Below are 72,089 nucleotides of genomic sequence, written 5' to 3' on the forward strand. Positions count from 1 at the left end.
TATATAAAAAAAGCGTTCATGGTCATATTGCATCTAACACATTTCTTCCGGTTTGGCTTATTTTCCTACCGTGAGATGTTACTACACTCAAATCGTCATCTAAAGATATTCCTAACTACTAATAAACAAAACAGAGCACAGGTCGACTGCACAAAAAACACATAGTTACACAGAACGAACTAGGTATTGCACTGACCCATTGTAGACTTCAATCCGGTCTTAATCCAATCTATCTAAACCTAATATTGCACATTTAACAGTTGCCTCGTGGCTCTGGCTGCAATATTAAATAGGTATCTTGGCATTTAACCAGATTTGCTTGGGCTATTCAAACTAATTGCTGGGCTATTTTCAAGTGCCTTGCTGTTATTGCACTGATTCTACTATCATTGATTTTATGACATAGAAGGATTTTTTTTTTTTTTTTTCGTTTGGGCGCCATTTCTGTTACGGCTCCATACAAGAATTTGATCGGCACATCCGACTAGCTATCGGCCCCAGGGAGGTCCATAACCCGCCAACCAAATCAGGGCCTAACAAGAATTATTTTCAACATGTATAAACACGAAACAAAAGGACTAACATTACACACACGGAGAACATTGTGATGATTCTGGGTCCTTGGTGGCCGGACCCTCACCTGCCCTCCCTTCCATGGTCCACAGGTCCTCTCTAACATTTATGTGGACCCCAAATACTCCTCGAGTTCGATTCCCCCTCCTACAACGTTTTCACCCCTCCCAAATGATTAATGTCTACTCCATATTCATTTTTACTATATCTCTAAACATATAAATTTATTCATTCTAAAGCATAGTGAATAACAAACAAAACGAACTCACTTATGCTTACCGACAACAATCTCGAACACAAACAAAATATAGAACAGTTTACTTAACACCTATCATGAATTAGGACCTTCAATACTATAGTACTAGGGTTATCGGAATGTTCCTCCGATCCGATTTGACTATGCTTCCTGATGTCCTACCTAATTGAGCTCAGTTAGTCAGTTATATCAGTAGCTTGACACACTCTAGTCTCTTTACCACACAAATACCCTTAGACTTATGTATTGGAATGCCCTTTACAAATAAACAAAATCAATAAAAATCTTATAAATACTAGTTAAAATTGCTAAAAAAAAATATAATTAAAAGTTATGTTACTAAAAAAAAATGCAAATAGATAAATATTGACTTAACTTAATAGCTATATCGTCATTTATGTTTTTTCAGCGCCTAACGGACGGCTACACTTTTTGATGCCAGCAAATACAGTCCCAATTCGGACACTTTTCTTTGCACATTCATTATACCACCTGGCGTTTGAGGAGGATTCTGTTATACAGACTGCAATAATTATTTTACTTGTATAATACACCACTACAATAAAATGTCTTAGCTAGGTTTATACCACCGCTACAAGCGTTCAGCAGCTGTGATTTTGTTGTACCGTTTCACCACAGACAGGGTATTACACAACCTCTGGTTTATCGGCAGCTGTTAGCCAGTCGTACACCGCTGTGCTATATTTTACACAGCACAAAAAAAAATGCCTAATTTTACATAAACGGCAATCGCTGACCGACTCGTATTTATATTTCTTTACGGGCTTTTGTTATATGCAGTCCTACCTGGATGTTGCTATACTTATCCAGCCTTGTCTCACAATGACCACTAGCTGCGCCAGTTCACTATCACTCGCTTCGGGTTAGAAAATTTTCCCCTCTTACGCCAGTGTATTTTATTTGGGTATATTTAATTGTTTCTATTTTTTTGGTTATAATTTGGTGTTTAAATTTTTACTCCACAGTGCGTGTTAAATCAAAATGTCTTTCTTACTTTCTCCTACTTTTCCATCGATGTTCCCCTTTTATATGTGACTTTCCCGATTCCCATATATTCCCTAATTTCCCATGTCATTGCTACTCTATGTTGTTCCCTTTTTTTCCTTTTAATTTATTTGTTGTTAAAATATTCATTTTTGGCAACCATTATTTAAAATGTGTTGTTTTTGCCATCCAGCCGCCCGTCATAGTTCAGGGATGGTAAACTTTTGCAGTGTACTTTTTAGTACCCGCTATGTACCAACGCCCGGTATGCTTGACAGCTGACGTTGGGTTGACATTTGATAGTATGACATTGAAATCATAACAAACCGCATACATTTTCTTTTGCCCGAAACACACAACTCAATTTCGACATTTATTCAGAGGAATTGCAGGAGAATTTTAAGGAGTACCTGATACAACGTTGTTGCTCCAGCGTCGGTTTGTACTTTTTGGGCTTCCTGTGATTTCTGCGGCCGACATGCATGTATCTGTGCGACTACAATGCATTCTTTTATTTGCCGCCACGTTATGCCCAGGAGTAGATGACTGACCTGATTGCTTGGCTTGCTTTATCCCAGCCGCAACACAAGGTACAAAGAGCCGCCTCGATTCTAGTAACTGGAGCCGCGAAGAGCACCCCACAAGCAACTCTGAACGCAGTGCTGAACATAAGGCCTCTCGGTCTCAGCATTAAGTGTCAGGTAGCGCGTAGTGCCCTAAGGCCGCATGAATAAAATATATGGCATGGATGTATCTTGTACGAACTAGGTATGAGATTGTACCAAGGCGTAAAATAAAGCGACTATATATCACCAGTCCTGAGATTTGACGGTGTAGATTTCGTTATCCCTAGTAGAGACGACTGGAACCGTAGCAACCCTCCTCTGGGCGGTCTGGCTTTTTGTACAGATGGATCCAAGATGGAAGAAGGCACAGGGGCTGGCGTCTACTGTGAAAGGCTATACCTACAAGCTGGATAGCAACTGTAATGTTTTCCAAGCTTAAATCTTCGCTATTTGAAAGGCAGAGGAATTGATAAAAAAGTCTGGATGCAGAGATCGTTGAACCGGTGACTATATTTGTGTATAATCAGGCCCATTTAATGTCATCAAGTCCTGTAATATCAAACCTGAGGTCGTCCTCGAGTGTAGACCAGCATTGAGCATCTCCTGTGTCGCTGTCCAGTCCTGGCCTACAGACGGTACAGACTATCCACCGTGTCCAAGTTCTTTTCAACTATGGAACCTGTTTTAATCTACAGCATCATTAGAAACCTAAAGTGGTTGGGAAAATGCAACCTTAGCACGTAGTTATGTTTTCTGTCCAATTTCTATAGCCATCGAAACTATTTCCCACCTACCTCCTAATATTTCTTGTTAGCTTCTTATCTTTTCTATCCCCCTTTCTCCCTACAGATCTCTCCATACCTTTCATGGATGAACAAAATGGACCGAACGGTCTCAGAGTGCTGCAGCCACATTAGTGACAGCACATCCCCAAAGCTAACCCTAACCTAGCCACATCAGTGATTATATACATCTCCATAATCACATTTATGAGCTAAACAGTTAATCCTGGACAATAGGCTCCTTATCTCAGGCGGTCTGAAATATATTCAGACGGGTCTAATTTGGAAGAAGGTACTGGTACAGTTTTTTACTGCAATAATAAACATTATTATATACATTAAATAGAAATATTAGCAATCAAGAAAGCGGTTGAAATAGTCGACTATATAACGAAAGCCAGGTGGTCCTTTCGGCATACTATTAAAATCGTTTATTTATACGGTAAAGTTGCTCTGCATGACATAGTCGTAAATCTTTGTTGGGTTCTGAGACATAGTAAAACAAATGGGGATGAAATAGCTAATGAACTTGCTCGAGGGCATCACAGTCGTCCGATCTACTGATAGATGGACATCTACGACCATCGGCTATTTAATTGGCGAGACCTTCCAAAGCTGATCCTAAGTTAAATGAGATAAAACTACGTCCTTGCTGTCCCAGAGAAAAAAAGGAGATCAAAATAAGGTGTGATGTTGGGATCACAACAAGTCACTGCAGGTTTAAATCCCTCACATCTCAATATTGAGAATATGGGGCATCAATGGAATGGATTTTTATTGGATTATGTGAGGTTGAGGACGCGCTGGAAACAATGGATGCCAAGCGCTAGGCAGCAAAAGAATTGGTGTATATGAAATTGATACTTAAGCATTCTTCTCCGGAATAGAACCCATAAAAAATACTGAGCTTTGTCAAACAAAGTCTAAAATATTTAACTTTTTCTTCTACTTCCACTATCTTTTTTCCTCTTTTTTATTTGCTTCATTTCAGGTACTTAGGATGAGCACAATGGACCAAAGGTGTGGATGTGAAATCAACTGCTAGACAACTGGTGGCTGAACATGTTTTAACCAAACCTGGGTCTGGTGATTTCCCGATCAATTTTGTTCATAATTTCTGGCCGTATGTGATTGTTCATTAAATTCGTTTCACAGCGTGTGAATGCGTTCTATATAGGGACTTTTCCAAAACGAGGAACAGTTTCAAAAACTCTAACTGTAATAAAGGGATTGAATATATAATTTAAACAAGCATATGCCGGCCTCTGTAGGCCTATGTTTCAAAAATACAAAACTTTACCCACTACTCTACTAATCAGTATCCAACACAAATCGGGGAAACTGAAGGTAAACATATATATATATATATATTTTTTTTTTTTTTTTTTGATTTCTAACAAAATGTATTGATGTTTCTTTTTATTTTGCAAATGGGTTTGTGTTTATATAAAAAATGTTTGCATGGCTTATAGACTACAGCTTAACTCTTAAAAAACTAAAATGTCAATTTATGGAAAAACAAATTTTGATGAAGTGGTTATATTCGCTCTCTTTTTTATAAAAAATATGATCTCTTAACAAAAGTGAATAAACAAAAAATATATTACAATTCTCTTATTCTATAATATAATTAGGATGTACCACCAATAGAGGATCATCTTCATCCTCATCTTCTTCGGTGCGTTTAGGACTTTTCCCAGCCTGTTTCAGTTCGGTAGTCTTAAGCGGTATAATAACCTGATCATGATAAATAAGACGATCGATAACCTTTTCGATAAGATTCTTGCGAGAAATCAATTCATCTTCGGATTCAATTTGATCGGCTACTTGTTCCAAATACCATGTAACCACATCACTTCGTTTCATGCCCGAATCGGTGCCTTCAACTTCACAACGTGCCTCCTCGTTACGCATGTGCAACACCAACATGGTGGATAGATTTTTGTAATCTTCGAAGGAAAGGGTAAGTTTTTTCTTTTGAACTTGACCAGTACCATTGGCATCAGCTTCAGGATCTGCTGTTTCGACTTCCTCGGTTACACCATTACCACCACCATTTTGTTCCATATCCACATCACCGGTAAATGCCTCATCGACATCATCATCATCCAAATGAATGTCGGGTTGTTCAACACGAATAATGGATTTGTTAAGCAAACGGAAAGCTTCCTTGACATGACGTTCTTGTACCTCATTCATACATTCCAATTTGGCCATGGCCTCACTCAAACGTATCATTGATTCCAGCTGACGTACTGTTATACGCCATGTACTGCGACCAGCAGTACCAGTATCTCGTTGACGCAAATGACCATAGTTCTCGACGAGTAAGGCCCCTGCTTCCTTGCTAATGATGGGTTTAAATTGCCGAGCAAATGTAATATAACGTAATACCTCTTCCCTGGTATATGCTCTCTCTACATTATCCTCAATGTTGGAATGGAGATCAACAATTTTCCGGGCAATGGCATAATCCACCACTTCGTTGCATTCATCAACCAAAATAAAGAACAAATCGAATCTGGACATAATGGGAGCTGAAAGCTGGATATTTTGTTGCAGACTTTTGGAACGATCGTAGCGGCCATTGATGGGATTGGCAGCAGCCAAAATGGAAGTACGAGCATTAAGAGTAGCTCTGACACCAGCTTTGGCCAGTGAAATGGTTTGCTGTTCCATGGCTTCGTGAATGGCCACCTGATCACGGGGATCCATTTTGTCGAATTCATCAATGCAGCAAATGCCATTGTCAGCCAACATAAGAGCACCGGCTTCAATGACAAAATCAAAACTTTCCTCATCTCTGACCACAGCGGCTGTAAGACCAGCTGCTGATGAAGCTTTGCCAGAGGTATAGACAGCACGGGGCGAGAAATCGGCCACTTGTTTAAGGAATTGTGATTTGGCCGTACTGGGATCACCCACAATACACACATTAATGTCACCACGCAAAGTTGTTTCTGTAAAATAAAATAATTTGTAAATATTTAAAATTGTATAAAGAAAATATTGAAACTTACTTTCATGTGTGGTTTTACCCACACCACCAAATAACTGCAGTAGAATTCCACGCTTCACTTCATCATTGCCATAAATTGAGGGGAACAAACTCGATATGAGATTATTATACAAATTACGATCCTTGGACATTTCGTAAACTTTATTCCACTCAGCATCTGTCATTTGTTTCTTCATATCTTCGGCTGTGACCTCAGACATGGGCAAATCAGTACCACCAAAACGTACATTTGTAGCCTGGACACTGCAAGCCAAGAAGGCCATGCGGTAATTGAGTTCACGCATACCCAAAGCCTTTAAGCCTGTAAGACCTTCAGGACCCTCACCCGCCTTGTGGCGTGATCCCTGATCTGCCTTGGCTCCAGGCATATTTAAGACACCAACATCCGGAACGACAATCAGCGTTCCCGTAAAATCATAACGATCACCAGCCTGTACCGTCTCCACCAATTCAGAACGTAAGATAATTTCCACAGAACGTGGTATACAACCTCTGGGCAATTCAGATTGAGTTTCTTGTATGCGAATCTTTTGGAAATCCACAAACAAAGACTTCTCAACATCCAACATAAAACGACGACGATTTGAACACACCGGGTTGCGACAAATTGTCGGATTGGTAAACTTGAATTGTTGTTCCACATTGCGTATCTCCGTTTGACAATCCAAACACATAAATGTACCCAAAACCAGTTCGGGATGGACAGGATGTGTGCGTACCACCTGGCCGGAAATACGAATTAACGTTCCAATTTTAGAGGTGGTCATATCACGCACTTTGTGGCGTGTTGGCACCTCAGTAAATGATACATAACATTCTTTTTCAGTTTTTAGACCAATGCGATCCTTTACAAAGTTGGATACAGATTGGCACAGATATGGATAAATTCTGCAAAGATATCCCTTTAATTTCATTCTTCAAACTATTTACACAAATCCAAATAAAAACATACCTATAATATTCCTCAATAATGGTTGTGGCCAAATTTTGATTATATTTTTCCACATCATCGAAACTGACTTCCAGAGTACAGCGATCCGGTGATTCCAAATCTCCAGCCGGTTTAACATATTTTATTTCTCCATCTTCTTTGAATCTAAAACACAAATAAATAAATTATAAAATACATCTTCAGACTATCGTTTCTTCTTTACTTACTCCTCAAGGAAATCCTGGAATAACTTCTGACATCTAATGCCCACTTCATCTTTAACGCGCAATTGACCAACATTGGCATCAGCAATATCCATGTTTTAGCAAAAAACAAACGCAACTCCCAAAAAAATCAACAAAATATTTTTATGAACAATTTAACAATAACAACACGACTCAATCTGTATCCTTCAAGGATCTCTTTATAAGTAACTGATCAAGAATGAAGGATGTCGCAAAAAATTGCTTTACATCAAAACACACGCCAAATTCGAAATAGTTTGACATCTGTTTTGTGATAAGTGATGGCATTTTGAGCGCCAAATTTTGTTTACACTGTTAGTGCTGCTATTTGACACTAGAGGCGCCAATATACATATCGGGGGATACATATATTACTACGGAGTTGTAAATGTCACACGAGAAATGACGACATGATAAAATGGGACATAGGATTACCCTGTTTTAAATTAAAAAAATTATTGAAATTTTGATATAAAAATCCATTCTATTGCTACCCAAAATACCTGTCAAAAATAAAAAAAAAATGGTTTGAATCTTTAATATTGGGACGAATTTAACTATGTCACAAAATTCTGGATAGCCTAGATCAGTGTTGAACAGAAATAAATTGAGAACAAGTGAGAATTCATCATCACAAGCGTCATTTACCATACAAAAGTAAATTACTATATATGGTTGACTGCAGTACCAATTTGTGTATACAGTCCAAATTATATAAATGGCTTCGTATTTGAAATTAACGAACTGTATCGTATAAATTATTTTTGATTCTTGTAAAAAAGAACCCGAAGAACAAGTAAAAGTGATTTCTTCGTCGATATTGCATTTGCTTTTCTTAATATTGTTTATATGTATTATCGCTACATCCTTTATTTTCTGGCTTTCAGAAAGAATTGACTGTTTTATCCGCATATTCCAGAAAGAATTATTGTATTAGGTAGGGGGAAAATAAATCCATTATAAACGATGTTACGACTGCTAACATGCCAGTCAACTTCGATCATTTCTCCAATTTTATCGACATTTTCGACGACCGGCCTGCCTCTGCGAGGTGCATCTTTAACATAAAAAAATCTTGAACGGAATCTACGAAATAATTACACAAGGTGGTCTCATGCAGACATATGATTCCAATTTTTTCATAATTTTACTTTTGACAACATTCAGCTTTCAAAATTTAAATGAAAATAACCTCCTTCGAAATGTACGCAAAACACGGTGGCAATAATTACAAAAATTACAAAATGTTTAATATCTTGATGTTCCCAACCTCTAAAATCTATAAATATAAGTTGTAACATCTATAGTCATATTTTAAAAACAATGTTGATTAAAAAATTGAGATATTTATTACTTAAAATCTTTAAAAAGTATACATTTAAAATTTTTTAAAAATATGTATGCATGTCGATTGGATACATACAATTTTAAGGAATTTATTTTTCAAACAATTTGAAATTGATAGATGAGTTCGAAATTAAAAGGTTACCATTATTAATTTCTCAAGTGAGACTACCTTCTGTAATTATGCCATCCTACGAAACCAAAATTGCACATAATTGGCTGTTACTGTATTGGAACCATTACAGCCTTACCTAAAATTCAACTAGCTCGTTCGACGTTTTTCACTACAAAAGTAGAACACATGTATTTATATGAATGTTACCGAAATACGTCGAACGTACAAAATTTCAAGTTGAAAAATTTCAACTTTGACAGAACGTATTTTTCTTTTTTTTTCTTTTGTTGAAAATAAAAACAAAACATTCAGGAAATTTGAAATTTCGAATGGAATCTCAAAATATGTGGATTAATTTAATAAATTTTCAATATAATTTTGCGGTTTGTATTATTCGCTGGAAGATATGGATTCGACGTATTTGGGTCGTTCACAACATTTTGCCATAGTGGTGAAGTTGAATATTTTTGTACGCCCTGTCGGATTTTAGGTAACGTTGTTAGTCCCAATTTATATTAGGCGAGTTTAATTGCGGCAAGTCTTTGTTTGAAGGAGAGTACCGGCAATTTTCTTTCAATTCGTTTTGTGTATTTTGTTTGTAGTGTCAGTAATTTGAAATACCAATCCAGAACTTTGTCACAAAATGTAAAAAAAAATATTTTTGAAATCGACTTGCCTTGTATAGACGAATAAAGCAAGTTCAAAAGATATAAATCAGGACTTAACACCATTCACAATTTTAGCCGCTTGGCTTACATTTTCGCCCTTTTCAAAAACTGTAAAAGGTACAAAATTTCCTGTTTGTTTACTTCCATTTTTAACAACCTGTAACTCACAACTTGGCTTACATTTTCGCCCTTTTCAAAAACTGTAAAAGGTACAAAATTTTCTGTTTGTTTTCTTCCATTTTTAACAACCTGTAACTCACAACTGAATGTACCAAACAAAAAACAGCAAAATAATTTTTTTACTGCGAAATGTCAACCTTCCAACGAGCATAAATCTGAAATTGTTTGATCGATACTTTATGAGAAATATATCAGTACAGCTATCTGCCGAAAAAATAATGGATTTATTTTTCCCCAACCTAACTAATATCAACCGAAAACAGTACATTTTTTCTAAAAAATAAAATCCATAATCGATGAAAAATCGCTTTAAATTATTCTCTATATTCTTTTTTACAAGAATACAAAGCAATTTAAATAATTTGGACAGTATATACAAAATGGTACTGTACACATTTTGACCAAAAATTAGAATTTTTAGATTCCTTTTTACATGAGTCGTCCATTCGCTGCAAATTAAATAAAAGCTCTAAATCATTTTGTTGGCTGTGGGCAACATTTTTCCGCAAAAGGTAAATATACTGTTTGGCCACCAGATGTGATAGATTCTATCTTTGTGTGAACCACATGATGTGTACAGTACTCAGACGTCTAAAGTTTGACAGTACATACGACACATTGAGTGGCTCGTGTAACAAACCCCATTTTAGGGCTCTCCACGTCTAAATCAGCCGTTGTCTACACAACGGCACAAATTCACCCTATATATCCCTAATGTTTTTATGTTTATTTTTTGCAATAAAATAGGTCTCGCGAAATTGCAACAATTAAAGTTGTAATAAACCTAGATTTTCAACAAGAAATACGTCGTCCACATCGCTATTTACTGGAAAAAAAATGAAATTCAATTAAAATGTCCAGTGACTATTATGGATCACTGGCGGGCTCTTCGCTGCCACCCAGTTCATCCTCGTCGGCAGGCAATAATCAATGTACTTCAACACGCTGGCTAACCGAAGAAGTTTTCGCATTAATAGATCTAGTGCAGCGAAATGAAGCTATTTATAACCCACGTCACAAATACTATTTCTGTCGTCCCTATGTGGAGAACTTTTGGCGTGAGGTGGATCTGAAATTGGAGAAGAATCGTAAGTTGCCACAGGTCTTTTGAAATGAGATGTTATGAAATTTTTCCTTTTTTGCAGCTGGTGCCAGTTTGGCCAAATGGACAAATTTACGCATCTCGTTCCGTCGAGAATATACGAATTATTTGGAAGAGAAAGTACCACCATGTTGGACATATTTCGATCGTATGTTCTTCCTGCATCCCTACTTAAGGAAGTGAGTGTTGGCTTATATGACGGAACAATCAAACTAAAAATATTTGTGTTTTCTTGTATTCGTTCTATAGGAAACATCAACAGTCCAAGTCGCTGGATTCTCAAGTACAAGATGCTTTGGTGCAGATAAGTTCACTATCCAACCGTTTGCAACGGGAAAGAGCTGTGGCTGCTGCTGCCGCCGCCAATACCTTGGGTCCCACAAATAACACGGCCGGTTCGTCACCTTCCCAACCACAATTGGATAACTATTTGGAATATTTTGATGATCCCGAAAATAACCCCTCCGAATTGGATGACATGATGGATGAAGAGCATCCCAACTCATCGCAGTTTGCCCACTCCACACTGGCCAATGATATTAAATCGGAATGTGAAGATAATAACGATGAATACGATAATGTAGAACGTCCTGGTGACGATGATGATTTACATGATGCCGATGGAGATGCGGATGTAAGAAATTTTGATTATCAAACGGAAAAGCGTCAAACGCCACAACATCATCAGCGGTTGCAAAACTTGCAGCGACTTCAAACACGCCCCTATTACGAAGAGTTTCGTAACAAAAGAGCTAGATCTCAGGATAGCATATCCAGTTCTCAAGCTTTTGCCACACCACCATCCATAAATAATGTATCTTTTGTAAGACCCACATTTACCAAACCATTGGATGTGGTCAGCACAACAACGACAACACAAAGTCACAACTCTTCCTCGGGTCGCAGCAATAATTCCGGTAGTACGGGTTCTAACAACTCGACATCTATGTCGAATGCTGATACCGAGGCCGTTAGCAATTCAAGTGCAATAACAACAACACGTTCATTAACACAACACCATCATATGCCCTATTCTGCATCAACAATGTCCCATGTCGCACACCAACAGCAGCAGCATCATCATCATTCTGCACGTTATGAGATCTCCAATTTAAATGCCCAACCTAGTCTAGCTACCAGCAATAGCAATGCGCCGTCAAGTGGCGGTCACCAGTTCTCCAATGGACTCGGCAATTCATTGGCCATTGCTGCTCCCACAGCAAGTACACCTGAGCTATGCGATTGCAAAACCGATCCAGATGCTATGTTCTTAATGAGTCTTTTGCCAGACATACAAAAGCTGAACGGACGTGATCGTGGCAAAATAAAAATTGCTTTTCAAAATATATTACAAGACTATTTGTATCCCGACTAAGCTGGTGGAAGTTTATGAAACTCTATATATGCAAATCGATTCCTTACAAAAAAACCCAACACAACAGAATAGTGATACATTATAAATGTATACTTTGTGCTAATATAGCAAATTAGGTTAAAAACTTTCGTCTAATATTATTATCAAAACAACAAAAGAAAAAAGATATATATGTATGCTTTAAATGTGCTTAAGAACATTTAAGAATAAATATTATAAACAAAATATAAGCTTGTTTTATTTAATGGATTAATAATTGGTGGTGTTAATTTAGTAGTTTTAGTTTATTGATATATATAACACTAACATTAATGAAACATTTAAATGAGTGTTAGTACAAATTCTTTTTCGTTCGGATTTTTATAACATGTATAAAAAAACATCTGCAAAATTTGAGAAAAATCAGAATATATATATATATATATATATTTCATCCGATTTTATACAAAGGATATATATACATTATACTGGATTTAATAAATTCAGTTTTTTTTAAATGTCAATTCCATTATATAAATTTCAAATAAGTCCTCCATGGTATAATAATAAAAGGTAACAGCAAGTATTGTTGTACAACAAACGATACAACAACCACATGGAAATTTGTTGTTGTAAGTTCTACTAGTGTCAACTCTTTTGACAGAAAAATGTAAACAAGAGAACAAATTATATTTTTGATTCCACAAAATAAAAATTGAAAAACATGAATGAAAATATATCAAATTTATATTTCTATCGCTTCCACATCTTTACTATAATTGAGCCATTGCCATATATAGGTGTAACACATATGCAAATGCTGGGAATAGCGAGTTGTTCCTTAAAGAAAGATTTGCTTCCTCAAACGATCCCAGCAGACAGATTGAGTAAATTGAATACGGGAGGACATTTGATAAATAACAATTTCGAATTGAATTAGTTCCCAATTTTCTGTTGGGTGATTTTTAAAAACATAATTTGTCAAATGCATATTGACACTAGTATTACGTTGGAATCAAATCAGCTGGGATTTGCTGTTACCTTTTATAATTGTACCATGTAAGTCCTCATAGAAGAGGTTTAAACGGCATGTACATAGGTCTTTAGAGCCCGTTTAGAGTAATAAAACCACTCGATTTCAAATGTCATTTCCTTAATTATGTTCACAAACCCAGTGGATTATATTTAGCATATACGCTATGGAATTGACATTTGAGATCGAGTGGATTTCATAAATCTAAACGCACAATTACACAGGTGGTTTGTTCCCGTACCGCAAGAATCTACTACTTTTTAGTAGATTCTTGTAGTACGGGAACAGAACAAGTGTTAACCATGGTTCAATTATTCAAGGTATAGTACGTTTACATTTAACCGGATTTCATTAACCCAGTGGGTTTTAATTGTCAATTCCTTTGCATATTTGTCAAATAAATCCTCATAAAGAAGATTAACAATGCAAAAAAGTTCTAGCGTACATGTCGTTGTAGGCCCTACCAACTTATTAATTACAATTTTTTTTATATTGTGGCTTGTTATGCTAAAGTCGTATACAAAAGGTGTGACTGTGTGTAATGTTTTGAAAAATATATTCAAAAATCCATTTGTTTACAGATGAATTTCACAACATTGGTAGGAAGAAATATTCCCAACACGATTTTGAAAAGAAATCCTGACATCCATTAATTTTTCGCGTTTTTAGTAATATTTTAAATATATGTCAAATGAACAGGACGACTTGTTGCATTTGTAGAGGTGTATTTTTGACAAATGATACCATATCTTGTATAATTGTACTATGTATCAAACCAACATATCTTACACGTTCGCCAACTCACGATACTGTGAAAATAACGCGTTTTCATTTTGACTTTTTTTTATAAATTACAATTATACTATATTTTTTTTAACAATTTCTAATTGTTGATTTTCTCAAAACCCTTTGTAATATAATTAAGTTTATATCTCATTAAATACTTGTATTTTTGTAGTATTTCCCTGAAAATGTCTTCCAAAGACAAATAAAAATAAACCAAAACATAACCAACGATTTTCTCAATTGACCTAAAGCCAAAAAAAATCCACAAACATTTCTAATTTGTACCATTTTTGGTTTCACAACTCCTTTGAATTTTATTCCCCTCCTCTATCAAATCCCCAGAACGCTCTATGATAGAATTTCTGTAAAATAAATATCGTGTAAATAATATATCTATCGTGAAATTCGAACGCCGTCATCTCGATTTACAGTACCCTTGATGTGAAAATTGACTTACTGCCATGCCACTTAATGCATATGCTAAAAGGAGGTTTTCAATCGGCGTCTAAAATTCGAAACTATAGCAAAAAATATAAAACTTAAAAGATTATTTGTGTTAAATCAATATTTTGTAAAATTAATTGCTTTCGTATAAAAAAGAAATCAAATAAAACATGCCAGCTGTAATACGTGTAAAGCGACGCATTGATGAAGAGCCCTTGTCGGCCTTTGTCTTGAACAGTAAAAGAAGACGCTTAGAAAACGAGGCTGATGGAGGAAGTGGTGCGACAGCATTAACCAACAAAGAAGAGCTGTCGACGCTATTGAAATTTGCCGGAACAATAAATGAACAGGTAATTGGTTGTGAATGAAGATTTGAGGATAGAAAAATTAAAATATTTTGTTTTGTTGTACAAAGGATGATACGGCTACGACACAATATGCACGCCTTTCCAAGGATGAGGCCAAAGAGCTGGTACTACGTAAAACACGCAAACCCGGTAATATCACAGAAAAAGCGCGTCAAGAAATGCGTAAAAATTTGCAAGAGCAACGTTTTCGCGTGGTCAATTGTTTGAGGACCACAGTGGATGACAACAGCGAAAACAATGCCAATGAAAAATCCAAAGAAATCACAATTGTGGATATAGAAAAACAACAAATTAATGATAATAAGACTGTTGGAACACAAAAATCCATATTGCCTTTGGCAACATTTGAACCAGCTGCCGGTGTCAAAACAAATGAGGAAGCTTCGACTTCGGCAGCTGCTGCCAATACAGTTGCACCATCACTGGCCATGCCCTCAGATTCGGATACAGGTTATGTTTATGATTTGTATATACCGGATAATGAACAACATGCCGACTATGTTGATTTGCTGGATGAGAATTATCTCAGGTTGGTTTTACATATCGATATGTTTATGGTTACAAATCGTTATATTTAAAATTATAAACAGACAAACAAAAATTGTCATTACACAAAAAACAGCCCTACCCTCCCTCCCCATCGTTTCACGTTATTTCCATTTTCTAATGGAAATACGTTTTCTTTCTATATATTATATAGATATAATTTGTTTAGTTTTCATACTATCCCCTTAGTATATAATCATCGTTTAGTATGTAATTAATTATTATTTGTATTTTGTTCATATACCTATGTATAGTTTTGTTAGGTCCTTTATAAAAAAGATAACGATTTCTAAAAAGGTTTCACATCAAAACAATAAATTACCGCCCCAAAGACAGACTATTAAATAATTGAAAAAATAGTAATATATAGCTCAAAATAAAATTGAAATGTTTTTCTTCAATTAATTTGTTTATAAATAGAATTAAAAAAATTTTTTTCTTACCAAGAAAGTATTTGGTTCAAATTAAAAAAAAAAACACAAATTTAATTTTTTCACCACCAGTTGATTTTTTTTTTATTATTAATGCCCTACACCACGCTTTGTTGAATATGTTTGAAACATCCATAAGAGGAAAAATATGAAGACCCATTTAAAATTTTGAGGTTATACACACTTTGACTCAATTTTTTGATTTACGGACGAATGTCCAACCCATGTATTATTGTAAACAAAGTATTGGCCACATTTATAATTTAATTGCAAGTGCACGGCATTTCGTCCCACAACCTATTGAAATTGTTAAGATTAGCGCCAGATGTATATATAGTTCCAAATGTATATTCGTCCGAGGAGTATGCTAGTCCCATACACAGGTGTATAAGGTTTTATTCAAATCACTCAAGATATGAATGTTGCTCCTATATACCTTTTCGACCGATTTCATGAAAATGGTACTCAGAGGATGCCACTGTCGTCCGATGCTTAGAAAAAGCTACATAGGAGACCGAAATGAGTCTACAATGATGAGTAATATGTTTTTACGTGTCCCTCAAGCCATGGATATAGCTTCCATATAGACTTTCCTCCGATTTAATGTAAACAATCCAAAAAGGATCAAAGCCGTAGATTTTTAAAAGTATATATTTTAAAGGCCTATATAAGGCGTAGATTTTTAAAAATATATTTTTAAATATATATATTTTAAGGCGTAGGGTTTTAAAAATATATTTTTAAAAGCCTATCTAAGGCGTAGAGTTTTAAAAATATATTTTTAAAAGCCTATCTAAGGCGTAGAGTTTTAAAAATATATTTTTAAAAGCCTATCTAAGGCGTAGAGTTTTAAAAATATATTTTTAAAAGGTCAATCCATGGCGTCGGTCGATTTCATGTACATGAAACCATAAGATGTATCCGACCAAATGTGTCCGACTGAAGAGGGGCGGTCGCGCATTCTTTTTTGAGGACTCATGTCATATTTATGGCCTACAATATAAATCGTAAGATCATAGTTTGCCTATTCTTAACGTGGTGTTGGGTATTATATAGTCGGTCCGTTCCGATCATCTTTTACATATTTTAATTATCAATGTTGGTCTTATTTCTCTACCCTGATGAAGTTTACCAGTCTGTTTCTGTGAAAATTTTTTCGAAATCAAAACCAAAAGTAATGATTTTTTTGAAGAAAACCACAGCATATTATTTTTTTAATTTCACAGAAACAGTCTAAAAATGTCTCTCAATGTCTCACCAACTTAGGGAGTTAATTTGGAAGTTAAAATGTTCCACATTTTCAATTGCCCCTTATTCATGTTCTCTCTTTCTCTATATTTTTTCATTATATCCTACTATTTAACATTTGTTTATAACACATTTAAAATGAAATACTTTTCTTTTTTGTGTTTTTTCTTTCTTATTTATTTTTATAACAAAACCAAAAACATGATCCTAACTCATTTGTGTTTTTTTAATTTGTGTGTGTATCTGTGTACTACGCAACGCTGCAACAGGCTACAATATCCGTTTAATTATTACAACGAGATTTATGAATACAGCAACAACAACAATGACAACTTCGATAATGGCAATTATTTTTATTGGTAGAATCGATCTCGGCAATATACATGCACGTATATTGTATGAATACGATTCGATTTGACTTGAAAAAATCACAACTACGGCACCGATCATCATCCAACAGCATCGCACCATTGGCACAATTGATGTTTCAAACAAAACAAACATTGGTTATTCCTTTTTGATTTTCTAAAACAATAACCCCCTTCCAAGGACAATACCAGAAGTAATTTTCAAATTTTTTTTTCTTTTCATTTCATTCTAATTAGTTTTTAGTTCATCATTTCCATTTGTGAACGACAAATGCTTTATGAATTGATCTTTCTGTGTAGTTACTACATCTAAATGGGTTTCTCTTATTTAGCATATCATCTGTTTATTCATTTTGTTTTGGTCATCATTTGCACGAAAAATTTCTATTATTTTTTGTCATGTAAAATTGTTTTCCACCACAAAAAAACCAAAATTGATCTCATATCTTCTTCTTTGCTTCATTTTGTTGTTTACCTTCATATTTTTAGTTGTTGTTTTGTTTTGTCGTTGTTGTTGTTGCTTTTTTTCATACCATACACCACACATGTCCACAAACTTATCACACAAATTACACTCGTCTAATATATCCTCTATTCTCTTGTTCCTTTTTCTACTCCTAGCCACAAAACTCTCTCTAGACTATTCCATATACAATACACAAAAAAACAAAGAGCACACAAACAATTAATAAACAATAAAAATAAGATACAAATATTTTAATTTTAATTTAAAATAACGAACAAATTAAAATTTACCTACTATTTTTTTTACTACTATAGTTAATTTTTGTACAATTTGAAATATTTTGTTTATTTGTTTTTAGTTTCGTTTTTTTTTTTGTAATTTACATAATTAAAGTAAATATTAGTTTTTATATATATATTTTTTATAAAATTACTATATATTTTTTACATATATATTATATATATTAATAATAAGAAACAACAGTAAACTATATACATGTAATAACAACTTGGTTTAAAAACCAAAAAATGAAACTGTTAAGAAATTCCTTAAAAACAAAAATAAAAAAGAACGTGTACTGTAATTGTAAAACTTCCCCTCTCTATTTAAGCCAAGATAAGAAAAAAAGTTTTTTTGAAAATAAAATAATCCTAAAATACAAGCGCAAAAAAATAAAAACTAAAAACACAGTTGTTTTATTTTTTTCTGAAATGGAAATATTGATTTTTTTTGTTTTTTAAACCAAGTTTTTTTAGTTTTAGATTTTTTTAATAATAGAATTAAAAAAATCTGAATTCGAAAATAGACCCCATTTTTTGAGGTCTCTAATCATAGGTCCATATTTGATTGAAAAATAGATCTTCCGTACTCGAGCGATGGACCCAATTTGTTTTCTAGTCTCCAATCATACACCCAGATTTTTTTATAACCTATTTTAAAGGCTTTATCCATAGCTCCTTGGGAATACCATTCCATACACAATTTTTACGGTTTGAAGGCGTAGGCTTTAAAACATAGTTTTTAACCCTTTGACGTATCAATAATCGAAACGAAGTTCGCTTCCAATTATTAGCACACAACTTACACTAAGTAAACCGGTTTTGATGCTTAAGAACTGCCGCAAAACGAAACGAAATGTAAATGCATGTAATAAAACTATTTATTTTAGATTAGATGTTGTGCAGGGCATCAACTAGTTTTATTCTTATTATTATGAGAATCGAATCATAATCATGTTAGGCACAGAAATTGTACCACGAGTCAGACTCGTGGAAATACGTCAAAGGGTTAAAGGTTCTATCCAAGCGTCGATTTTTAAAAATATTTTGTGTAATTGTCTATCCAAGCTGTAGATTTTTTACAAATATTTTTAAAGGTCTATTCAAGGCATAGATTAAAAAAAATATATTTTTTAAGGTTCTATCCAAGCGTCGATTTTTAAAAATAATTAAAAAAAAAAAATATTTAAAGGATGAGTCCAAGGCGAAGATAATCATATACCCAGATTTTTATCCATAGCTGCTTGGGAATACCTTTCCATACTCATCTTTCTGTATCAGCTGTAAAAATGTTCATCAAAGATTGTCCTTTTCAGAGAACATTTTTTTGGCAATTCATTCATAACCGTAGTAAAGAGGCAGAAGAGATATAATTTTAAGCAGTTTATGATCATTAGGTTCGAAAATGTGAATCGTTTATTTTCCATTCGATAGTTTTCTCATTTTCTCCAGCGTTGGTGCTTATAGTGGATTGGCAAAATAACTTTTGGCTGTTCTATTATGATTCATGAACAGCGTCGAATATTTACCTATCCATTAACAATTTTAAATGCCATTCTTGCTGACTTTCTTTACCTTCACCATTTTTGAAATATTCTCATTACAGTGTTCGGCCATTTGATGATTTCATCTACGAAGATCGTTACAATAACGATGATGACGACAATGAAGAATACGATTCAGAAGATTCTAATCAAGAGAATTATTTTGCCAATGAATATCCCGATGAAGATGATGATTTAGCCATGAACAGTGATCGTGACGACATTGACGATGAAGACGAAGATGATGATGCTTCGAATTTGGCTAGAGGCCTGGATAAATTTGTGTTTGGTAATAAAATAAAAATATCACATTGTCTTATTTAAATTTTACTTATCAAACTAATCTCACAGGTGATGATGATGAAGAAGATGACAATGATCATTTCTATAGTTCATCTAGTGACGATGATAATTATTATAATGCCTATAAAGATCCCTATGTCCATTCAATTGATCCCGAAGAGGAAAACTTTTGTCAAGATGTTGATAGCTGTGATGTGGATCGTTATGGGGAGGCATATGCCCGCTATAAGGCACGTATAATGAAAAAGATGAAACCCAAAACAGCTGATGATGATGAAGACGAGGATGATGATGAAAAATCCGAAAGAAGTGATTATGGTGATACATCCGATTCGGATTCATGTGATTATGATGCCTATTATGATTCGGTTACAGGAGATTATTAATTTCCATATATTATACATTTCATGAGATCATATTGGTTTCCAACTAAAAACAAGGATTTCAAGTGTTTCCCAACAATAAAATATGTATTTTTGTTATTAGACCAAAAATAAATATATATTATAGAATTGTATTTCTAAAAATTGGAAAAATACTCTTATAAAATGTACTTGTTTTTCATTATTATTTAATTACATTTAAAAAAATTGCGTTGATTTTCTGTTTTATTCACTTATTTGTGGATTTTTTTGCTATGTAAAATTTTATACTTTTTTTATTTGCTAATACATTATTATAAAAGAAAACATACTAATTTTAATGTGTTTTTAATTCAGATACCATTGAAGGGTATTTGGTATGTGAGGATCTGAAGACGATAATGGTATAGATTTTTATATTGGCAAGGACTTCGCATTTAATCCTGAAAAACTCGATCGATGAACATCCCAGCGTTAGGGTGGTCACTTTAGAAAGTGAACTAACACGTACAAGTTCAGCTCGTCGACCCAGAACCTAACTATGGAATTTTGTTATAAAAACCCCCTTACCCCTCGGCAAACAATGCCATACATTCCCCACTAATAAATCGTTGTTTTTTTATAAAAACAACAAACTGGGATTCAACCTGACTATTTTGCAAAAACAAAATACAAATGTTATCCCAAATAAACCGCCAACACTACTGAAAAACCAAAGTGGATATTTCTTAATGTGACTCACTGTACATACATATTTTACTGATTACATAATTTCTGTGGCATACTCTTAGGAGAAATGAATATTTGTTTGCTGGAAAAAAATTAAAAATGTCAATTTTGTCAGCAGTTGTCATCTTTTTGTTGGACAACTACTTTGAATTTAAAATTATTTTGAAGCATACTTTTAGGACCAGTGATTAATCTGTTGGTGCAAAACCAGGGTTGTATTTAAAATTATATCGATTTTGCAAAGAGGCCACTCGATCAAATGTCAATTTCACAGCGTATATGTCAAATATAATCACCAAATCGATTCGATTTGTAAACCGAGATACCAAATCCCAGCTGTTTAGACTGTAAGATATATAAAGATATATAGTTCATTTATCAGCTGTTATTTGTTTACGTATACTGCTTTAATAATTTCAGTCTCAATATTTCAAAAAATATTTTCATCAGTTTGATAGGATTGCTCTCTTTTAGATCAAACATTTAAAAATGCAGTTGTTGGTAAAAATTAGTAAACCCAGTGGATTAAAAATTAAAAAAGATACAAATTTCAGCGGTTTCCATACTTTTTTAATATTATATTGGATTTAATAAATTACATTTTCAAATGGTTTCAAATGTGAATTACATTACTTAATAAAATGAAAATAACTCTGCAAAACAGTTTTAATGTAAATGCCGTTTAACGCAGTATTTCGAATTTTAACTCATTGTAAAGCATACATTTAGGAAAAGTGTTTTTTTTGGCAAAATCAGATTCATATTTAAATTATCTCGATTTAGTATAGAATTTCAAGAGTGAGTTAAATTGACACAGTAAAAGTTATATTATAAACACAAACTTAGGAATTGACATTAAAGACCGAGTAGATTTCACAGTCTAAACGCTTTTAAGTTAGATCAAAACCAATACTTTTCTATTAAAGCATTCAAAATTTTCTATTATTCAAAACTTGTTTTTATTTAAAAAAATAAATAAAGCGTAAAAATGCATTCCATTTATTGTTAATATTCATTTTTTTCAATTAAATTGGCTTTTATTATATAAATATATGGCCTGTTCCCGTACTGCAAGAATCTACTACTTTTTTCTACGATAACGAAATTTCCTTTATGATATCGAAGAAAATAGTAAAATCGAGTAGATTCTTGCAGTACGGGAACAGACTAAAACGGAATTTACATTAGAACTTTTTACCGGGTTAACCTACCCTATGAGGATTTATTTGACATGTATACAATGGAATTGACAATTGAAACCCACTGGGTTAACGAAATCCGGTATGACACAGTAAAAGTTATATTATAAACACAAACTTAGGAATTGACATTAAAGACCGAGTAGATTTCACAGTCTAAACGCTTTTAAGTTAGATCAAAGCCAATACTTTTCTATTAAAGCATTCAAAATTTTCTATTATTCAAAACTTGTTTTTATTTAAAAAAATAAATAAAGCGTAAAAATGCATTCCATTTATTGTTAATATTCATTTTTTTCAATTAAATTGGCTTTTATTATATAAATATACATTTCCCGTACTGCAAAATCTAGTACTTTTTTTACGATAACGAAATTTCCTTTATGATATCGAAGAAAATAGTAAAATGAGTTAAATTGCAGTAAAAGTTATATTATAAACGGAATTTACATTAGAACTTTTTACCGGGTTAACCTACCCTATGAGGATTTATTTGACATGTATACAATGGAATTGACAATTGAAACCCACTGGGTTAACGAAATCCGGTATAATGTAAACGGACTATAATAAAGTGTTTATTCATAGTGGAATTATACTTGGCATCCATATAAACGTAGTTTAAGATAGTTTACAACGCCGTCAAGAGAGTTCCTCGATGTTTACAACAAATTTACTGCCGGCAAACCAAAAAAAGCCTTTACGCCGTTATTTCCACCATAACGGCCATGTTGTCTGCCAAACAACAAACAATCATCAATCTGAGAAGTCTCTTGACGCGAACGCACGTGAACGACGGATAAATGCGTGTGCCGTCGTAGATTGCAAACAGTTCAAAGTCGGTGAAGCGGGCGCGGGCTGCAAAATTTTTCTGTTTCTGCAAGCAGAGCAGAGTGAACAAATACAACTAAAAAAAGAAACAACAATAATTTTTGCAAATAATTTGTGTATTGTTTTCAAAACAAAAAGTTACAAAAAAATACACAAATATACCATTGAAAAGAAAACCAATTGTGCAAAAATGAAGAAGAAAAATTAAAACCTGAAATTGATTTGTAATAAGGAAAACCAAGTGAAAATTGTATTGAGTGTGTCCAAAATTATAAGCAATTTTCCCTGAGCAAAGAAAAAAAGAAACGACAAAAGTCCAAAGAGAGTTTATGAAAAACAGTGCAGTGGAAAGTGAAAAATATGTTGGAAAAATTATTTTCCAAACTCGAATAAATTTCAATTGTCAAATGGTGTTTCATATTTATTGAAATAAAACTTGTGCGGAATGCTGGATGAAAAATATTTAAAAAGGAGAAGTGTATAAATTGTTATTATTAGCGTTTTTTTGCTACAAACAATTTTTTTATGTGGGTCTGCCCCTCCTTGCGCTTCAAATTTTGTGGGGGCTGCTCCATAAATACATAAACAAACAAACCAATAAACAAAAAACTGAGCTGCGACGACGACAACAGTGACTGCGGCCGCAAGCAGCATAAAAAATATCAACTGAAGTTTTGCCTTGCAAGAACAAGAGTGTATCTGTGTGTGCGTGTGTCATTTAATGGGGTTTTTTTAGCAGCAGTGTATCTCTTCGTGTGTGTGCTGTGTTTTTTGTGTGTCTCCCCGATTGAGTGAGAGCAATGAAATGAAATATGTATAATGCCCCAAACCAACAATCCAACTTCTGTCAGATCTTGTTTGGTCAAAAGAAAATCATAACAACGAAATCTTTTAAATAGACAAAAGAATGTGTCAAAACTTAATGCCGATATAATAAATCAGTTTTTTCAGTGGATTAATGCAAATTGAGAGAAATATTACAACGATAGCAGCAACAACAAAGAATCAAACAAGGTAAGTGAGATATGTCAAACAGATGTTTTGTGTGTGGCCCCCTCAAGTGACAAGGAAAAGAGTTGCCAAATATTTGAGAGTGTGTGTGTTTTTTTGTTTTTTTGGGAGAGTTATCCTGCCATATGTTGGCATACCTGCTAAATAGAAAATTTGTATCCTGGCACATTTAAAGTGAAATGCTCTCTCTATTTCGTTCTCTCGGTGTTAATAACTGTCTGTTTGCTCTCTTTGGGTTCTTTGGTTGGTTTGCCTTCTGCACCTTGAGGTCCTTTTTTACCTTATTTGGTGGACAGTGGCTGGCATGCCACCACCACCACTGATAACAGTAATTGTTACGTTAGTGTGTGTGTGTGTTTGTCTAACTCTAACACTAAATAAAATTACTCTCCCCCATTGCCGCCCAACTCAAACTAACTGACAAAATTTTGTTTTTGTCACATCGTGTTTTTTTTTGTTTGTTTGCATATTGTCGTTCCCTGTACTATTTGTTATTGTAGAGAACCCCCACCCCCACAATATTGCACGTCGTTTTTCATTCGTATTCGTTTACTTCTACAACAGAACGACGACACACTAAATTATGTTTACCTTTTTTTCGTTTAGCAGCTAGGCGGCCTCCTGTTAGGTGTGGTATTACCAAAAATAAACAACACTATGGCGTTGTTGTTGTGGTTGTATGGCGTAAAGAGATTTTCTTTTATTTGTACACTACCAAAAACAAGGGGTTAAAAAAGAATTTAATTAATTCTAATGTTTGTTTTTCGTCCTGTTTTTGTTGAAAATGACTCCCAAGGGAATTTTCTTAAAATAAAAATAAAAAGAACATGAAAAATATTTTTAAAGTGAACATCAGCTGTTTCACATGAAGATTTTGGTTTAGGTAAGTTTTAAGAATATTAAAATAGCAAAAGGAAGATTCTAAAATTTCATTTGAATATTTTGTGGTTAATGGGAATTATTTGTGCATTATGTAAAATAGTGGGGCGAAAGAAGAATAAGTAAGGATACATTGTCAAATAGACGGTGGACCCTGCAATGGAGAGTATTTACAGTGAGTCACAGTTAAAAGTATCCAATTGGTTTTTTTATAATAAAAATGTGCATGTTATTCAATGAATTAAATGTTATTATTTTTTTAATGTGAATATGAACATCTTAAATTAAAGTTTATTCATTAAAATAAACAATATTTATGTGAATTCAATACATATAAAAAATAATGATTGTTAAACAAAAACAATTGCATGCTCACAGTGAAAAGTATCCAAGAAAAAACATTTTTTAACAAACGGATTTTCTTTTTGAATGGGTTATACTTAGTATGATATCTTAAACAGCTTTCAACTTTGCCGGCATAGATTTCAACAAGTTTTCCGAGTAAGATGTCTGAATTTTCCCCATTCTACTTGTAAAGCATTTTTCAGACTTGATATGCTTGAGATGTTAAGGCTTCTAATATTTTTTCCTCCAAAACACTCCATAAATTCTCTATTGGGGGGACTAAGAAGGAAATTGAATCACTTCTAGACAATTATAAAGCATCAATTGTTTGGGGTCGCACTATGTCGCAAATTCATATTAACAGCGGTCAAAAATAGGAGTTATGGTAGGAGGATGAAATTTGGTACAAGTGCTTATTATTGGCCTAAAAATAGATCGGAGCAAGATTTGGTATACCTCCCATATAGTGGGTCTTGAGAATTTTACCCTAATATTCTGCCAGATTAGATGAAATTTGACAGTAAACTTTAAATTTGGACGAAGACAGTAATAAGTGTTGCAATTTAGTTGTTCGTTGAAGTTTCAGAACGCTTACCATACAAAGGACCCTTAATAAGTAATAACATTTCTGAATAGGTATATATTCTATATCACAAAATCACTATTTACCAAAATATTTGTATTGTTATTTTTATTAATAATAAAACATTTCATATACTTTAGTTACTACATACATTATTGAATTACCATTCATCAGATTTTCAGAACACAAATCAGGAATAAATTAATTATTGCCTTTCCAAATGTACGATATTGTATTATCTATGTTATAATTTTGGACCTTTATTTTATGGCTGTTCAAGTACATAACATGATCGGATTGTTATATAAAATACTGAATAAAGTCCTTATTTGACTCGGCTCTTCCAAATATTCGGATTGCTCCTAATTATTTTGTGGCATGACTAGATATCATTTTGTGAATGTCACTTCAAAGTTAAAGTGCTGTATTATACATCTTCAAGTTTCTGTATGAACTTTCCATAAAGGTAATGCAAGTGCGTTGCCTAAATTTAATTTTCCTAAACAAGGACTAAATAATGTGTTAAATTTGTATAATCTTCATGCTGACCAAATCTAATTCAAAAACAACCATGAAAAATCTAAATTTTAATACTAGATCTATTATATCTCCGCTACTGATAACATTATTTTCCAATTAGTTGCAAATTTTATGTAAAATATTGTATGATTACTACGTTCTGAATCAGTTCTTCTCCTTCCCATTTGACTCTCATTATATATATTTTTGTAATGTTATGCATAACATATTCGATCCTTAACTTCTAACTATTTCTTGAATGTGTCATATTTTTAATAAGGTGGTCACTAAAAAACGTAAATAACTTTTAGGTCCGCAAGTCTCTGCAGCTAATTTTTTTACACGTTGAAGAACACTCTTTTCACAACACAAATAAAAAAAGAATTAGGACCAAAACTTTTTAAACATTTTTGTTCTGTTCAACTATTTTCAAAATTTGCTTTACAAATTATTTGAACTTAGTACTACAGGCGTGGATAGCTGTAAACTTCATATTGTCTCTATTTGCATTAAAACGAAAGCGGATCCTAGTTTTTAACATCCCAGCAACCTAAACAAACACTTTTATAAAAATCGTTAATTTAAATATTTAAAGATTTTAGCATCAAAAAATGTACCCATTTATCGAAAAAATTTGAAAAAAGCAGTTTGCCAACAATTATCAGATTTGTACCCCTGTATAGACAAAACTACTTGAGGTATCGATACCAAATTTCATATTTATTCTACTTGGAGTGTTTTTTATAAATTCTCATCAATAAATTTGTCCTCCGAGGAAGTTGGTTTTGACCATTTTTGACCGGGGTCGTGACACTGTGGGTCGTTATCTTGATACAATTGAAGTGTTGTCCCCAATTTTTCAAGACTACATTTCAAATGATCTTTTAGAATGTTTAAATAATATATGTTATTCATAATTCCTTCAATAAACAGAAGTTGAGACCATATTCCATGCTTTAAGGTGTTTATTCACGACTTGATTCGCCGTCCACCATACCTTACTTGCCCCATCCGACCAAAACATGTTAAATTTTGCTTTCATCAGCAAAAATCAGCAGACTTCAAAAATTCAAAATTATTATTCCTGAACGAATTATAATTGAATTTTCCTGTTTTTAGGGTTAATGAATGCCTTTTTCAGTGTAACACTACCATGAACACACCATGCTTACGCAAAACTCTTCAAATTGTTTCTGGGTTACATTTCTTTTCCAGACATTTCTCTGCGATTTCAGCAAGTTTAGGTGCACTTAGCTTTCGATTATCGGTCATTTTCCGGAGCAACCACTTTTCGTCTCTTATATGGCTAGTTGCAAATTCGATTCTTGGTTTTGTGTCTCAATAAATATTTTTTTTTGACTGAAGACCGAGTAATATTGAGTATTTCCGCTATTTTCCTTTGAGACGTGAGTGAAAGGCTCCAAGTTTTAAATAATTACCTTAGTAAGACGATACTTTTTTAATATTTTAGTTTGTGAGATATTTTTTATTGACTTGAAATTCATTTGTGTACATTATTTCTTCAATAAAAATGTGTTTTATTTTATAAATATATATAACTACAAAAAAATTAATTCGATCCTGCCAGGAGTCGAACCTGGAATCTTCTGATCCGTAGTCAGACGCGTTATCCATTGCGCCACAGGACCACTTGATGTATGGGAAAGTAATATATACCGTGAATTTTAGGTAAAATCGGTATCGTTATATTCTCCGACACGATAATTCATAACATGGAAATGTCTAATATAAGAGCTATTTTATACACCATGTCTATATATCGATGTATGATCTATTAATTTTTGTATTCCATTTTATAACAGTAGATGTCAAATTAGTGTACTGCTAATCGGTAGTTCCCCTTGAAACAAAGTCATTGGGAAACTACGCTTATTGCCATATTTCTTTACGTAGAACATTTCATTAAGTAGTATATTTCATTAAGCCTCAAATTACACCTCAGGGCTGAAGACATTTGGGAGATGCCGGTAATTTAACTTTTTAATGGTTAGAAAATTTTATCGCGGGAAAGTTTAATGTTATTTAGAAATTTTGATATAAAACATAAAATCCAATATTCGATATTTTTTGGTAATTTGAAATTGATTATATAACGATTTGTGATGAGGTTAACGGGACTATATCTCGGTAGCGCCAGATTTTGGTATTTTTACACCATGATTCATGGTGTAAAAATCTCTATATGGTCTTGTTTATTTCCCCTAATATTTTTATTTTTTTAATTATGTTACAATTATATTTATACATCCATATAAAAAATATAATAATAAAAAAATTATATTCGATCCTGCCAGGAGTCGAACCTGGAATCTTCTGATCCGTAGTCAGACGCGTTATCCATTGCGCCACAGGACCACTTGACATACCGCAATCACACGTATATTATTCACCACAGCTGAGTCACACACTACAAACTATCGACCACACCGCACATTGCCGAGTAAGAGAAAAAACGAAAACAACAACAAATTTATTTATTTTTGGACAGCAGATAACAATCGAAACAATGTGATGAGCCAAACGCTTAAGTGGGCCTATTTTAATAATAATAAAAAAAACATTTAATGATCATTAATAACATAATCATCATCAACATAATTATTATGAACATAATTATCAGCAACATAATAATTATTATAAAAATGTAATGGTCATTATTAGGTTTGTTTTGTTGATAATAATAGTGTTGTGTGTGTTTATTTTTTTAATAATAATGGGCTATAGTTTTTGAATGGAAGATCTGATTGACATTTTATTAGGTTGAATATTATATCGAAAAATTAAATGGAAAATGTCTTATATATCTTTCATTGATATACAGATGTCGTTTCGCAGGGCTTTTATAGCCAAAATGCTTTTTGATGGTCTTCTATTGGTCTGTATAAGAATTGCAAAAAAAATTTTTGATTAGAAGACCTAACGTCGACATTTTGAAGAACTTTTATAGGTCTTTAACGGGCCTTTAATAGACATAATACCATTAAAAAGACTTCTATGAACATATGATAATTATTCTAACGAGAGACCCATTATTACAGGTTCATAATATCGTTTTATGATACATTAAGAGTATTTCTTTCTTCGATCCATAAATGGTCTGTTGTAGCAGTTGTCTTTACCTTTACCCGTACTATTTAGGTTGGCATAGGTATCTTCTAAAAAGAAGACAAATTTTAGTCGCAAGACCTTTTCTTGGTCTTTTTCTGGTCTTCTACACAAAAATGTCGTATTATGGTTCTATAACAAGAGTAGTTCTTCTTTCGATCTATAAAATTTCATTTGTAGCTGTGGTTCTTTCGAACTTTTACTGCTCTTCCATAGACTAAAGATTTTAATAAATCGTCTATAGACAATTTTCAGGATTCCTATAAACAAAAGACATCTAAAAACGCAAGTTCTTTTGATGGTATTTTACTGGTATCGCTTTATGGTTCGTTATGAGCAGAATACATTTTACAGTTCTTCCTTTGACTTATAATCGACCCTATGTAGATGTTCTCCTTTGGATTTTTTTTAGGTATTTAACAGTTTGTCGTTTTTTACATGCCTCCTACAATTTTCAGCGCAGCAGTTTTTCTTTCGATCTTTTACTGATATTTATTGTTTGAAGCTTTTTACAGGGCTCCTACAATTGTATGTACAAGAAAGAAGCCGATTCCTAGAACTTTTTTTCATAGACATAAGGCATATTAGGGGAGACTGGGGTACCTTCGGCATTGGGGCACCTTCGGCAATCGCGTTTTCGATATGAAGCTCTTACCGTACATCACTAGTTTCGATACATAGGTATCGAATATCGAAATAAATAACTGACACAAAGTTTGAAATTTCTAGCTAATAAGCTTATTAAGATACATAGGTTTTTGTATTTTTATAGATGTTTCTGTAATATTTCGATTCCATTTCGTAAGTATTTCGTATATAAAACTGTTTAAATTTTTAAGACAATATTATTAAAAAGTGGTTAACTACATGTGTATTATTATAAAAATATTCAAAAATATAATCTTTTTACAAAACTGATCGAGAAAAATAAAAAAAAATCTATAAAAAGTACATTCGGGGTACATTCGGCATTTTAAAGTGGGGCACATTCGGCCATATGCAGATTGTGCAATATTATTTTTTTAAAATGTTTTTGAGTTTGTCTTTAAAACTAATCCTTTATTATGGTCCGAAATTTTCATAGACATAAGGCATATTAGGGGAGACTGGGGTACCTTCGGCATTGGGGCACCTTCGGCAATCGCGTTTTCGATATGAAGCTCTTACCGTACATCACTAGTTTCGATACATAGGTATCGAATATCGAAATAAATAACTGACACAAAGTTTGAAATTTCTAGCTAATAAGCTTATTAAGATACATAGGTTTTTGTATTTTTATAGATGTTTCTGTAATATTTCAATTCCATTTCGTAAGTATTTCGTATATAAAACTGTTTAAATTTTTAAGACAATATTATTAAAAAGTGGTTAACTACATGTGTATTATTATAAAAATATTCAAAAATATAATCTTTTTACAAAACTGATCGAGAAAAATAAAAAAAAATCTATAAAAAGTACATTCGGGGTACATTCGGCATTTTAAAGTGGGGCACATTCGGCCATATGCAGATTGTGCAATATTATTTTTTTAAAATGTTTTTGAGTTTGTCTTTAAAACTAATCCTTTATTATGGTCCGAAATTGCATATATAAGATCAAACGTGCTTGTATTGACGAAAATGCAATAGAAAACCCCTATTTCTGATCGTGTGTGCGACCTTAAGATGTAAACGTCCGCCGCTAGAAAATAAAGCCCTATAATTCAAACATTGTGTGGCGTATTAAAACCAAATAGAGCCTTTAGAGGATCAGAATTTCAACCAGATTGATAGCGATGACAATTACCCGGCTATGACTATGGTGCCGAATGTGCCCCATCAAATGCCGAAGCTACCCCGGGTTGTGGCACATTCGGCGAATTTGACTTTTTTTACAAAACTGTAAAATTTTTTAACTAATACTATTTTTTACATCTTTTTGGTACTATTTTTTATAATTAAGTGTCAGAGGACAATAATCAGCCATAAAGTTGTTACATATGTTGAATATGTACTGAGATATAGAGCTCTAAAAAAAAGTGCCGAAGGTGCCCCAGTCTCCCCTACATGTACATTGTTTATAGGCCTCTTACAGTCATTTATATACTTATATATACAATATAGATCGTTTAAAAGGCGCATGCCTTGTACAGGAAGAAAACAGTTTAAAGACCATCAGTAGACAGAAGTCTTTCCTCAGTTTAGAGTTCGAAAATCTTGCTCCTCAACCGATCTATTCTATTGACAAACAAGAATTAGGCTATTATTTTAGTTTCAAAGGTGGGTTCAATCGTTTATTGTGGGTTCAATCGTTCAATGGACAAAATCTAAATGAACGATTTGATAAACAAATGTAGGTAAATGAGAGGAATCATGATAGATTGGAGCAAATGTAACTAGTTGAACGAAACTAGAACAGATCGTTCATTTCTTGAACTTGTCAGTTTCGGAACGATACAAGTATACTATATTTCTGAAGGCAGAAGGTTCGATCCCAGCAAAAAAAAACGGCCACTCTCCAGTATAGCTAGAAGCAATTCGGCCCCAATATTTTCTGCTTTCTTTCATTGCCGGTATATGCGAATTCCGTTATTTATGCCATCTCATTTTTCCACTTCGTCACATCCCTCTTTTGTTGTTATTACTACTCGACATATTAACATAATAACTTATTAAAAATAATACATATGTATGAACATAAAAGAAATCCCCCAAAGAAAGAAGATGGTGTTACAAAAGAAGAAAATGAGATGAAAATAAAGCAAAAATAAAAATGTATCCAATATCTGATGTAACAGTTTATGATGGTTTGCTGCTGCTATACCATTGGTTGGCCGGTTGGCTCCCCTGTGCGATGTTTTGTGAATCATAATATTTTGTTGTAACGGCCGCTGCTGTTGTTGTTGCTGTTATTATTTTATTGCATCGATTTGCAATAAAGTTAAAGTAAACAGAAAAAATAAAAGAACCGAACATTTATGATGCCATTATGCGTGCCGAGTTGGCATATTGAAGAAAGATATTTACAGCTTATGAATACAATATGGCAACATTGTTGTTATTTGGCGAAATAAATGAAGATATTATTTTGATGCATATTATTCTCGAGAAGGGAAATTCACGTTGTGTGATATTTTAGGGGAAGTTATTCTTCAATTCAAAATAATTGGTAATAGGTTATTTGATTCCACAATTTCGTTTATAATTAAATCACTTTTTACAACCTTCCTCAGTGGATAAATTCTCCAAGCACTTAGTCCATGTCCATAACGACACTAGTCCCCACATATGAGGATGTCATTTAGACTTCAGTCATCCTTCAAGTATTTTTACCTCCAATACTTGCCCAAAATCCAATCTTCTTAAGAATACCATTATGTTCATTTCGGTGCCTAACTCCACCGCCCATCACTTTCCCTCTCTCTCCTATATTTCAAAGTCTTGTAGCTAATAATCCCCCGTTTAAATGTTCTATATCTCCTTGTTTGTCGTTTCTTATTTAAAAACTAATTAAAAACAGTTGTCCCCCGAAAAAAAAATTTAATGAGCCCCAGAGTAAAGTTAAGAACTTTCTTATTAAAATTATGTTTTTACACTTCCTGTATTATAAACACACACTGAGAAACACACACAATAAGCCCCTGTGTTTTTCACAAATCCTACAACCGTCCTCCTTTCCCTCTCCCTCCACAACTATCACGTGGTGCAATAACTTTAACGCCAAATGGTGGTTTCTGTCAAATTTGTAAATTGACATTGAACTTTTGTCGTCGACATCATTATGTTGCATTTATTCTTGTACCATAATGGTGGGTAGGAGGGGAGTGAGAAACCGAGAGGGGAAGTAGAATGTGGTGTGGGTGTGCATTGTCATTGTATACTTTGAATAAATTTCGGTTGGCTTCTTAATATTACAATTTATTACATTTTAATGCTCAACATTGTCGTCGTCATCGTCATCGTTGTAATGTGTGGCTGGTCCCCTATTTTCAAAAATGAAGGAAGAAAACGCACACAAAAAACTCGGCAGCAAATCTTCGACAGCCAAAATTTTGGGTAATCCACAATCTACACCATTGACAATATCCCAAGCATGTCTGTCGGCCTTTCTGCATTGCCTTTTCTGACTTCTAAGGGTGGGGAGACAAGGAAAGAAGATTTTGAGACTACCAAAAATATCAACTTCCAGCTAGAATGTCTTTAACAGCCACAACAAATCTGCAGCAGTTCCTCCTTCTTCGACAGCAGAATGAATATCAAGTAGAAATGAATCAAAAGACGAAAAAACATATTTTGAAAATTGTGTAGTGTCATTTTCTTCATAAATCTTTTGTCGTTTAACAGCACAAAAAATCTACAACAAAATCAACTTTTCTTTGTTTGCCAGAATGGTTTCCATCAACACCACTCGATGGCTTAGATTCAATTAATAGGGGTTGGAGGTTTATTTTCGATAAAAAAAATTTTAATGTCCTTTTTTATGTTACAAGACTACGAGGTCTTTTAGGTAACTTGTCATGAGATTTTACAAATACCAGATCGGAAGACAATATATTCGAAACAGAATTATTATGTATTAAATTAAATTTTTAGCCTACGCCCATTTTTTTAATTCAAATCTTACATTTAATATAGGTTAAACGGCTTAAAACTAATATGCACAAACCTACCGATAGATCAAGAGCCTAACATCTTGGAAAAGAGCACCCATTATCCGCAATATCCTACCATATATGAAATAAAGACTTTTCGCCCTATTAAGGATGTAGTCTACATGGCAGATAAAATCAAACTTCTTCTGAAATACTATGCCCAAGTATTTTAGCTTATCAGAAACCAAAAACAACACCGAACTTTCCTTCAGAACCTCCTAAAATTAGGATAAACAACGCCTGTATATAGTATTTTCTTTTCTCAGAACCTTAAACTTTCCATCTGCGCCTAACATCCTAATAAATATCACCACTTATCCGTAAGACCCTAGTGTATACGAAATAAAGGTCTATCGCCCAATTAAGGATGCAGTATTCATGGCGGATAAAATCCAACTTCTTTTGAAATACCACTCGCAAGTATTTCAACTTATCAGAGACAAAAACTAGCTTCGAAACTCTCCTCAGAGCCGCTATAAACCTCTATAAAAATAGGAAAAACAACGTCAAGAAAGACCGAAGCGCTAAGTTTGCCTACATTTAACTTAAGACGCCATTTAACGAAGTACAGATGGGGTGCATTATGGGACTCGTTAGCGCGCCTTTTTACCGTCCGCGCCTATTTACCGCAAGTGGACTATAAAATGCTAATAGGACGTCAACGGGATAGATCAATAGAACACCTCACCAGGGGATGTGCCGGAATGTCACACGAAAAAATATTGTACAATATCGTACCGAGCAAAGAACCCTAAGGAACGCCAGCGAAAATTCAGCGTTGGCTAGAAAGCCGACCCGCAGCGAAAACACTAATGCATTCGCATTCTCTTTTTGTCAGTAATTTTTCATGATGAATTCTCAGATACAAAGGATTCAAATAACTTCCAAAAGGCGAGAGAAGGGAAATAAGTATCTAGCCACCCTCTTCAGTATGGGAACTAACAAGCCTCCTTCCAAGCCTTAGGGAAGTATCCTAAATTCAGACAGCGTTTGAAAAGAATGGTGAGAAAGGTCAAAACTACTTCTCTACAACTGGGATGTTGTCGATACCACAAATCCACCATCATCCCAAAGAGAAACGTTATGTACAGAGGAACCATTTGTAGAGAATGAACTGGTAAACGACACGATAGGAGAGTGGTCTTAAATCTCCTCAATCGCCGAGCTAACTCGGCTCTTAAGAAGATCGCCAACAAAATCGTCCCGATCGTCCAGCTATTTCGTACATTTGATTCGTTTTGGTATACACGTTCCTTTGTGATCTCGTTCATCTAGGTCGTTCCTTGCATTGTTTGTATCTATAAACGATTGAACTCAAAAAAACAGTGGAACTAAGAAATGGCGTAGTTGCTTTCCGTAGCGTTCCGGAGCTAGTTCACATAGTTCAATTCTGTCATGTTAAAGGTCTAAATTCGAAAGTGATGTTTCAGAGAAATCAGAATTGTTCGGTTTACGAACGAACCCTTTTAATTGAACGATTCACAAAAATGCGCACATGGAACTAGATCTATTTAACAGGCAAACTGTATTCATGGTCGATAAGATATCATTCTGGTAAATAATTGGTAAATGTCTGCACCATTCAATTCAAAATAGTTGTCAACAGAATATTGTCTTACCATTTCTTTATCAAAACGTTCGAGGTATAAATACGAAATTTAGGTTTTATAAATATTAGAGTTCATTAGTTCACCAACTAACGAGTTCAATTGAGCGATTCTCACTGTTCAAAAACATTCACTGTCTGAAAACTGGTTGTGAACTTCCAGATGCTTTAAAGATTAAACGTATTCATAAAATTTTATTTGATCCGATTTTATACCGAACTTCCTTTCCGCAATTCAAGTCGTTGCTGATTTTGAACAGCAAATAAATATAAATATCGATTGCTTTGATGCGTTGGTGGAAGCTAAGAAGGAAATTGAAATAATTGGATTTCATTTGAATAGTCTTTCATATTCGCTATATTTTTTTGTGAAGCATTACTAAAAAGCTTGTTAGAATGATATTTTTTATACAATATACAGTTAGAGTTAAAGAACAAATGGTTGCTAATCCATTCTTAATATTTTATTTGAAAAATTTAATTTGAATTTACAAATGCTAAATAGTCAATTAATCATTTTCTACGTCACAAGAACATTAGCCGCTAATTAATTATGTATATACTTTATTTCGACACCTATTGTATAATATTTAAATTCAGCTTTTGTATACCTTTATTCCCTAAAAAGTTATAAATGTGTTATGTCTTTTTCTTCTGTTTTTGGAAAGTAATTAGCATTTCATTTGTTTTCTTATGTCAGCCAGACGACAGTAGCGTTTGATGTTCGTTCGAAATGCTTGTACTTTGTTTTCGGGTTCTATAAAATATTTTATTTATTTGGAATTAAAAATAACAGTCCGCTATCTTCGAATCTGTTTATTTTTTATTACCAATATGGTAATGCCTAAATTTTTGAACACATTCATAAGTTATTACGCAGTTCTACGATGGGGGGTTTAGAATGCTTTTTTCTCAAGTTTGAATATTGCAATGGAGATATGACGAAAAAGTGAACATTTTCAAATAAGAAAATAGGAGAGACCTTTGGAAGAGATGTTTGGCAAGCGAAGACATTTGGAAGATATAAGTGATTGAAGCGCCCTAGGATCAAGGCTTCCGAAATGTTGTGCATCAGGTAATATTAAGCCAAAGATGTTCCTAATGAGAAGAAATGATGTTGCATATGTATCAACAATATTAGTGGATTGAAGCGCCCTAGGATCAAGACATCCGGAAATGTCGTGCATCAGCTAATATTAAGCCAAAGATGTTCCTAATGGGAAGATATGATGTTGCATATTGGATTGAAGATGGTTTCAAAATCTATATAGTAATATCAATCTTTAGGAAAGCTGATTGGAATGCTAAAGAAAAAGTATTCGAGAAGATTATTTAAATTATTTACGAGCAAATATCATCATATCTTGAGGAGAATAAAATTATATCTTGGGACTAGTTCGACATTTGTTTTCAATGACCCTTGTTTTCAATTAGCATTTTTAGAGATTCTAATTCTCTTTTCAAACAGTTCCTTCAATAAAAAAAGACTCAAATTTCCTAAAAATATGTAGCTTATGGAAAACACACTTCAATAAAATTTTAAATTTAAATGGACAGGAGTAGCTACCATAGCAGAACTCAAAGTGAATTCAGCAAAAATGTCTGAGAGTTAATTTGTTTCCTAGGAAAAAAGCGCCCTTGGATTATGACAAATATCAATAGGGCGCCATTCAGCAAACCCTGGTAAGCGTATTAGAAAAGGATATGAAGTCCCTGACATAATGCCGGGAAGCGACACACACCACTTCGTATGGCTTCGTTACCCGGTAATCAATATAAATAGTGAACGATTTGTTATTGACTTTTAAAACGAATGATATTGGATGCGAATTTCCGACCAAAAAATTTCGACTTCGCGGGAAGTAGGGTTACAAAGCTGACTGCAGTGGAACCTGTGGCTTAAATTGATTAAATGCAGGTAGAAAATCGCCTACTTAAAATAGCTTCCATATAACGATATTTGGGCATATTTCTCAATTATAGATTTTCTTCCTTCCAAAAATTATCAATATTTAATTAGCTCACATATGATGGTGCCTTTTTTCATTGAAAACCTTCGATTATTAAGCTCGACTCGAATGAGAAAAATATGTGAAATTCTTGCATTATCGTAAGCCTAACTTATGCAAAATCATTTGTCAAAGATGTTTTCATTAATCAAGAACGAAAGTTAGATATTCTAACTATAAACAATGCCAGCTAGAAATTGGGTGTTGCTACTTTTATGGCTCTCTCAGTCGCTTCATGGGAAACCAAAGATTTTGTTCTGCTTCGAAAATATGGTTGCAAAGCTGAAACTTGGGAAGACATGCCAGGACCGAACATAGGAGTGTTAGAAAAATTGATAGCTTTTTCGAAAATCTATATGAGTTGGTGCATAGCCGTTTTTAGTTCGTGGATTGATTTGTCTGGTTATTACCGGAAAACGAGTCTCGAATATATTAAATAGATGCATTCAGGTTTATGGTATTGAAGTTTTTATAGCCTTCAATTGCGACGATTGTAATGTGTGAATGCGTTTGTAAAAATCGAGCCGAACCTGTTGGTTTGCCCCAGAATAGGGACACTAGCAATAATGAGATTGTACAAAAACAGGTCTGTGATGCCCGCAGATATCCAGGTTGGCATGCGTGCTACAATCTACGTGTACATCCTAGACCGACAGGCTCGTGTAAACCGCTGAACCACTTTAATGTTTGAGTATTGTGAACTGAAACTGTTCACATGAACTCGGAATTCCCAGTAAGTGAGAGTTATTAACTTGCATTGATTATTTCTCTGTACTTAGTACACACCGTCCGTCGCTACTACCGATTGTATTATTTAGTGACGTTTACGGACGAGGTTACTGTAACGCCTCACTTGTTACGGATGTTTCGAAAAAGTTTGTCCATATTTTGACAAAGCTTTGATGATGGACCGATCCATTGGTATTTCGAAGGTTTTTGGCTCTTGGTTATTTGTCATTCCAGATTCCTGGTAAATATGTAATTTTTGTAGTAGGTTTATGCGTTATGAGATTTCAACTGAAAAGAAAAAAAATGGTTCAACTACTTAGTTCGCCAGATATCGAATTCAAGGCTCATACATTTGAAACCCCGAAGTGGATAACCATTTATGTAGCTTCATTTTGGACTAGTTCCTCATGCAACGATATCAAAAATCGTCATTCTGGAAATCATCCATTATATGGCCTTCATTGTTAACACCGTTTCATTACATGTTTTACTTTAATTAACAATTTATTTACAACAACAAACAGCAGAAAAAAAGAAAATCATCCAACTAGGCCTTAACATTGTTAATCAAGTGAAAACTTGGCATAAAAAACTGTCTACGAGCCAACAATTCTTGGGAATTTTTAAGTAGAAGTAGTTCATCAATCAAGCCAATGAAAAAAAGTTTTCAAATGGACATCAAATTGTAGTTAAAAAAGGTAAATAGAAAAAAGCCACATGACAAAAGAAAAAAAAAATAACAAGAAGGAGATGGAAAAAAAGAAAATAAAATGAAAAGTGAGTGATCATATCTTGATTACACACATTTCATCATCATCGGCAGCACCATCATCCCATCATCAATGCCATTAACAAGCACATCATCATCTGCATATTGTTTTTTTATATCAAATTGTTATTAATAATAAACAGTATTTTTATGTTTTGTTGTTGTTGTTGTGTCATTTTTATTTCTCCATTTCTCAATCATTAAGATTTCCCGCATATTTTTTATTTATTTTCACCGTCCGTATTTTTTGTTGTTGTAATGTTTTTTTTTCTCGAAGAGTGGTTTTTTATTGTTAGCTTGCTTTTTAAACAATCGATTTTTTTTCTAATTTTTGATACATGTCTAGAGAGGAGGGGAAAAATCTCTCGTAGTGCAGTTTTAGTGGTTTTGGACCTATGGTTTTGTGACCTTTTTATTTTTTGTAGCTTTTCTCACCCCCCAGTACCTTTTTTCTTTCCCATAAAATACAATTTACAACAAAAATGTTTGACATGCCGGTTGTTTGTTGTTTTCAATCCAATCAATGCTTTATCGTAAGCTTTGTCATTCATCCGAATGACATGATTGATTAGTTTCTCATTGATGTATCATCAAAGCACACAACGGGATATTCAGAGAGAGAGAGAAAGAAAGAAATTGGATATTATGTTCTCAATCTCTCTCGTTCACTCTTGTGGTTAAATGTGATGAGAACAAATGACAAACACCATACAAAAAAGCTGAGTATTCGTGTAAGCTGTTGTTGTTCTTGTTTATATTTTCAAATAAAATATGAGCTCATAAAAATTAATCAATTTCAATAAAAAAGTGGAAATTTGAGATGGGCATTTCTATACTTTTTATTCGATAACGACTAATTAAAATTTCAATAAAACATTGGTAGAAATCTTTAAATGGGTTTTATGTTTAAGAAAACAAATGTTGACAATTTGGAATAAAGTTGGACTCAGTCTGAGATATTCCAACAGAACATTGTCTCAAAATGTTGGAAAATCGTATAATTAAGTGTGTATGTATTGAGCTAAAAACCAACAATTAATATTAGAATTTCGCCATTAGAATCATTTTTAAATCATATGCATAATTAGTGGGGCTTTTAAACAATATAAGGTGCAGTTCCATCGCAGGTCTTCTGATAATTATTTTTTTATTCAATATTTGATTGTACAAAATCAGGTTATTCGGAGAAGGTATCCCTAAGATGTAAGTCGTATGCAACATAAAAGGGTGTGTAATGCATACTTTTAGGCTCACCGACTTTATAGCACCCTCCACTTTATAGTAGTGCATATTTAATTTTTTCATTGCGTTTGTTAAACCTCGAAATATTCACATTATTTCCGAGATATGAAGGCATGTGTGTCGTGAGAGCCAGTGTATCGGTGGAGGAATGTGCAGGCCTGACCAAGTTGGAGTAGAGTTGGCAATCTAGAAAACGGTGCTGTTACAGATGAAAGGTAGGTTGACACATTACCGTCCTACCTTCATTCGAGCTACCGAACGCGGCATAAGGTATTGAAGTACTCAAGTATCTCAGAATAACGGTGTCCGAGGGGTTGAATTTCATTGCTCATTTTGATTGGTTGAAGAAGAACCTGACAAAGGTCGTAGGGACCATCAAGCGTGCTTTGCGAGCCGATTGGAGCTTGAGTAGGCGTGTTTTGCGAACTATGGGTTGTTTTTTGCCTTTGCGACTGTCTTAGGACATAAGAAGCTTCTTTCGTGTCAGCGGGTCGTCATGCTAACATGTTTGCCAGTGTGCAACACTGTTTCAACAGAGGCGTTGCAATAACTGATTGGCGCCGTGCCCTTTGATCTAGAGGTGAGATGTAGGGTTATCAAGTATAAGCTTCAGCGTAGGCGGAAATTATGAAATGCTGTTACTATCAAGACATTAGAGAGTCAGTCAGATGCCCCTGGTTTGGCCCCCTGGGGAGTATCGCAGGGGTTTTTCTTCCCTCACCAATGGGGAGGTTGTGCTTTCAGAATGCTGCCGAATGTAACATAACTACGGTGCTTTTGACCTTTTGGTCAGTGGCTCAGACACTGTGAGATAGGCCATATGGTAGGTGCTCACATAAAATTATTCAGATACTGTCGGTCGACTTCTTCGGGTACCTACCACGCCAAAAAAGGGTGAAAAGTTTGAAAATCAAACGATTGGAGTGTTGGATTCACGGTCCACTCTTCCACACAAAAAGTGTCAAAATATCAAGCGAATAAAAAATGCTCGAGTTTGAGCATTACTATTACTATTTATATCGAAACAATTTGAAAAATACATATGCGACTTTTGTAACACCAGTGCAGAGGTAGGTAAGAATGTCTGAAATAAAGAAACAATGGAATGCAAACTAGTCACAATCGAGTAAGTGAAAATCGGCGGTTGTTAGGCGGAGGACGCAGGACCAAAACAAAGCTTAGCCGAACAATGAATAGTGTAGTATTTTTTTTTAGGGAGGAATACATTTGTTTTTGTCAAAAAGAGAGAGAGTGACAGGTAAAATGAGCAAAAATAGTGGTAAAGCAGAGCGAAGTAGGAAAATATTTGTGATATTAATGAAATGTTTACATTTTTGGAAAGCATATTGGCTTTCTCATGACTATAAGAATTTTGACTTGTATTCAAAGGGGGAAGTACATTTACAATATGGAAAACATTACCCATGAATGCAATTATGAAAATATTCATTAAAAAATCTTTTCTGTGTAGCGGTTTTTTTTCAGACATTTTTCCACCACCAATTATTTTAAATAAATTATCCACAACATTTTTTTATTTATTTCCACACAGCCTTCAACTCTCCTGTCGCATTTTTTCTGCATTATTACCACATTTAGGGTCTCACATAACGGAGATCCAAATTAAGAAAAGAAACACTAATTCCATTACAACTAAAATAAAAAAAAATCAGATTGTGAACGTAAGCGAATAGAAATTCTTAGTCATGCTATGGTGATGATTTTCAAAATTTTATCTGGAGCATAAAACAACAACAACAATCTCTAAAGTATGTCTTAGTTTAGATACTTCGTACTCGTACCTTCATCATTTATATTGTGTAGAATTGGAATGGTCCGCTTGAAATGCGTTCATGTCTGTAAAACGAGATCTCATGTTACACACTCGATTTTCTTTCAGTTTTTGAATTATGAATTTCGTTAAAGATCACAACATTATGTAAGATCTCGACGAGAAGAAGAAGAAGCAGAAGATGAGGAAAATATCTGATTTACAGTTTGTTCAACGTTACGCTGCTTTATTTTCTCGCTTGCTTGCTATCTTTTCCCCCGTTTTTTTTGTTTTGTTCTCACCCCTTCGTCCAACTGATTGCCCGGCTCTGCTCTGCTACTTAATGTTTCTAAATCAAGATGACTATCTATTTTGAAGTTTGCCTTTCCAAAAAAAAAAAAAACACTAGCGGCAGGGGGATCCCTTTAATTGTGTTGCATATTCAACTGTAATCAGTTCTCGGTACATCATTGTCATCGTCTTTGTAACGCTTCTGCTTCTTGTAATTTGATGGCATTATGTGATATAACTGGGGGATGGAATTGCTTTTCCCTCTACGTGAGTCATCCAAATGAGCTCTACTATCAGCAACTGAATAAATAGCCTATTGATGGGGTCAATTGAAATTTATTTACAAAGATTCTTCAAATGTTTTGTGGGAACTTTTTTCTCTTTTACGATTATTGGGATCTCATTTTTAAGTCAGCTATTGCATTACATTGGGTATTGGATTTTTTGATCACCTTGATTACTTTTTTTTTCTTCTAATGAACTTTCATTTTCCCCCACCTTTTCGATATTTTTCTGCTTTAAAATTGAAAACAACATCCGTAGCTTCTTTAATCACCTATTATTGTAAGAAAAGTTAACGTTTTTTTCTTTGGAGTGGGAATTTCATTTTTATTGTTGTTGGAAAGTGCAATTGCATCTCACTGCGGAGAAGAGCTTCCTTTCTTTTTCAGTTAAATTAGGTTGTTGGATTTTCGATTTTTTCGTTTTAATAGAAGTCGTGATTTGCTAACAAAAAATTGAAAATTGACTATCGAAGTGCATCTTCATTGTAATCTTCGCATTTAGGTTAGGTTTTTTTCGTTCAAGCGCTTTGGTAAAGAGGTGGTGTGAACATTTTCAGGACGATGGTGGCACCATGTATATATTTCAGGTCTAATAACACTTTGAAAGAAAAAAGAGGTCATGGTTTGGGCGGTGCAAAACTCAAATTATCACATGATGCGATTTTTCATCTTCACAATATTCTACAAAAATATTGTTCATCAGATTTTAGGTGGGGTCCTCAAAGACGAGAAATCGATATTTAAACATTTTATCGGTCTATTCTCAAATTTACCCGTTTCATGTCACTAAAACCCTAAACCTCTTTCAATACATTCCTTATTATGTAGAACTGTTGGTTTCGTTCAAAATTATTTTCTAAAAACCTATGCAGTTATGCCAAATACGTCAAAAAAAAAAAAAAAATAATAATAATAATAATTTCGCGATAAAAGGACCGGTTTTCTAAATTTTTGAACCGGATAATCGGGTAATAAAACCGATAACAAAGCGATAACAGAGCTTTCGAATGATATGCATATAAGGTATTAAACTCGGTTTTATTTACAATATAAACGTAAATAAAACCGAGTTTAATACCTTATATGCATATCATTAGAAAGCTCTGTTATCGCTTTGTTATCGGTTTTATTACCCGATTATCCGGTTCAAAAATTTAGAAAACCGGTTTTTTGGATACTTGGGTACGTTTTTCATTCGAATTTGTTGTAGTTTGGTAGTATGGATTCTCAGTGGCGGCCAAATCTTGCTACCAAAAATTATCAATATGGGTAAATCTCGGGCTATATCGATACCTTCAAAAATTATCAAAATTGACCTATGTTTCGGGGTAGGCCCATTAACCTTCATCTTTTTTCATCCGAATTGGTTGTAATTTGGTAATATGGACTCTTATTGGCTACCGAATCTTCCTACCAAATAATTAACAATATTGATCTACTCTATCTCTCTCTCTCTCAAATTTCGATGTTTCGGGGAGCTTGGATTCTTTTTTAACCAAAGTGGATATAATAATGTATTTTGGGTTCTCGTTGGGTATCGAATCTTTCTATCAAAAATTACCAATATTGATACACTTTTTAGGGTAGCCCCCATAAAAGGGTATCTCCCGAATTTCGATATTTTTGGGAGCTTGGATTCGTTTTTCAACAAAAGTGGCTGTAATTTTGTATTTTGGGTTTTCATTGGATAGCCAATCTTTCTACCAAAAATTGTCGATATTTTTCCAAGTTTCGGGGTAGCCCCCATATGAGGGTGCTTGTCAAATTTCGGGAAGCTTGGGTTCGTTTTCAACCAAAGTGTATAGAAAATCTTGCTACCTCCATATAACGGTACCTCCCAAATTTCGATATTCGGAGAGCTTGAGTTTGTTTTTCAAAGGAATTGGCTCTAATTTGACATTTGGTTTTAGGTGTTCTTTATCCTCAAAAAAGGGTCGGGAACCTCACGTGGATGCGATGTTAAAAATATGGATCCATATTGACCATTGTCTGCGAAGGTCTCTAAATTTTCTGAGATTTTCTTTGAATACTTCTCAAAAAAATAATATTCACAACGAAAATCAACATTTTGAAAAAAATAGTTGTCAGTGGGGTCCCTCGTTCTCTCGTTGCGGGGTTTTTCTCGTTCCTTAGGATGTGAATGGAAACCAAGCATGGAAAAAAGAAGGAGAAGAAGACACCATTAAAAACCATGCTGTGCAGGCATAAACGATCCCATCCACATACACACAGGCATGCGAAGAGAAACATTACAACAACATATCAACACCACCACTAGCAACAGAAGAAATGAAGTCCACCACTTTAAGGCCATCATCACCATGCTAGTTGCACCGCAACGCACTGGCGGTCGGTCACACTGCAATGCCAAACAACCGTTCAAGAAAACAATCCCTGCACTTTGTATTTTTACTTAGTTTCTCCTTAAAAAATGTTGGGGGTTGGTTTGCTGTTGAGTTGACTTGCTGCTGGTGCCACATCTCCTTAGCGGCGATCCACGCACTCCTTGGGTTGCTGCTGTATTTCTTTTTTTGACAGAGTGTTAAAAAAGAAATCACTTTTGGGTTTTTCTCACTGCATTTGTTTGGTGTTGATTTTGTTGTTGGAGTATTTATTTGTTTAATGTTTATTTTGATGATATGCATTGTTTGTTGTTGTTAAATTTTTACAAAATAAAAAAAATATTTGATTTGAATTGCTGTAAAGATGCAGTGGCTGTCGAAAGATGCCTCTACGTTTTGTTTTTTGGAGTATTTATTTATTTTTTGTTTGGTTGTGGACCATTTGGAGTAGTTTTTTTTTTTTGTAAATTTCGGAGACGTACTAACAACATTGTAACAGGCAGTCGGTCGGTTGGTCAGCTAAATTAAACAGCCTCAGCAAATATTGTGGCGATATTTATTTTCGTTGTCTGCTCACCAGTCAGCCACCCAGCCGCACTGTCTGTCTGCCCAGTCTTTTTCGGTTTACTTTACACTTGTTGTCTTAGCTTGTCGACTTTGTATTTTTCACGCTGCTTCATTATTCCTTCGACTATTATTGACCATTTAAAGACCGTGGATCAATGAACGTTCAATGGGATTTAAAAAAAAAACAACAAAAATTAAAAATATATTTGTTGAAAGTAAAACTTTGTAGAGGGGGGAAAAGAATATGGGGAGGGGTTTAAACAACAAATTTTAAAAATCCAAAATTTTTAAAATTTGTTTAAAAAAATCTACGCCTTCTCTCTATAAGGACTAAAAACTTATTTTTAAAAAATGTACGACTTCTTTAAGGACACAAAAAAAATATTAAAAAAAATCTAAGCCTTCTTTAAGGACCAAAAAAATATTTTTAAAAAATCTACCCCAAAAATATTTAAAAAAACCTACGCCTTTTGGAACACCCAATATTTTTTAAAAAATCTACGCCTTGTGGAAGTTCGTTCAAAAATAACGACCTCTTTAACATTAGATTGCCGAAGGCAGTCATTTTGACCGCATTTCAATTTCAAGTACTTTATGTTTGGCGCTCAACTTATTTTCAAACCAGTGAGCGGAGCAGTACAGTCGGACGGGGTCGACCATATGATACCCTACACAACTTCCACGAAAAACTAACTTTCTGTGGTTCTAAATTCTTAACTTGGGCAATATTTCGCGATATTTGAACCATCTTGACCAACTAGAGGCCAACAATTATTACTAATGTTCAGCACATCCCTTCTAATTACATATCTAGTTTCCCTTCCCTTGTGTTGTGATGGTCTTATTCCCATTGTGGCTTATAGATCGGCCCGAAAAAAATACAAAAAAATTTGTTTTCGGTCCACTTTATCCCAATATTATTATCTGATCATCACCGAAAATTGTAGGCGTTATCCTTGACCATAATTGGAACCTCATGAAATATTTTAAAGCGATCAGCGCTATATTTCCGCCCTCCTGTGTGGTAATGGGTTACTAAATAATATCTGAATACATAAGCACCTGTAAATATTTACGTGTAACTCCCACATCCGAGTACATACCACAATATAATTGGTATCAATTTAAAGGTCAACCACTCTCGGATATACTATCAACTTCTCGGGTCTATATCCTTCAGTGGTAAATATATACGCTATAGAATACAAATTTTGTAATTTTTCACACAAAAGTTATGGTCCATTTGACCTGCTAAATATTCACCGATTGTCATTATGTTGGAAATTATCCTAAAAAATTCTCAAGATTGGCTCACTTTTAAGAAGTAGCTCCCATAAAAAGGTACCTTTCAAATTTTGGTATATAGTGAGGATTTTGGGGACATTTTTCTGCAACAATGGCTATAATTTTATGTTTGGGAAAATTTTTGGATAGAATATCTTCTTAGCAGATATCAATATTGGCCAACTTTCTCGGGTACACTTCCGAATTTCCCCAAAGTTTTGCAGTTGCCCCCATATACGTAAGTACCCTATTATTGGGTATTTTGGGCACGGTTTCAACAGAATTGCCTTAATTTGATATTTTAGGTTTCCCTTGTAAAAAAATATGTTATTATTTTTTTTTCTTCTTCTCTATTTTCAGGTATGTTCCCAATTCCAATAACTGACATTTTTTGTTCTCCTCTCTAAATGTTTGGTAAGTTTATTATATCGCTTATAATTATTAATTATTTAGAGTGTTTGTGTGTGCGTAATGTACTTATCTAAGTATGTATGACAAAAAAGTAAATGCTTCCTCAATTCCATTGACAACTCATTCATAAGACTCCATTTAGAACACAAATACACAGTTTCCCTCCCAAAACTGTGTCAAATGAGTTTTGACCCAAATATTTAGTCAAGCATGAACGATCGCATTCTAACTGACTGACTATTGGTTTTTCACGTTAGCCGGCTTTTGTGTAAGCACCGTGTAAGTATGTCACACAATTTCTGGAATGATTTTTCTTTTTTGTTTTCGAAATTCTTAACACTCTTGGTTTTTAGAGAGAGACAGACAGACACACAGCATTCAATTAACACACTACATAATTGTTACACTTTGAACAAAGTTAATGACAGCGCACATAAGAACCGACTAGAAAAAACTGAAATTTGAGACCAGGAACGGTGGAGGAGCCGGCGGTGGAGGCTGACTAACACCCCAAGTCCCCGGTCGGCAGGAGTAGAACCAAACCACTTTTTTCGCGTATGAGAATTTGCAGAGTGTCGAACCAAAAAGGAAGACAAATCTTCTTAACAAACATTCTGTATATATATGTATGTACATATGTGTGTTTTTGTATGTATTTGTGTGTGTTTTACAATATCTTGATATTGATGATCATTATCGTGGTTAAAACAGCAACATGTTGTTAAATGTTATTGCCGATGTTGTTGTTAATGTTGTCTTTTAATGGTTAAGTGGGTCATCATTTCTTTCTTTCGTTAGTTTTTTTTGTTCCTCCAGTCTTCTTCTTAACAATTATTGTGTTGTTACTACATGTTGTGTTCCTTGTTGTTGTTGTTGTTGCTGTACTTGCAAACAGAAAAAGTTGTTTCTTTTTTTTGTAAGAAAAATTACCAGCATTTAGAGACTTGTCTGTTTTATCGAACGTTCATACCGACATACCCACCACATCCTCCATTCCATTAGACAGCAGAGTAACAGCAACAAAAAGAGAAATGTTTGAATAGAATTTCAAAATGGTCAAAATGACTGAGTCAGTGAAGTTTGAGGCTCTATCATTTGGCGTTTGAAACTGTGGGGGTTAAAAGCTGTGTTTGGACCCCTCCAACTCCCTCCAACCACCATACTCTGCCAGGAGTTTGTAAAGTCAAACCATTCAATTCTTTAGATGTGTTTTTTTTCTAACCAACAAATTGGGTCATTAGTTGGTTGGTGGGATGGCTGACTGGCTATTTTGAAGTTCACGTGCAGTGTTGCCATAACTTTGTTGAGGAAAAATGCTAGATTTTGTTGGGAAAAATGCTAGAAAGTGCTAAAAATTTTAAAAAAGTGACAGAAAAAAGTGCTAAAAATGTATAACACAAAATTGTTATTATTTAATAATGTAATATTCATCAAAGACCCCATTGTCGATTTAGCCATGTCCGTCTGATTGAGGTCGCAATGTTTAAGACAGAGCTTTGGGATTTTGCACATACATTGCTACTACTTGTATGAGATTTGATATTCGAAATGGAATATATCGGTCCTTTTGAGTACGCCGCATACCCCAATATTTGATTTCTGAGCTTTTGTACACAATTTTCAACCTAAATTGCTGTAATTTTGTATCTTGGGTTCTCCCTGGATCGCAATTACAATCGCATTGGCTTTAATTTGATAGTTTAATTTCCCGTTGAGTAAAAAATCTCCTCTCTGGGTGGCGCCCAGAGAGCGGTACTCCTTATTATTCCACATTTTGTGGACGTCGGGCACGCAACCGAATTGACTAAAATTTTATATTTTTGTTTTAATGGGGTTTGAAATATTAATACTAATAATGGTTAGGGTAAATAACTGTAAGTTCACATTGCGTACATATACCAAGACATTTATCAATTTCTGTTCCATTTGCGTACTTTTAAGGGTTTATAATCTCTTTCCCAACAACGACTTTAATTTAAACTAGTGAGCGGAGCAGAAAGTCGGACGTGGCCGACCATACGATACCCCACACAACTACCACGGAACTGTAAAATTCTGCGGATTTTTATTCCGAGCCTGGACAATATATCGAGATAGTTTCACCCTCTTGCCCGATGAGAGGAAACTGCACCTCTTCCTTACAGTAAGACTTTTTAATTACTTGTCCATATTCCCTTCACCGTGGGTTGTGTTGTGATGTTCGGCTTATAATTGTGGCTTATAGATCGACTCGTAAAAAACACACAAAAAAAATTGTTGGTCCACTTCATCCCAAAATTGTTATCTCATCAACACCGGAATTTACAGGCGTTGTCCTTGGTCATAACTAGAACATCATGGAACATTTCAATGCGATCAACTCTATATTCCCGCACTCCAGTGTGGTAATGGTATACTAAATAATATCTGAATACGTAAGCACCTGTAAATATTTACGTGTAACTCCTCCCGATACCAATTATATTGTCGTATGTACTCGGAATACGACAATATAATTGGTATCAATTTAAAGGTCAACTACTCCTCTATCAATTTATCCGGTCTATGTCCCTCAGGAGCAAACACATACGCTATAGAATACCAATTTTATAATTTTTCACACAAAAGTCAGGGTCCATTTGACCCGCTAAATATTGACCGATCTTTATCAAAACAGGCATGCTTATTCTTTGGTCCAATCCCCTTCTCCATGTAGAATTTCGCGATGTTTGGCCAATAATTGCGACCTCTGGAGAGACCAGAAAAACGACAAAAAATATGTATTTGGTGGATTTCATCCCCTAAATATTAACCGATCTTTCCCAAAAACAAAAGGGGTCTTCATTGGGCAGAAGCCATCCTACATGCAAAATTTCGTGAAGATTGGTCCATAACTGTGGCCTGTATCGTGTTTACAATTTATAATGGACAGACGGACGGACGGACGAATGTTCGGACGGACGGACACACATGTCTAGATCGACTCAGCTAGTCGAGATATGACGATCGGTATACTTGAAGGTGGGTCTAGGACCAATATTTCGCGACGTTACAAACTCTTGGGGCTGCACAAAGCTTTAATACTCTGACAACATAGTTGTGTAGGGTATAATATGCATAGAATCACTTTCTGAGTCGATTTATGCATGTCCGTCCGTCCGTCTGTCTGTCCGTCTGTTGATGTTAAATTGTAAACAAAGTACAGGTCGCATTTACGATCCAATTTGGATGAAATTTGGCACAGCTCACTTATTTAGCCCAAGGACGAACCCTATTGAAATTGGGAAAAATCGGTTCAGATTTAAATATAGCTCCCATATATATTTTCGTCCGATTTAAGATAAATAGTGTACCAAAGTCCCTATATATCTTTCGATTTGCACGAAATTTGGTATAGTCTACTGAACTAGGTCTAGAATGATGTGTGCTAAGTTTCGTGAAAATTTAGGTAAATAGTAAATAGATTTTAGGTAAATAGTGTACCAAAGTCCCTGAAAATGATTTGATTTGCACGAATTTTGGCAAAGCGTATTGAATTAAGTCTACAATGACTTGTGCCAAGTTTTGAGAAAATCGGTTCAGGTTTAGATATAGCTCCCATATATAGTATCGCCCGATTTTGGGTAAATGGTGTACCAAAGTCCCTACTTATCTTTCGAGGTGCACGAAATTTGGTATAGCCTACTGAATTAGGGCTAGAATGACTTGTGCCAAGTTTCGTTAAAATCGGTTTAGATTTTGATATAGCGCCCATATGTAGGTTCGTCCGTTTTAAGGTAAATGGTGTACCAAAGTCCCTGAAAATGATTTGATTTGCACGAATTTTGGCATAGAGTATTAAATTAAGTCTAGAATGTTGTGATGATTTTAAGCAAATTGTACACTAAAGATCCATACCATAGTTCGATAGACTATGGTATGGATCTCTGGCAGGTTTGCTTGAAATCGGTTCAGATATAGATAAAACTTCCATATATAATTTCGACTTTAATTAACATAAATTAATTGTACGCCAAATATTCAATGGGTGTCTGATTGAGATTAAATTTTAAACAGTACAGCGACGTCTTTTCGGATACATATGTAAAATATACCCAAAGTGGTGAAGTGTATCATATAGTCGGCTCAGTCCGACTTTACTACTTTCCTTACTGGTTTTTCATTTTCTCAAATAAAATTGTCATAGTCACTACATGAAGTACCCGACCATTGTTTAAGAAATTTGGAATGGACGGCACATGCTAGATACTATTGGAAAATCAAATTCACCGTGAGACAAATAAAGAAAATTCAATGCGTCAATATTAAATGGAGAAACGGGAAAATATTTTGGATTGAAACCAAAATTTAAAAAAAAAATCCTAAAATAAAAAAAAAATGCTATAAAAAGTGCTAGGTGCTAGATCACTTTTTTTGGTGCTAAAAGAGTTTAAAAAGTGCTAAATCTAGCACTAAAAGTGCTAAATTGGCAACACTGTTCACGTGGGATGGTGGAGACTTCGGTAAAGGGTTTCCATTTGAAAGAGTTTGCAAAATAATTGCAAAAACACATTTTTTGGTGGGCAGACTTGCAAAGATTAATGAAGTCATGACAAACAGCAGAAGAAAAAAAAAAAAACAAAAAATAACAATGCCAACAATTCAGCCAGTAATTTGGGTTGATTACTGCTGACATGATTTCGAACTTTCCTTTCATTTCGCTTATGATGTGACATGTGTAGGATGGTGGAGAAATAAATTATTAGGAGGCAAATTTTATGTCCAAGGATTTTTTTTATAAATATCCCCAGAAACCGCAATTTACGTTTTGTTTATGGGACTATCTTAATTAGTGGACAAATATTGATAATTTTTGGTAGGAAAATTTTCCAACCAATAATAACCTATAATATCAAACTAAAGTCAAAAGTGACCTTGAAAAATTAAATTAAAATTAATTAATAAAAGCTCAAGATCTCCAAAATACCGAAAAAGCGGACCAACATTTATAATTTTTCGTAGAAATATTTGCTACCTAATGAGAATCCAAAATACTAAATTACAGGAAATTAGATTGAAAAACGTGTCCGAGTAAAAATTAAAATTCCGAATATTCGGGGGTATACCCTCGTATGTGGACTACACAAAAAAGTCGAGCAATATTTATAATGTCCTAGATTCCCAAATTTTGGGATACGGTTATCGGAATCTACCCAGAAAGATAATACAGTGAAAGTGCTTATTTTAAAAGAGGAGATTTTCTACCTAGGATCCCAAAATCCCAAATTAAAGTCTGTTCGGTTAAAAAAAAGTTACCCAAAAAAGTGTCCCCGAAATTCCGAATATTTCGAGTCACCCTCATTTGTGAAAGGAAGATTTGCTACCCAATGAGAACACCAAACAGTAAATTACAACAAACGGATATTTTACTCCAAACTGATTTTATTCTAGTATACTTTACGGGGTCTTCTTCTTCTACTTCTAATTGAAGCAATACAACAACAAACGGAGGCAGCCGATGAAGTTGATTTACCTGCGGAAGCTCTAAAAACCGACGGCAGAATCCCAGCTTAGATTCTTCGATCTCTCATGGTATCAGATAAACCTTCTGCTCAACATCATATAGCAAGTTTCTGAAGCTAAATAGAAGCTGTGTGGGTCAGACCAATGCCCTACGAGTTGTGATAGAACAATCTATAGATTTTTCCCCTGTAGCTACAGTTCATCGACTCCACGAAAACCTTCGACACCATCGACGCATTGGGTGTGTACACCAGAAACAATCCGAGGATGCCGAATTCACAGTTCTTCACAATGGAAACATAAGCTAATAATATCTCACCAAGGCGGGAGTGAAGCAATGATGTCGTCCTACATCACTTATTGTTCTAGATGAAATAAATAATTAAATCTGCTCTGAAAGAAGAGGCATAAAATGATGGTATCTCTCCCTACAACTTGAAGATTTAGATTATGTCGATATCCTTCTTCCACATTAGAAGACCTGGAGAGACTGGCTCACAACGTTCGACTTGAGATTAACATGAAGAAAACTAATCCTCTGAAAATTCCGAACAATAATCCAAGAACTACGATAAAAGAATTTTAAAGGAAAGATGCAAAATTACGGCATCTTATTTATTTGAATAGTTCCGCATGAAGGAAGTTTAACCACTACGCTGATAATTTTACGCATTCGGCTCGGTCAAGAAATCTCTGAAAAAATAAGAAATAAGTAAATCGACTTTTTGTATTTAAAAGCCTAAGTCGACTTTTAATTTTTGAGAAAATCGCAATGTCGACTTTCGATTTTCTTCATATATACTTGGTTTATTATCACAAAGCCCAAAATTACACATTCCAGAACTTATTATTACCTGCTATACAATTCATATAGTTCGCAAAATCGAAAAGTCTACTTTTTAATCGACTTTTTGGTCAGAGGCAAAAATCAAAAAGTAGAATTTTGTGCTCGAAATATGAATGACAAGAAAGAGCGCCACCCAGAGGAATATAGCAATACTAAGTAAGCAAGGAACCCAACCACAAAAAATGAGAAGTTGTTTATAGGCAACAACAGATGGCAGCATTATCACCTAAGAGAGCTTACAGCCGACCAATTATATACTTAGCTGCCATAAAAACATAATGATTTATGAAACTAACACACGGACGAATTGAGTAAGATGGCGATGCTTGGTGGAAGCTTTAGAGGAGGGACTGAAAAAATGTATAAAGGTATATCGTCTTTAATTCCATAACCAATTAGCCGATCTATTCTTAATACCTTCACTATAGATTTCCTTTTATTATTTACTCCGCCAAAGAATCTTGTGCTTGTTCATAGTCTCCATCATCATTATTTTGCAATGTTACAACTTAATAAACTTTACAATAACAACAACAATGAAAATATCACCTCTTTATTTATTATTCATTTGTTATTCTGTGAAAGAGGACCATGGCTGCCACTCGAATCATGGACAATCTGCATGCCTTTATTCAACATCTCCTGCGACTGGATTGTATTGCCCGCATTTTCATTTGATTGTGTTGAGTTTTTGAATAGAGACTCCCTCCCAGTTGGATGACAGACATATAGACAACAAAAACATATTGACTTGACCAGCCAGCCACGTCTTATGGAGGCTATGCATTTACATACAAATTAAATTTCACATTCAATAACTGGCCACTTTTCCAGTTTAGCGGCAGAGTGGAGGGGTAAATTCAGAGAAGCTTTTGAATGGATAATGGATGAAAATAAAACAAAATATTTTATAGAATTTTCTAGAAAGGGAGAGAGAGGATACGAGACAATGACAAAATGAAAACCAGCTCTTTCTCACCAATGCTCACTGGCGAGAATTCGAATGTTTCAATTTATCGCGAATGATCAAGTTACAATGAATGAACAAGCATTTACATTCTCTCTCGAATGTTCGCATTGTACGAAAAATTCACGAACGATAAAATTTTGCTGCAAGCGTCGTCGATTCATTCTTTCGCGAGCATTTGATGCTGAAGAACATTCTTTTGAAAAACTCAAAAAACAAATGTTCGCGAATGCTCGCGAGCACTGTTAAAAACAACAACAAATAAAATATAATAAAACAGTAAACAAACAAACAACGACGGAATGTGCGTGTAGCAGAAAGTGCGTGGAATAACAAAACACATGTCCAACAACTATTGAGTTCACGAACGTTTGTTGTTATTGTTGTTGCCGTTTTGAGCATTCGCAAGAATTCGGGAATGTTTGTTTCCATTCGTGAGAGAATGTCAAAAAGAATTTCAACCCCCAAACGAAACGAACGAATGTTGTTGTGTGCTCTCACTAGCTTGTTATGTGTGTGCGAACATTCTTTGGCGAATGTTCGTTTTGTAAATAATTTATCGCCATAAATTCATTCTTAAAATGAGCACAAAACGAAAAGAATGAATTTTGAATCATTCGCGAGCGAATTTTTGCGCACCCTGATGAAAACAATCGGTATAAAATGTTGAGGAGCAAACATTTTTATATAGAATTGAAAGAAGGTGCTAAACTAATGTTTGGGTATTTACGATCAGAAGCTACACAGTCAGATTGGGGTCCATGCTTATTTAGTGTTGCCATTTTTCTCTTGGTGGCGTTTTATCCTGCTAATCTTATAAAAATATCGAATGAAACATGTTAAATGCCCGAAATTCAGAATATGATTCGATTTATGTTAAGGAAAAACCTCAAACTTATTATTTATCTACCCTTTGGCAAGTAAGGTGCTTGTCATTACTTTGTAATGGGAACAATAATTATACTGGCTGTTAAAAAGTTCCTGGGAGTTATTCCTCCCTAATATGACAGCCAATGCAATTACAAAATAAAATTGAATGTCCCTCCTAGCCTTCTCGAATGGCCAGTTTTTTGTTTCTATTTTCAAAGTAATTGGACTTCTGCATACAATGTAAGTAGTCTAATAATATATTATTTTATAAACAAATTGCATTATAATTTACTACGCAATTGCAAAACGTTTTGCCCTCGAATACATTATGGAATCCATGAAAAAGAAGATGGTGGAAGGAAAACGAAATGCAAAAATGGCAAAAAAGAAAAACCATCCAGTCGTCCAGTAGTTGTGTAAAACGTTTTTCGTTAATGCGATAAACCCAGTCATGGCTAACTGGCCGCTTGAGCCTTTAACAACAACATTGCAGGGCCAGTTTTTGTTGAAAGCTAGACAAAAAGTGACATGCAGGCAGGCAGCCAGACGACAGACAGTCAGCCTAGAGACTAAGAAGACCTGCAGAACATTTTCAGTTTTTTTGTTTTTATAATTCTTGTGATGCTACTGCTGGTGCTGCTGCTTCATTAAGTGTCGTATTGCCGTTTGCGGCATGTCGTGGTAATGGCTATGTTGCTCCTTGCTCTGCTGCACCTCAGCTTTGCATGGAATAAATTTAAATGCTAAAATTATTGTGTCTCTGCACCGCCTAGTGCTGCATCAATGTGCCTTGTTGGAGGAATTAAGGAACTGGCTGAAATGTAAACAAAGACGCGTGTATTTACGCTCGATTCATAGTACGGGTCTCATGCCCAACTGGTATTATGGAGTAAAAAAAATCAGGCAGCATGCATCACGCATTTGTTTTACAAGCATTATTTCTCTACCCTTCCTTCCTCCTTCGTCTTTGTCTCACCATGTAATGAATGCATGCATTTGATTGTGTACGGATTGGAAGTGGATTGTTAGCCTTTTTTCATTCTTTCCAGAAGAACGTCCAGAAACACCACCACCACAATCGCACCCATCACCACCATCATCAACTATTATTTGACAGCTTTTTAAAAATAGCCTCATTGTGTCATCCATTTATCGTATTTGCCTGGCATGCATGGCTGGACTGGTTGAGTGGAGTGGAGTCTCAGCAATCCAGTCTACTAAGTGACATGCATGTGATTACATCAAATCACCAACACCTCCTCTCTTTGCCTTTTCTATATGTGTTTTTACTTGTCTTAGTATATAACTATGCAAATTGTAGATTTTTCCCAAAAATCAAAAATGACCAAACATGACCATTACCAAAAAATATTGTTTAATTAACTGAATAGTGATTTGAAGTTTGACAAGGTGGTATAAACACAAATGAAATTTCCATAAAGAAAAATTACAAAACATTTCAAATAAATAAACGGTCATAATCAGAGTAGTCTGATAAAAATCGGAAGGAATTCGAACAGCGACAGCCACAATCAATTTACTGCCAACCAATTTTGGTGGACGTGAATATCATGAAATTGATTATGCGATTGTCGATTTGACGACCAATTCAAAGGATGAAGGAGCCATCGACACTAGGTCCTGATCTTTGGTTCAACTGGTTCATTTTACTCCAGTTGTTCCTTCATGCTCTCCTTCTTGCTTCAATTGAAATTTCCACAAAGAAAAATTACAAAATATTTCAAATAATTAACAGGTCACATTCAGAGTAGTCTGATAAAAATCGGAAGGAATTCGGACAGGGAATATCGCAATCAATTTACTGCCTACCAAGTTTGGTGAACGTGTTATATCATGAAATTAATTATGCGATTGTCGATTTGATGTCGTTAGATTAAGAGTTGTGTCGTTCCGAACCAATTCAAAGGAACTATACCGAACCATGAAAGATCGACACTATGTCCTGATCTTGGGTTCACCTTGTTCATTTTGCTCCAGTCGTTCCTTCTTGCACTCATTCAGCTAGTTCCTTTAGTTCGGTCGTTCCTCTTTGCTCTCGTTCACCTTTTGCTCCATCGTTCTTTTTTGCTCTTGTTCTCCCAGTCCTTTTTGCTTCCGCTTTTTATTTCGTTTTACCAACTCATATATTTGAATCCGTTAATGTAACATTAGTTGTCTCTTTTATTGATGAACTATTCCGACAATGCCATACATTCCCCACTAATAAATAGTTGTTGTTTTTTTTTATAAAAACAACAAACTGGGATTAAGCCTGACTATTTTGCAAAAACAAAATTCCGTGTAATAATTAAACGTTGATCGATCGAACTATCGTGTACCAGTGAACGAGTGAACTAAAACGGAACTATGCATCTAAAGGAAAGACCTAGTTCCTTTTGCTGAGCAGACCGAAAAAGATAGAAACGCACAAGGAAATAGATTGCCCAACTCCAGTTAGATTATTTCCTTTGGGGCTACGCCAAGTCTATGCCAACAAGCCAGCGATGATTGACGAATATCGAACGTCAAAATTTGGATTTAGCGTTCAGCAAATAGACAACAGTCTGACGTTATTTTTACACACTGCGGTAAAGCTTTCGATACTGTACTACAGTATAAGCTATTGCTCCATAAACTTAATGTTATATGGTCCCGTCAGGTCGTTTAGACTGAATTTCATCCTATTAAGAGGATGAACCCAAAAAGGTTTTGTTCAGTGATTCATGTTTAAAGCTATTATTGTTTCCTCTGGAGTTTCACAAGGAAATCATTTGATTCCGTTACTGTCTGTTCTTTATCTTAAAGATCTCGCGAATCCGATTTGTTTTTCCAAATTATTAAGGTATAGAGATGACATGAAGCTTTTTCTGCATACAAAATTACGGTGATTCAATTTACTTACTGTACGACTTACACTACCTCGTCAACTGGTGTAGTGTAAATGGAATGTCGCTAAATTTAAAAATAATGTAAGAAAATTTCCCTGTATAACCCAGTGACGTTTTTACGTGTAATTGAAAAGAACTATTCTCCAAAGGGACGATAGGCGATTGTTACGGTTCTTTTCATTAAGTACTTAATAGCGCGCGTTCACCTAGTTCCTTTTAAATGAAATTATTCATCTAGATCTTATCGTTCGATCTTAGGATTCATTGAACACTTTGTTCGCTTCGTATTTAATTTAATGCCATTAATTTCCGTTTTTACGTAGTCTGCAGAGAAGATTTGGACATTTCCAGAAATAACTAATTGAAAAGAACTATTCTCCAAAAGAAACGATAGGCGATAGTTCCGGTTCTTTTGATTAAGTACTTAATTGAACGCGTTCACCTAGTTCCTTTTAAATTCAATTATTCATCTAGATCTTATCGTTCATAAACCGAATTGATTGGCCCTTTTTAATGAACTGATTGAACTGAAATAAACTATGGAACTAAATGAACAAACTAGTTCCTTTTGCGAAGTGAACCGAAACAAGATTGAACCCGCTTTAAGAGCATTTTTTCGAAAGCATGAAGATGTATCTAAGTTTAGCCCATTTTTTCCGATTTGCGGATGATTCATAAATGAAAATATTTTAGAGTAGAGAGTTGCTTTTGTGTTGAATAAAATAAATGATGGATTGGTTGTCATGAATACACGGCAGAGTGACAGTTAAAGTGTTTCCATTGACATAAAAGAGTAACTTCCTTGCTACTATAAAATAAAAAAATACAACAATAAGGTAATGCACCATATGGCGTCTCTTTGATGATACCAAGTTAACGATCGAGCTCGCCAAGCTAATCCACAGACTGTTTTATAACAACATTGGCTGGTTAACAACCCCTTTTTGTTGCTGGTCTAGTCTCGCCAATTGACACAACCCTGTCGTTCTCTCCACTTCCTTGGCACCCTTAAGTCGATTATATTCCACACATTTTACATTGAATTACAAGGGAAAACAAGCATTTGCGCAACGGACGACCTACAGCAATCCGTAAACAGATAAAAACATAAAATGGCTTATTTGTACCGCGCAGTAGATAGGCGGCTTTGGTGACACGTGCAGTTTTTCACTATCTATTCAAAATAGCTTTTATTCCTTTTGTTTATATTAAAAATTTCCACCACCTTTTGAGTCCTGGCATTGTAATATCCTTGGTAACAACAAACTTTATTGTTACGGTAAGATGTAATATTATCAAATTGATTTTGAATTGAGAACTGGTATCTTGTTTCGAAGAGAGAGTTTAAGGAAATCATTTTATTTTCTATTGTGAAGTTTTCACAGAAATATATTCTAGTCTCAATATTCCATTAGAGGCATAGGTTTTATATCGGACTGAAGATTTTAAAAATAAAAAAGGTATAAATCAGACCCTTCGTCTATTATTCATAATAATAAATAAGGTAAATCCTGGAAACATTTAAATTTGAAAACTAAAAAATAATCCAGCATAGGCGAAGTTTTGATTTAAATTCAGATGACAGGATGGATGATGTTTTTCATTGTCAATTAGATCGCAAAGTTTCATTCAATAAAGAAATATACGTTAAAACTAATAACATTTATAAAAGTACATAAATATCGACTATATCTTCAAGAGTTCTTGAGATTTTCATTTGAAATTTTGTAGGCACATTCTATAATTAGTGTAGATTCGAATTATGTCAACAAAATTTTTGACCCCGAGAATGGGGGGGGGGGGGGGTCCCCTTAAATGATGTAAAAAACAAATTATAATTGTCAATTGATGATAAAAAAATTACTATTTTGGTATGTACCCCACGTTGGGCGCCACTAATTTAATACAAGAATTTAATTAGAAATGTCTTTAAATTCAAATAAAATAAAATCATTACTTACCAACTTAGCTGGCTGGTGACAGAACTTTCGTTCCATAAGCCGTGCACAGTTTTTCCTATTTGCAAGACCATTTTCGGCAATGTTGTCTTCGACTTGGTCTTTCCATCGTATTCGTGGCCCTGCGTGAACCATCACCTGGTTCGCTTTTATATGCCTTCTGGGATGGGGCATCTTCAGCCAACGTAGTCGCTGCAGCTCAATACGTCTAACAATGTCGACGTCCGAGAATAGCTGGTACAACTAATGGTTCATTTGACGGCCGTCAGCGCAGATCGGCACATAGATCTTTCGGAGAATTTTTCTCTCAAACACTCCAAGAGCTTCCTCATCTGCTTGCGTAACTACCCATGCTTCAGATCCATATAACAGCACGGGTAGTATCAGTGTCTTGTAGAGTGTGAGTTTGGTCTAGCTGGAGGTGGCCTTGCTTTTGAGTTGTTTGCTCAGACCATAGTCTGCCATCACTATCCTTCTCCGAATTTCAAAACTGATGTCATTCGTTTTGTTTATGGCGGTACCAAGGTATATAAAATCTTTGACTACCTCGAAGCTGTAGTTCTCAAGTTCCACAGTTGGTCCGAGTCTAGTGGACGTCTTGCGAGTTGATACCATCAGCTTGGTCATCTCGCCGTTTACTGCTAGACCCACTTTGGCAGACTCCTTCTCAATTTGTTCAAAGGTGGCTGTTACCGCTCCCAGTGTCCGACCCATTATATCGATGCCATCGGCGTAGGCGAGTAACATGTGTTGTTTGGTGTACAGAGTGCCATTTCTGTTCACTTTTGGCTCTCGTATGACATTTTCCAGCTGGATGTTAAAAAGGTCACGCGACAAACTATCACCTTGTCTGAATCCTCGTTCGGTATTAAAGGGCTCCGAGAGGTCCTTTCCCACTTTAACTGCTGATATTGTGCCAGTTAAAGTTATCCTGCATAGCCGTATTAATTTTGCAGGAATACCAAACGAAGACATGACTTTATACACCTCTGAACGGATAGGTCTGTCGAATGCGGCTTTATAGTCGACGAATAGGTGGAATGTGTCGATGTGTTTTTCGTGGGTTTTTTTCCAGGATTTGGCGCAGTCAGTGGTGGATTTGCCAGGTCTGAAGCCATATTGGTATGGTACAATAATGTCATTGACCATTGGCTTGAGTCGTTATCACAGTAAAATCAGTATTTGTAAATCCACGCTTTGGACCGTCTTGGAAAAAATATGTTTAAAAAATCCACGCCTGGAATATACTTTGCCAGTCTTGAAAAATTATTTGTAAAAAATGCACGCCATGAACAGTCTTGGAAAAAATATTTTTAAAAAAATCCACACCTTAAACAGTGCTGGAAAAATACTTTAAAAAATCCATGCCAAGGACAGTGCTGGAAAAATATTAAAAAAATCCACGCCTTTGGGGTGTTTTGAAAAACATTGTATATAGATCCTTTTTCTAAATGGGTTTGAAATCATAATGATAGGAATCCACGTTGGGCGCCAAGATCTTTTTGTTGCTGATCTTGACCGATTGGATTTATCCTAGTTCATACGATACGCTATACACTCACAAAGAAATGTCCCAAAATTTGGAATCGATCGGATTATTAGCTTTTGAGTTATCGTGCCCGCCATTCGCCAAAACACTGTTTGGAGAAAAATGAGTTTAAAATTTGAGAAGCCCACTTGCTGTAACTTGATGTTAGCACAATAAATCGGCTATATCTTCAAGAGTTGTTGATATTTTCACTTGAAATTTCATAGAGACATTCTTGAATTAGTGTAGACTCGAACTAAACCAAAATACATTTTTTTTCGAATTTTTTATATCACTATATTACTATTTTGGTTCCTTCGATCCACTGTTCATTTAAGTATGCCTCAATGCATTGCAATGAGAAATATTTGTTTGCATCTTCTCCTCTATGGGGTTGTTTATTAACATTCTTATATTCCATGGTTTTCAATTGAATTCTTCTTTTTGTATTACTCTGGAATACTAGAGTCCCTTAGAGTCATCCCTTCTGTCTATCTCTCCTTTTTCTGTCACATTTCCATTTCCCTTCTCTATATCTGTGTGTAATAAAATTGATTTTTTCTCATATCTGTCTGTCGGTCCGACTGACTGTCTGTCTTTCTGTTTACATCATAAATATGTTAAAGAACCCGATGACAATAAACGGCAGTCCATAAAAAACAACAACAGCAACAAAGAACGCATGCAACAAACAATAAAAACTGGTGTGGCAAACCAATGTACTGTTGTGTTTGCAACTTGTACCCCAAAGACACAATTTTTATGGTTGCAATATAGAATTGAAACTACTACTATGACGACACAGAGACCGCCGGTCGACACACTCATACGAACGCATACACCAATACTTTATTGCCGATACAGAGACTATGACAACGCCTAGTCTCCATCCACAGACAATATGACTATACTTCAAATAATTACAGAGACAGACACACAAACAGAGGGGAGTTTTCGCAGTTATACTCATACATTGTCATATCAATAGTCAAATAGTCATGTCATTCACTGAGATAGTCAGTCAGACAGTCTCTCTGTCAGTCTGTCTGTCTGTTTGTCACTCATTCATTCAAAAAAATATTCATTTGATTCTTCTTCCAAGTCAAGCCATTCTTGCTCATTTTTTCTGTTTTGTTAAAACCTATCATTTCAGCAGCATTGCTTACTGCCCTCATTCTTTGGAATCCCATTACACAGTTGTGATATGTTTACTTACACATAGATGTGATTACATTTGCATACATACAGGTATATTTATATTAGAAAATATATTCCTCACTCATTTCATCACACACGCTCTCTTTGTCAGAAATCGCCACAGTAAGAGCCACTCATGAAATGACTTAAATAAAAAAATCCAGCAATTTTTATAGAAATTCAAATTGGGTCATTATTTCACACATTACAAAGTAATGACAACTCCTTACCACCTGCATTACAATGGAGCACATATATAATAAGCTATAGAAAATGACTTACATAGTAATGTATGTATGTGTGTATAATGATGCAGCTATTCACCATGCAGCTATTTGATTAAAGTTTTTATCATCATCTATGTCAAAGCAAAGAGAAGAGCACACTTGAAATACTCTCCACATTTTTTCCCCATTGAGAGACAGAGAGAGAACTGTGATAAAAAATGTAATTAACAACCGCATTGCACCTTCTCCGATGCGCTAAAGGCGGGCCGTTGTATGAAAGTATGTTAGTGTGCAAGTGTGAAATTACTTCACAGATAATGGTTTTATGATTGTCCCTTAGTTTTTCCTTTTTTCTCCTTCAATAGTTGTCTGTATGGGTGCGTGTGTATGTGTGCCAACGCGAAGGATCCTATTTATTCTATACATTTTAATGAATGAGGATATTTTTTGTGTGTTAGACGACAGGAGATAGTTGGTTTCAATGGAGGACGGACATGCATTCGTAATTGTCAAACAAATTAATTCTAATGGGACACAGGAAAAAAGGAAAAATGATAAAATCGTTATATATTTTTCAGTAGACTATTTGTGCACATTGAAATGAGAAAAAAATTAGTATTACTAAAGTCATTATTTGGAAGCATAGGATTTTAAAATTTTATAAATGGCTCTTAATTTGTTTATAATGGAAAGTAAATGCATTTTGCGACTTTGGTCCTTGGAAAAGCGTTTTTTAAAAAATATATTTGGTTATTGGAAAAAAATCCTTTTTTTTGAAATTCAAGCTGACTGTTGGTGCTTCAAAAATTATAAAAAAAAAAAAACAGTATTATAGTTACTTAAAAAACGTTTCTAAAAAAATCAATATTAATTCAGGGCTCTGAATTTTTTTTTAATTCAAGGCCCTTAAAAATATATTTTTTTAATTCAGTATATTTAGGACATCCTGGAAAAGACCCACGAAAAACACATCGACACATACTTCCTATTCGTCGACTATAAAGCCGCATTCTACAGCCCTATCCGTTCAGAGCTGTTTAAAGCCATGTCTACGTTCGTCATTCCTGCAAAATTAATACGGCTATGCAGAATAACTATAAGTGGCACAATGTCAGCAGTTAAAGTCGGAAAGGACCTATCGGAGCCCTTAAATACCGAACGAGGATTCAGACAAGGTGGCAGCTTGCGTGTCATATTTTTAACATCCTGCTGGGAAAGGTCATATGAGACGCAAAGGTGAACAGAAATGGACTCTGATATAATGGGTCGAACATTGCGAGCGGTAACAGCCACCTTTGAACAAATTGAGAGTTCAAGTCTGCCAAAGTGGGTTCGGCAGTAAACGGCGAGAAGACCAAGCTGAAGGTATCAACGTGCAAGACGTCCAGTAGACACGGACCAACTGTGGAACTTGAGAACTACAGCTTCGAGGTAGTTAAATATTTTATATACCTTGGTACCGAAATTCGGAGAAGGATTGTGATGGCCAACAGATGCTACTATGGCTAAGTAAGCTGTTATATGGATCTGAAGCATGGGTACTTGTGCAAGCAGATGAGGCAGCTCTTGGGGTGTTTGAAAGAAAAATATTCCGAAAAATCTCCCGTCCGAACTTTACAATTTATTCACGGACATCGGCATAGTCAGTCGTATTGAGCTGCAGCGACTACGGTGGCTAGGCCATGTTGAGCGAATGAATGAGAATGCCCACCTCAAAAGGCATATAAAAACGAGCCTACTGATGGTTCCCGATGGAAAGACCAAGTAGGAAACAACATCTAGGAACGTGGTCTTTCAAATTGGAAGAGATGAGCACAAGATCGACGCGCTTGGAAATCTTTTTTAAGCTCGGCTTATGGGACAACCGTTCTGTAAAAAGCCAGCTAATAAAAAAAAAACAAAAAAAAACTAATATTTATTTTTTTAAATTCAAGGATACTGTGGGTTCTTGATAGGCTTCTAAAAGTTAAAAAAAATGTACTCATTTGGATAGTCTTCTAAGAATAATTTAAAAAATCTACTCCTTTGGATAGGCTTCTAAAAATATTAAAAAAAAATCCATGCATTTGGGAAGGCTTCCAAAATATTATCAACGCCTTCAGAGAGGTTTCAAATAATATTATTAAAAAATCCACGCCTTTGGGTAGGCTTCAAAATATTTTTAAAAAATTCAGGCCTTGGGATAGGCTTAAAAAGAAATTTGTAAGAAATCCACGCCTTTGGATTGGTTTCCATACGCTTTAAGAAATGCTTAAAAATATATTTTCAAAAAATTACGCATTACACAGGCTTTGAAAAATATTTTTAAAAAATATACGCCTATGGATGCCCTTAAAAAATATCGACTTTAGATAGAATTTGAAAATAATTTTTATATTTATGATTTTTCGTCCTTAAAAAATCCTATACAAAATTCCATATTACTCCCATATTTTCAACATATTAATAATTGTTCATTTAAATGCAACACTAATAGACCACAAAAATAAAATAATTCCATACATGATGATGATAATAGCGATATTATTTATTAATAGTTTATAGCCGGCCATTGGTCATACACCATCAAGTTATTTAAAAATAATTGCCCATTAAAATGATCACCATTAGCCATCATCGTCGTCATCATCATGACCACCATCATCATTATTATCAACATTATTTACTGTTGTTGTAGTTGTTTTCTTAATTAATATTTACACACTTATGCATACGTCTGTTTGTCTGGTTCAATATATTTTTTTAATAATCAATACTTGTATATCAAAATACATGGAGTTCATTGGCCATATCTCTGTCGCTCTACCGTCTACTGTCACTACCCCGGGCCGCCAGGGTGTTTAAACGTAAAACTCGAACATTGATAATCTTTGTGAACAAGAAAAATAAAAACAGAAATATTATTATTTAACATCTTCATCATTATTAGCCAACATTATTATCAGTGATTTAAAGTTTGTCTGACTTTCGGGTTTTTTTCTTTTCTCTTTCTTTTTTCTTCTCTCTATTGAAGATTACAAAGTTATTTTCTTACATTTTACTTTAGTTTTTTTCTCTTGCTTTTAATCTTGTTAAACTTTCTCAGATTAATTAGTAATGTTTTCTTTTTCTTTACTGCATTTCATTTATTTTTTTGTTATGCTTTAATTTGTTTTCTTAATGATGGAGAGCTTTAGTCAAAGATGAGGTAATTTGTAACACTAATTAATTTGTCGATAATAGTAAATTATGTAATAAATTTGAGAGAAAAAATAGTTTTTTTAAAAATGAAAATTAACTTAATGTTGCATATTTTCTTTAAAGTGCCCACGATCGTTTTAGTTATTACGATCATTTTAGTTATCAATTCACGTTGGGCGCCATTGCAATTGTGGGGGTTTTGGGACGAGACAATTATGTATTTAGTATTTCTGTACTTCGAGAAAAAATCGAAACATATTTTTAAATAATCCAATCCTTAAAATAGACTTCAAAAAAATATTTTTTTTTTTAAAAACCAGGCTTTTTGATATGATTTGAAAAAAATAAATCCACTCATATTTTGTGACCTTGAAAAAATCAAAGCAGATTTCGGTGCCGTGAAAGATAATTTTTTAAAAAATTAACGCATTAAGATAGGGTTCGAAAATTATTGTGAAAAATTAACTATTCTAGATAGGCTTAAAAAATCCTCACGTCAAGATATGCTGCGAAAAATATTTCTTAAAAATCCACCGTTTTGGGTAGATCTAGAAAATATTTAAAAAAAATCCACGCCTTTAATGAAGTTTTCAAAAATTTACTCCGTTAGATAGGCTTCAAAAATATCTTTAGAAAATGCATCTTCATCCATTCTCACAACATGACCTAGCCAACGTAGTCGCTGCAGCTCAATACGTCTAAAAATGTCGATGTCATGGTCCATTCGACGGCGATATTCACCGTCAACGCAGATCGGCTCGTAGATCTTTCGGAGAATTTTTCTCTCAAACACTCTAAGAACTGCCTCATCTGCTTGCGCAAATACCAATGCTTCAGATCCATATAACAGCACGGGTAGTATCAGCGTCTTGTAGAGAATTTTTCTCTCAAACACTCCAAGAACTGCCTCATCTGCTTGCGCAAGTACCAATGCTTCAGATCCATATAACAGCACGGGTAGTATCAGCGTCTTGTAGAGCGTGAGTTTGGTCTGGTGGGAGGTGGCCTTGTTTTTGAGTTGTTTGTTCAGACCATAGTAGCATCTGTTGGTCTGTTCAAAACTGATGTCATTCGTTTTGTTTATGGCGGTATCAAGGTATATAAAATCTTTGACTACCTCGAAGCTGTAGTTCTCAAGTTCCACAGTTGGTCTGACTCTACTGGACGTCTTGCGCGTTGATATCATCAGCTTGAACTTCTCGCCGTTTACCTCCAGATCCACTTTGGCAGACTTGAACTCTCAATTTGTTCAAAGGTGGCTGTTACCGCTCTCAATGTTCGACCCATTATGTCGATGTCGTCGGCGTAGGCGAGTAACATGTGTTGTTTGGTGTACAGAGTACCATTTCTGTTCACTTTTGCCTCTCGTATGATCTTTTCCAGGAGGATGTTTAAAAGATCACAGGACAAACTGTCACCTTGTCTGAATCCTCATTCGGTATTAAACGCAGGCATGACTTTATACACCTCTGAACGGATAGGGCTGTCGAATGCGGATTTATAGTCGACGAATAGGTGGAATGTGTCGATGTGTTTTTTCGTGTGTTTTTCCAGGATTTGGTGCAGAGTGAAAATCTGGTCAATGGTGGATTTGCCAGGTCTGAAGCCGCATTGGTAAGTCATTGACCATTGGCTGCAGTCGTTCTCACAGTACGCTGGATAACACTTTATATGCGATGGGAAGGAGATTTATTCCTCTATAGTTGGCACATATCGTCTATAGTTGGCACATATTGTATTTTTTTTTAAATCCATAATAATAAGAAAAAACGCTTTGATCAAAAAGGCTTCGAAAAATATCTAAAATTAAAAAAAATCAAAAAATTTTTTTAAAAAATCAACGACTTTAGTTAAGATTTTTATAATATTTTTAAAAAATCCACGCCTTAAGGTAGGCTCTAAAAATATTTTTTACAAAATGTACGCCTTTAAAAATAGGCTTCGAAAAATATCTTTTCAAAAATCCACGCCTTTGAATAGGCTTCGAAAAATATATTTTCAAAAACCCACACCTTTGAATAGGCTTCGAAAAATATATTTTCAAAAATCCACGCCTTTTAATAGGCTACGAAAAATATTGTAAAAAATCCAAGCCTTCAGTTAGGCTTCTAAAAATATTTTAAAAAATCAACGCCTTTAAATCTGAAAATATTTTAAAAAATCAAAGGCGTTGATTTTTTAAAATGTTTTCAGATTTAAAGGCGTTGATTTTTTTAATATTTTTAATTTTTATAATTTGAAATTAATATTTTTATTTCATGTTATTTTTATGAATCAACATTTAGCATGATGTGAACATGCGTTTGTTAAAATATCTTTATCGAGCTCTATTTGTAAATTTGGAGCAATATTTCTGCATGAAATGTGTAAGTTCCGACATTTGTTAGACATGTCTGAAGAATTTCTAAACACATTTAACTAACTTTGAATTTTGATCAAGTTTTTTTAAGGTTTACTTTAAAATAACTCTCTTTACAAATTTCTATCTAAAATTTATTCACATTTATTGTCGATTTTTTTCCCAACAACTGGAAATAAAAAACATTCCTACGGGAACTAATTTTTAGTATTTCCCAGCATGAACTATATCTTTTAAGTATATACCGGCACTTTTTTAAACTTGCCCCTGCTATAACGAAGTAAAGACAAATAATTCTAGCTTCCCATCTTTAAAATTAGTCCGAAACGTCAGACAAAGGATGACAATGAGAATTTCATTATAAATTTTGTGCTGCTCGGTTAAAGTCAATGGCTTCTTCAAGCTGGAGGAGGGGAGCAGAATTAAGGTGAAGTTATGATAATTATGTGTAGCGATGTGAGTGTGTACGTGAATTTGCTTCCGTTTGAAAACAAGTCGGAATATGACGATTTGGTTTCAACATTTGTTCTTTTCCTTTTCTTCCCATACAACAATCAAGAAGTGGTGTGATTTTGCACCACGAAGAATGGACTGGCTGTCGAAATGTGTGTGAGAGGGCTGTTGAGAATACCCCTACCCCTGTTGTTGTTGCTGCTGTACTTTTTATGTGATTTATTCTGGAATCCGGCGCACATGTGAAATTTCTCATTCGCAAAAAGGAAAGGAAGTTCAAGAACTGAAAAAATGGCATGCTAGCCACTCTGCTGATTAGTTGTAGAACAGCGGGAATGGCATTTTGAGATTAATTATGGGAAACCATGTGGGAAATTGTTAAGAACTTAGCAGCACAAAGTAAAAATTCATAAATATTTTTTTATATTTATACCCGAGCACTGGATACAGATTCAAAGCAAAGCCGGAAAGTTCGCACCATACTTTAAGGGGATTGAATAAAACACTAAAATTTCAAATAGTTCTACTGTATAAAATTTTATATTTTTGTAATAAAATATTTAGTTAGTTTTCAAATACCATAAAAAATAACTTTACAATTTTTATTGTGTCATTTTTTGTCAATAGCAAATGCCATCAATTCTGGGTTGCACTTTGTAGAGGAGATATTGGTTGTCGCTTTTTTATGCTTTGATATTTTATAGCCTCATTTCCTCAACATAGTTTTTCAAGTATCAGCTCATCATCATCATCATAGCCATTGTACAACATAGTAAAGCAGTCATTCAATCAGTCAGCCAGTCTGTCAGTCAGTCAGTCAATAAGTCAGCTAACTATTCATTCAAGCATTCATCTTTAAAATGTAATTAAACTCAATTGAAATCAATTAAGCGTGTGACTGACATGCATCTTTTGATGTTATTTCGGATGGGGTATTCGATTTTCTTTTTTTTTTCTTCTTCTCTCAATCTTCGTATCATTTCAATTCAATGGTATGATATGTCAAAAGGAGGGAACGGGGGCGTCGTAAAAAGGGTTTAATTTTATTTGTCAATTTAACACACCAATTCAACATGAGTTTCAAAATACTTAGTCAACAAAAACAAGAAAAAAAAAACAAAGGCGGCCAAATGCATTCGAACCTCTCCCACCAATATGCGGCAAATTTAGTTTGCGATGATGATGGAAAATGCATCTGGTATTAAATGTGAACGTGATGTGGTCACACCATTGTTGTTGACTCACAAAACTACTATTTACCAAGAAATATAAAATATAAAGAAAAACAATTGGAGAAAACGTGAGCTTTTATATTAAAATGGCGCCCAACGTAGGGGCAAATGAAAATAAATGTTGTTAATATTATATCTTTTGTTATAAATATTATATTTTATATTAAAAAAATACTAAGGATATACAGAATTTTGTACAAAAAATCGAAATTGAAAATCATGCCACAGCTTGGGCGCCAACATTGCCACTAGAGGCCAGTTCAATTGATGTGAAGATTTTATGATCAACATGTCAACAGCAGAAACAAATAAATTGAGAATGGGATGTAAAAATGTAAAAACATTATTCGAATATGTAAAAATATTATTCGAATGCTTTCAGACTTGTCTGAAAAATGTCTGAAATTTTTTCAAAAAATCCAACTAGCAATTCCAACAACAACTTCATGTGCATTCGTCGCAAAGTGACGACACAGCAGTGAGAAATGTATTGCAGTTTTCTGCAACGAACTTCTCATAGCGATGGTATCGCTGGTAACGTATGGTATCGCTTCGATTTGTTACAAGAGGCATTTGGGTACGAAATGTTTTTTGTAAATAAGCTATAAATAGTTTCTGGGGAGAATATCCCAACAAAAAAACTAAGGGAACTGATGAAGATTAGTGGCGAGATCCGAAACTATAGTCCACCCTGTCTTACCCTTCGGCGGACAATGCCATATATTCTATTTTGCAAAATTAAAATACAAATGGTATTCCAAATAGCCCGCCAAACACTTCAAAAAATCCATATTTTAAAACATCGGTTATATATTCCAAATATATCCAAAAATTAACTGCTTTCAAAATAAACCCAATAAATTGAGTAGTTTAGACATTCTTGAGACATATCGATCAAATGTCTAAAAAATGAAGCCAAAAGCATGCCTCAAAATTAACAGTGGGCTGTATGAAGCTTTTTGATAACGTAGATATTAAAATTAATTTCAGTCTATTGTCTCTGATGGACCTTCGAATGTGTATTCCACAAAAATGCACACATATTTGTCATTGCTAATATTTTAAAAAGATCCGACCGCCACATGAAGTCGTACAGATAATCAACTATGTAAATATATAAAAATAGAAATACTTCAGATTTTCTTCAGCAAGGTCTGAAAAATGTCTAAACTCAAATTCTCCCTCCAGAAAACCGCATCATTAAAACCTCCCACAGCCACAAGACAGATACAGATATGAATAGAAATAATAGGACTGACAAATGTCTAAACTGTCATTTTATGCCCTGAAATCCTTGTTATGTAAAAAGTAAAGCCATTCGTTCTTGATGACCGTTCGAAAATGTATTCCTCAAAAATCCATGCATGTTTTCTTTGGAAAATTGAATATAAGCCAGATTGCCGTACACCGTCACACGAAGTC

At 34.5% G+C, this 72,089-nt stretch overlaps 4 protein-coding genes and 2 non-coding genes across 6 annotated transcripts; 3 read left to right on the forward strand and 3 right to left on the reverse strand.

Moving 5' to 3' along the window:
- Positions 1 to 4,796: 4,796 nt before the first annotated feature.
- On the reverse strand, positions 4,797 to 7,496 carry LOC133323291 (DNA replication licensing factor Mcm6). The gene is made up of 4 exons (XM_061532231.1): positions 7,360 to 7,496; positions 7,154 to 7,297; positions 6,203 to 7,089; positions 4,797 to 6,142 (listed from the first exon to the last, which is right to left on the reverse strand). The coding sequence occupies exons 1-4, from the start codon at positions 7,449 to 7,451 to the stop codon at positions 4,797 to 4,799; spliced, it is 2,469 nt and encodes an 822-aa protein (XP_061388215.1). The 5' UTR covers positions 7,452 to 7,496.
- A 3,028-nt stretch (positions 7,497 to 10,524) lies between these two features.
- On the forward strand, positions 10,525 to 12,166 carry LOC133323292 (ell-associated factor Eaf). Its single transcript, XM_061532232.1, has 3 exons — positions 10,525 to 10,772; positions 10,830 to 10,965; positions 11,036 to 12,166. The coding sequence occupies exons 1-3, from the start codon at positions 10,538 to 10,540 to the stop codon at positions 12,159 to 12,161; spliced, it is 1,497 nt and encodes a 498-aa protein (XP_061388216.1). The 5' UTR covers positions 10,525 to 10,537; the 3' UTR covers positions 12,162 to 12,166.
- A 2,403-nt stretch (positions 12,167 to 14,569) lies between these two features.
- On the forward strand, positions 14,570 to 17,368 carry LOC133323290 (uncharacterized). The gene is made up of 4 exons (XM_061532230.1): positions 14,570 to 14,753; positions 14,819 to 15,079; positions 15,149 to 15,300; positions 17,266 to 17,368. Exons 1-4 carry the CDS (start codon positions 14,574 to 14,576, stop codon positions 17,357 to 17,359), a joined length of 687 nt encoding a protein of 228 aa, XP_061388214.1. The 5' UTR covers positions 14,570 to 14,573; the 3' UTR covers positions 17,360 to 17,368.
- Positions 17,369 to 18,357: 989 nt separating this feature from the next.
- On the forward strand, positions 18,358 to 20,341 carry LOC133323293 (uncharacterized). Its single transcript, XM_061532233.1, has 3 exons — positions 18,358 to 18,365; positions 19,715 to 19,941; positions 20,004 to 20,341. Exons 1-3 carry the CDS (start codon positions 18,358 to 18,360, stop codon positions 20,339 to 20,341), a joined length of 573 nt encoding a protein of 190 aa, XP_061388217.1.
- A 7,648-nt stretch (positions 20,342 to 27,989) lies between these two features.
- Trnar-acg (transfer RNA arginine (anticodon ACG)) lies at positions 27,990 to 28,062 on the reverse strand. Its single transcript has one exon. It is a non-coding gene; the product is annotated as a tRNA-Arg (tRNA).
- Positions 28,063 to 28,716: 654 nt separating this feature from the next.
- Positions 28,717 to 28,789, reverse strand: Trnar-acg (transfer RNA arginine (anticodon ACG)). The gene has a single exon. It is a non-coding gene; the product is annotated as a tRNA-Arg (tRNA).
- Positions 28,790 to 72,089: the final 43,300 nt, after the last annotated feature.

The sequence above is a fragment of the Musca vetustissima genome, unplaced genomic scaffold (genome assembly GCF_032173495.1).
Source record: "Musca vetustissima isolate MV318-11 ecotype Yass unplaced genomic scaffold, APGP_CSIRO_Mvet_v1 utg740, whole genome shotgun sequence".
Taxonomy (NCBI): Eukaryota; Metazoa; Arthropoda; class Insecta; order Diptera; family Muscidae; genus Musca; species Musca vetustissima.

Excerpts from the sequence above, each read along its gene's own strand:
- LOC133323291 (XM_061532231.1), bottom strand. The coding sequence starts at position 7,451 with ATGGATATTGCTGATGCCAATGTTGGTCAATTGCGCGTTAAAGATGAA. Across the intron at positions 7,090-7,153 it reads ATTATTGAGGAATATTATAG|AATTTATCCATATCTGTGCC; the intron begins GTATGTTTTTAT and ends ATATCTTTGCAG. Across the intron at positions 6,143-6,202 it reads GGGTAAAACCACACATGAAA|AAACAACTTTGCGTGGTGAC; the intron begins GTAAGTTTCAAT and ends TTTATTTTACAG.
- LOC133323292 (XM_061532232.1), top strand. The coding sequence starts at position 10,538 with ATGTCCAGTGACTATTATGGATCACTGGCGGGCTCTTCGCTGCCACCC. Across the intron at positions 10,773-10,829 it reads TCTGAAATTGGAGAAGAATC|CTGGTGCCAGTTTGGCCAAA; the intron begins GTAAGTTGCCAC and ends CCTTTTTTGCAG. Across the intron at positions 10,966-11,035 it reads CTGCATCCCTACTTAAGGAA|GAAACATCAACAGTCCAAGT; the intron begins GTGAGTGTTGGC and ends TTCGTTCTATAG.
- LOC133323290 (XM_061532230.1), top strand. The coding sequence starts at position 14,574 with ATGCCAGCTGTAATACGTGTAAAGCGACGCATTGATGAAGAGCCCTTG. Across the intron at positions 14,754-14,818 it reads CCGGAACAATAAATGAACAG|GATGATACGGCTACGACACA; the intron begins GTAATTGGTTGT and ends TGTTGTACAAAG. Across the intron at positions 15,301-17,265 it reads CTGGATGAGAATTATCTCAG|GCTACAATATCCGTTTAATT; the intron begins GTTGGTTTTACA and ends ACGCTGCAACAG.
- LOC133323293 (XM_061532233.1), top strand. Across the intron at positions 19,942-20,003 it reads CCTGGATAAATTTGTGTTTG|GTGATGATGATGAAGAAGAT; the intron begins GTAATAAAATAA and ends CTAATCTCACAG.